The 71494-nt window shown below is 46.5% G+C and overlaps 1 protein-coding gene across 8 annotated transcripts; it reads right to left on the minus strand.

Moving 5' to 3' along the window:
* Positions 1–22482: 22482 nt before the first annotated feature.
* On the minus strand, positions 22483–54877 carry Vstm2b (V-set and transmembrane domain containing 2B). Of its 8 annotated transcripts, none has more exons than XM_060366743.1 (6): positions 54613–54877; positions 53618–54233; positions 52905–53089; positions 51798–51827; positions 50208–50649; positions 22483–22922 (listed from the first exon to the last, which is right to left on the minus strand). In XM_060366743.1, exons 2-6 carry the CDS (start codon positions 53697–53699, stop codon positions 22834–22836), a joined length of 828 nt encoding a protein of 275 aa, XP_060222726.1. In that variant the 5' UTR covers positions 53700–54233; positions 54613–54877; the 3' UTR covers positions 22483–22833. The 8 variants fall into 8 exon arrangements, with proteins under 8 accessions (XP_060222726.1, XP_060222722.1, XP_021512863.1 ...); XM_060366739.1 differs by having other exon boundaries at positions 50208–50712; positions 54613–54865; XM_021657188.2 differs by having other exon boundaries at positions 50214–50712; positions 54613–54857.
* Positions 54878–71494: the final 16617 nt, after the last annotated feature.

Raw genomic sequence — 71494 nt, forward strand, 5'->3', positions numbered from 1 at the left:
CCTTTGCTGTCCCCTGCCCTCTCTTCTGTCGTTTTCCAGAGGTGGGTTCGTTTGTGTAGCTCATGTTGTTCTGGAAGTGCTCATCTCACAGGGCCCAGGGTGTCAGCAACCAGTTCTTGGTCCGAGTTTCCTTGATCCATCAAGCTTGTGGAGCATGGTTCTGTGGCTCTCTGGGTCTCATTTCAGCATGTCGAGAAGTTACTTGGAAGTTTGGAGATGTTGTCACAAAGACTTTTCCACTCTTCCTGACAGAGTGGTTTTGTGAAGATTCTCTCTGAACTGTTTGTTCCTTATCCCAGCACAAACAGTAAGGTAGATCCACCGTACTGGCTGCTTTCCTAGCATCTGTTTCACACAATTTGAGGGGCTGCCATTTAAAGCTAGGTTTTGCTATTTTTGCTTCTGGGGGTTTCCATTTTTTTTTTTTTTTTTTTTTTTTTTTTGGTTTACAGACCTAGAGCAGGGAGAGAAGAATTTTCCCTCTCCATCATCACTTCTGTTGTGTACATAGAGCATGGGTGGCTTTATGAGTGTCAAGTTAATTTTTCTGATACTTTCTCTTGTGTCCCACAGGCTGCCATGCACTGCCATTCTCCTTGTCTTTCCAGGCTTCTTATTTGTGAAAACATGGGTCCCATGTATTCTCTAGAGTGGCAGGGGTACTGGTACTAGCTATTTGTCCTGATTTTGTGTCTCCTGATCTCTATCTCAGTTTTGCCATTTTATAACAGGAAGCTGAGCAACAACTAAGCTGTCATACCTTCTGCACCACTGTGAAGCTGGGGTGTCCCCACCTTATTTGCCCAGACGTTCTGTTCTGTCTGTCCAGCGTGGCTCACAGACTCCGGTTCAGCACATCTATTGTTCTGGTAGCTTTTCTCTGCTCATGTTTGGTAGAGCTTTCTGGGTTTTTAGACACTTTGCTGGGGAGGTCCCTTGGCAGCTAATCACTTCACTACATTTGCCTGTTGCTGAACTGCAAAGGGAGGATATCTTATGGCCCCTTGATATGGGGCAGCCTAGCATCTCAATTTTCCAGTTGCCCATTTGGCTCTGAAACAACTTTGGAAAGTTTTCAGCAAAGGTTATTCTACAGTGTCAGGCTTTATCTTTATTTTTAAAAAAATGAGTTCAGATGAAATCTCAAGGTGTGATGATTGATTTGGTCAGTTTGGCTTCTGGGTACATTGGGTGGTAGAGGAAAGGAGTGCATAGCATTTTTGCATCTCTGGGACTTTCGATAGAAAGAGAGAAAACAGTCACTGACTCTGATAATGCTGTCATGGCATGAGGCTGCAATAACTGGTATTCAAGCTTCTCTTCACCTGAGGATTTAGGGGTCCGGATACTTAGGTACTATAAGGTTATATTACCATGCAAATGTCTCGGGAACACTTAGGAGCTACACCATCATCTATCCGATATTGTGTATCCCTCGTTCATATGTGAACACCCTTATTGACAATGTGATGGCATTTGGAAGTGGGTTATTTTGGAGAAAGTTAGGCTTAGAAAAGCTCATGAGGGTAGGGCACTCATTACGGAATTAGTGCTCTTCTGGAGACATCATAGTGTTTGCCTCACTCTCAGTAGAGGAGAGTGAGAAGGCAATTACTGGTGAACCAGGAAAAAAAAAAGTACTATTCTGGCTTCCTGACTTTGAACTTATAGCCTCCAGAAATGCAAGAGAATATGTGTCTGTTATTTAGGGCTGCCAGTCCATAGTATTTTGATATGGTAGCCTAAGCCAACTAATAAATTTTAATGGAGATTTAGCTTGGTTATCTTTAGAAGAATGTTATAGACTGTGGCAGGTGGCTCCTAGTTCTAGGTGGAAGGCAGGGCATAATGGGTTCTTTCCCCTTCTTTCTTCCACCAGTGATGTCTGCTTTAACATTGACATTTGACATTGCTCTGTTACCTAAAAATGTGTTGGGTTGCATTCACAGCTGTCTTGGGGTGTATGAAGCCTTTAATCTACAGGTTGGACATGCTGTTGTAGACACTCACTTAATTCCTGCTAGAAAAGAGCGGAAGACTTTAACTATTTTCATAGAGCTGTTTCTGTGTGTATTGAAGAAAGTACTCAAAACAGCCTAACAACTATTTATCACAACAGCCTTCTATGTGCCCCGTGGTTTTTATCTGTGGCTAGTGACATGTGCCATTTTCCTGTTCAATAGCTGGTCGGGTAGAAACTGGAATTCACCTAAGTGGGATGTGAAGTGTTTACAGGATAACCTTATAGTTTTATGGATTCTGACAGAAAACACAGACTACTTGGTCAGAGGTAAAAGGCATATTCTCACAGCAATACCAGTAGCCAAGCATGCTAGTGTTTTCTTGTACTTTTTCCTGATTTAACATTTAATTGTGATAATCAGCTTCACCTAAAAGAGTGAAGCCTAAAAGCAGTAAAACAGTCCTGTAGATGGGCTTGTGATGGCATTTTCAGAGGCAGTTAACTGAGGGAGATTATATATCTGCCCTAAATTTGGGAGTGCTGTCTGTCGACTGGGCTGGCAACCCAGATGGAACAAAGGGGAAGAAAGAAAGGGCTGTGCAGCACAGACATGTGGCCCTCTGCTTCCTGGCTGCAGTGAGGTGAGCAGCTCTGCACCTTGTCCCCCCACTAGCTGCATGATGCACCACCTCCATGAGTCTATAAACAACAAAGCCAGGTGATCACAGATGCAAACCTTAATACCTATGCCAGATGAACAACTCTCTATAAGCTGTTTTCTAAGGTCAGAGTGATGAAAGCTTATTACTTCAAATCGCTGACCAGAAGCTTTTTTTCTGTTTATAGTGGGCAGACAGCACACTGTCCCTTTTCTGCAGAGGGAGGACATCTTCCTATCTCTTTTCCAAGACTGTTTAATATATATATATATATATATATATATATATATGTATATGTATCCTTGAAAAGTTCATCCATAACAGAGGCCATCAGTGCATCTCTTCCAAGGGAAGCAGAAATGTAAAAGACCAATGCATCATTTTCCAAGTCTTCATGACCTCTGACCTCCACCCTTGTCAGCTCTCCCTCTCTTCAAGCTATCATGACAACCTGTGTGTGGTGCCCCATGTGATTTGCTACTTAGTACATGATGTCCCACAGTTCAGGCCGTCTTTCTTCCTCCTGAACCAATTCAAACCTACTTACTAAATTTGCTTAAATGTTTGTTAGACCAAGAATTCTCTAAAGCTCAGTGTCTTGAGAAGAGGGTGTGGTACCTTTTTCCCCCTTTTTCCAACATCATTTATAGCTGATTGGTCTCCAATTTGTCTTTGGCAAACTTAGATTTAGATGTGGCTGATTCTTTTCCATCTGTGCATCCTCTTCCATCCCCAGATGCACAGTGCTCTGGACTAGATACATCAGCAGATTGGCAGGCATGTAGTAAACACCACGAAGTCCGCAGTGGCTTGGCATGTGTGGGTTGCTGGTCTGTGCTGTGGTGAGGGTCCTTTTTAGATATTGAGGTTGCTTGATGGACACAATTTTCTGAAATATATTGTATTGACATTGCCTTTGCAGAAAGCATTCCCTGAATTATACCAAATGGGCTGAAGTCTGTGTTGACCTGATTTTTTTGTTAATTGGATAGCTACATCTTACCTTGAATGGGGGTAAATAATTATTTCTGAAAGAAGGTAACACCTTTGTGCTTTCAGAGTTTCTGACATATACGAAAATAGACATTCAGCCCAGCATGGTGATACATTCCCATAATCCTAGCACTGAGGAGGCTGAGGCAGGAGGATTAGGAACATGAGGTTAGCTTGAGCTGCATGGTAAGTTCAAGTCTAGCCTGTTATAGTGTACATAGTATGACTATCTCAGAACAAAATCAGAAAGATGGAAATTCTGCTTAGTGTTCATCAGACATTTACAGTGTACGAAGGATTAAGGATGTAGGTAGAAAAAGAGAGTGATTACACCCAGGCTCCTGAGCTCATCTAGCTTGCATACATTGCACGGGATCAGGAAGCTAAGTGACAGAAAGTGTTATGACTGTCAAGTAGGTGATAATGGGGTGAGACCCGTCTGTCTGCAATTAATTAATTAATTACTCTATTTATTATACATGATAAATACATTATTTATTATCCGGAGGCTAAAAAGAGCAGGTGCTATCTTTATTTTTATGGATTCGGAATTTGAAAGTGGCTTTCCCTAGTGGCTCAGGGTTCTCAAAAGGAAATCTGGCGTCAGACCAAGCATCCATTTTCTGTAAGCTTGGCTGCGATGAAACGCCACCTCCCCGGGCGGACCATTCATATTCTTTAAGTCAAGAGCCTTGGTTCCCTGTTATTTGTGCTTTTGCCTGTGTACATGTGTATGTGCATGTGTGCATGCATGTATATGTAGTGCTGGGGGTGGAAGATAGGGCCTTGTGTATTCTGTGAGAGTACGGCACCACTGAACTACATCCTGGGCTACTCAGAGACTTTTAGAATGTTTTCACAGCCTGACAGCTGGCTTCTTCCAGAGTCAGAATCAAAGAGAGTGGAAGGGAGGAGCCATAGTATCATATGACCTATCCTACAAGGACAGCATTGTTGCTGAAATATTTTCGAGGCGACACAGCCCAGTGTTATTCATCACGGGAGGTAATAATGACAGGAGATGGAAGCGTATTACTTTAGAAGTAGGAATGTGTGTGGGAAACATCCTCCAAACTGCTGTTTCTTTTCAAGCCAGCTGCTCTGGTAGTCACTACTTTGTCTTCTTCACGTGAGGCCCAGGCAGTGGCAATGTTGCTGGTTGTGAGTGTGGAGTGTCCTATCCCAAAAGCCATTTTGGAAGGTATTGAGGGAACCAGCATAAGGCCTATCAAGCCTGCCCTTGTGAGTTCTTCACTTTGCAACTTCACTGAGGAAGCTTACCTTGTTCTCCACTGATGCTGTGCTTCAGCTTTAAAAAGTAAGGAACATTCTGTTTGGCTGGCCTAGATTGGGCACAGTTTAGAAAAAAAAAAAAAAATCTTCCAGGGCCTGAGGGAGTTAGTCCCTAAATGAGGTTTATTTAATGAAGAAATTAGTTCCAGTTGGGTTCTTGAGATGGAAACTGGGAGGAGTGGCAAGCTCAGAGATTGAGGAGAAGCTAATGAGTACTATTTGCTTAGGATCTATACCTCTGATTTTCGTCTGGGCATCCCTCCCACCCCTCTGAGCTTCTGCCTCACCTAATAATCACATCTCCTCTCTGCTTGGCTGATTGGCTCATGAGCCCAGGATCCAGCATGGGCCAACTGGAACCATGATGATTCAACTCAGGAACTTTTGATCAGCTGGTGAGCTTGCCAATAGCCTGCTAACCATGTACCAAACAGGCCCAAGAGGTAGAGAAAGAGTCTGGAGCCTCCCCACCCCAGTGCTGTAGACCAGCTATGGTAGAATCCAGCATTATAGATTCTCTTTTTGCTTAAGCCAGTTTGGATCACCCAATTCTGCCAACCATGGGTGATCTGGCTAATGTAACTCTCCTTTGTGATCAGGTGGTGCCACTTCTTCTATGTGCAATTCAGTGCTTTGGGCACAGATACTATAGATTTTTTTTTTCTTCCTGTCAAATGCGGCTTTTTGGATATGCTCATTTTCCACTCACTGGACCCTGGCTCTCCTGCAGCTGGGAATGAAGCCAGGTTCATCTTTGCACCCTGGCGCTCAGTGTCACTCATACAGTTGCTGACACATTGAGCCTGAACCCCTCCATGAGCCTGTTCAACTGCTGTGAAAAATACGAGATGTGATCTAAGAAACTTTTGTCTCTGTTGCCCATCTAAATTGTAAAGAAATGAACTATCCCATAAGACAGAGAGGCTGAATCCTTGCTGTTGTCTTCAGGCCAGTTTTCCCAATGGTAAGCTTTGCAAGGATAGTTAAATCATTTCCAGCAACTCCCTACCCCCTGCAAGCATCACAGCTCCAGAATTACACACTCTATTGCTCTGCAATTAAGCAATAATGCAATTAGAAATGATATGGCAAAGATGATGCTTTGTGGGCCCCCTTCTTTAAAATGCTTTGCTTAAATATTGAGCTCAGTGTCAAGAAAGACTAAACATACATGTTTCTGTTTCTTAATGCTATAAGGAATTGCCTCAGAACAGTTGTGGGCTGTGAATCATCATTTCTGTGCCTCCTGCAATTTTACTGCTATGAGCTGTATCCAAGAGCATCTCTCTCTTGTGTTACCCACTCTGCTCATCACTGTGCAGTGGGGCTGATTCTACAGCCAGACTGTGTCTTCCATCACTTTTCTATGCGTTCTGTGTCTTCCATGCCTTCCTGTGAACCAGATGATAGCTCCCTTGTAACAACTACCGTCTTCCCTCTCTTGGGGCCGGGACAACAGGCTTTTGGGTCAAGGTGATACATGACAGGAGCCCCATTCCCAGAGCACAGGGTTGCCATGGTAGTTGTCCTAGGATGAGCTTTCCTGGCATTTCTTTGACATGATAGGGAAAAATCAGAGTGACATGTCTACCTAATTTCACAAAGCTAGTCCAGCAAGCCTGTCTTGTAAGCACTTTGTAAATTATTATGTCCTGCATTCTGAGTTGATGGGTTTTAACCTGGATGGTTACTGTGTCTTTCCTATTGAAATGGCTGCAGTGATGGAGCCACATCTTTAATGTTATTATGGGAATTAGCTGTTATGGTGTTTTGTATTAGGTTAAGCACATGAAATTGCTGATACTCAACTTCTTTTTACTTCATAAAAACAGCAAGGCTGCAGTTATTTTATCATTTTGACAGTAAAAATGGCCGTATCAGTGGTTTCAATTGGATGACTTTACTAATTCATGAGGAGCTGAAATCAGGGATCCCTGGGTGGGTTGGAGAAAGCTAATTTACACCAGGAGTTGGTATGTGCAGAGCCTGGCTTGGCTTGTCTTTCTTTTGATGACCTCGCTGTCTTCTCTTGCCTAGTTGAGGCTTGGTCTTTTGCAGAGAGTGAAACTCATGACCACTCTGTGGTTAGGCTCCCTTAACAAGAGGTGACTTAATTAAGCAACACAGTGAGTGCCCTGTGAAGGCTGCATGGGTGGCCTTATGAACAGTGACCCAGTCTTTGCCTTGGGCCCTCTAGGAGGAAGTATTCATTCATTCTTTAACCCCCCAGCTTTACACCCTTTGAGATGCACATTCTTGGGGAAAAGTTATAAGGATGATCACAATGTTACCTGTGAGGTGATGACATGTGTATCTTGCTGAAGACTAGAGTAACTGAAGAGTGGAAAAGTCAAAATCAATCTGTTAGTGGCTCTGTCTCTATAAGAGAGTGCAACCAGCTTGAATCTTTCAAGAAAAGAACTTCACTTCACACAAAAACCAACATCTGGGAGCAGTGGTTCACTCCTGTCATCCCAGCACTCAGAGAGATAAAGGCAGGTGGATTTCTGTGAGTTTGAGGTCAGCCTGAACTACAGAGCAAGTCCAGGACAACCAAGGCTACACAGAGAAACCCTTTTTCAATAAAATAAAATAAAATAAATAGAATAAAATAAAATAAGAACAAATACACCAACAAACGAACCTTAAAAACCCAAATGGTGGAATTCAGTTTTCACTTCTCCAGGCAGTTTAGAGACCATGTTATTTCTTAAAAATGTTTTCAGACTCTCTGTGAGAATAATATCAAAGGCAAATAAAACAATGTTCTCCAGGCTGGTATTTCTGACTTTTTATTTCTTTGATATTGGGAGGGGGTTATTACTGTTGATGTGTGCGCACACATGTGCATGTATATGTGTATGCGTGTGTGTGTGTGTGTGTGTATGTGTGTGTGAGAGAAAGAGGGACAGAGAGAGAGAGAGATCAGTCTTGGCTGTTTTCCCTCAGCATCCACATTGTTTTTAAAAATTTAACTGTGTGTTAAATTGCAGTGTTTGCACAGTGCATGCACGCAAGTGTGCAGGTGTGTAGGCTTATGCACACCCATGAAGAGGCCAAAGCAGGCTATCAGATGTCTTTATTTATTGCTTCCTATCTTATTTCCTGGGACACTTTCTCTGACTGAAGTGGAAACACCTCATCTCGGCTAAGCTGGCCAGCCAGTGAGTTCTCGGCATCCTCTGTCTCTGCCAGTGCTGGGGCTATCGGCGTGCGCATCCATGCCTCACATGTTTTCTTGCCTCTCATGCTCCCTAGCACGAGGATTGCAATTATGTACCATCACATCTATATTCTTTTTAAATGTAAGTTCTTGGATATTGCAGGTCCTCATGGTTGTGAATTGAAAGTGTTACTCACTGAGCATTAACCTCAGCCCTGTTTCTAACTCAAGCCAAAATGATTTTTATTTTCATCTTATGTGTGTGAGCATTTTGCCTGAACATATTGTTCCTGAACCACATGTGTGCCTGGGGTGCTCACAGAAGTCAGAAGAGGATGTCAAATCCTGTGAAACTGGAGTTAAAGATGGGTGTGAGCCACCATGTGGGTTCTGAGAACTGAGCGTGGGTCCTTTAGAAGAGCAGCAAATGCTCTTCATGGATGAGATAGCCCTGCCCCATCTCTAACTTTTAAACCCTGTAAAGTGACTTGACTTAGCATCACGCCTAATCTCTGCTAATGATAGTTTCCTAAAGGGGCTTGACACAGTGGGTAGTGATAATCATATCAGCTAGAAATACAGGGCTACCTGTAAATACAGGGCCTGTTCTAGGAAGCATGTTGCAGGCCTGCCTGGCCTTATATTGTTTACATACTACTCCCTGCTATTTTGTCACCGTGACCAAAATACTTTATACAGACAATTTAAGAGAGGAGAGATAGGTCTGGGCTCGTGGTTTTAAGGTTCCCATTCATCCTTGTGGTCAAGGCATGACACAATGACAGCTAGAAAGCAGAGAGGGGGAAATGCTATACTCGGCTCCCTTTCTCCTTTCTTCTGGGCTCCCAATCCATAGGATGGTGCCATCCACATCTAGAATGACAGGCTTCACTTCAGTGTATGTTGTGGATATGCCATCTCAGACAGGCCTAGGGGCATGCTTTGGTCTCCTAGGTGATTCCAAAGTCCATCAGGTTGGCATTGAAGACTAACCATGACACATAGAAACTTTAGCAGCAGCAACTCACTGCTCAAAAAGACCCCTGTTAGTGGCTCCTCAGCTTCCCTTTGGGAACACTCCCCTCTCACCCTCAGGTCCTGGCTCTGTTGATAGCCTATACTGACCAGGCCTGTGTAGAAGAGTCAGTTTCATAGCCACCGTGGTTTGAGTGGGAATAGGCTCATATATTTGAATATTTGGTTCCCAGTTGATGGAACTATTGAGATTTAGGAGATGTAGCCTTGTTGGAGGAGGTGTGCCACCAGGGGTCAGGCTTTGAGATTTCAAAAACCTGTCATTCCCAGTGCTTGCTCTCTGCCTCATTGCTGTGGATCAAGATTTGAACTGTTGGATATTCCTTTGCCATCACAGACTCTAATCCTCTGTAACCATAAGCCGAACTTTCTTTTAAAAATTCTCTTTTATAAATTATCTTGGTCATTGTGTTTTGTCACACAATAGAAAAGTAACTAAGACATAGGATAGACTTAAAGACAAGAGCCTGTGGCAGAGGCTCCTGGCTTTACAGCAGAGCAGAACTCAAGAGTGAGAATGGAATTACTGGTTAGGTAGACTTCCAATGGCCAGCAAGGCTTCACCTACTGATTACTCCATAGCCTCCCCAAATAACACCATCAATTGGGGTGACAAACATTCAGAGCCTGTAGGAGACATTTCAAATGCAAACCATAGCATTCTACCCTTGTGTCAACTCCAGGGCTTCTCTACTAATGGGAGATTATTCTGCAGCCACATAGGAAGGAAAGTGCCTTCAAACCATTCGCTTCAAGGAAAGCAAGGGTCGGGATGGAGGGAGACTCAGTATGGATAAAACTGCTTCTGCCCAAATCAGACCATGCCTGAACGCCTCAGCTGTGTGTGTGAGTGGTCTTTCTGCTATGAATGGTTGATCTTCTCCCAGGGTAGTGCTGAGTTCAGGGGAGGCTCCTTAGGACTGCGGGGCTTCTTTTTCAGAAGCTTCACTCCTACCGGGATTCACAGTGAGGCTACCAAGAAATGTGGCTACTGAGAAATATGGATACTGAGAAGGATGTCATAGTTTAGGGAGTCAAGCTTACATGAAAATTAAACTAGGGGAGACCAGGAGTCTACCTGTGTCTCAATTCTGGGTCTAGGTCGTGTTGTAAGGTTTCTTCCCCAGAAGAGACATGTACAGAGACAGAAAGGTAATGTCCAATGGCATTTAGGATAATCAGTGTTGGGGCTATTCTGCTCTAATGTGACATCCCTTCTCTGAAGAACAATGCCGTGTGGCCCTCTCAAAGCCCCACATCTGCTTCTGAGGGTTGAAGGAACAGTCAAATCCTCTCTGGCCATCTGCCAGCCTCATGCTTTTTTAAACTACATTGAAATTGCACTGCTCCTCCAAATGGGTGCTGCTCATACCCTGAGAGTGGGTTGATCAGGTCCACTGTCTAGTGAGAAGGGCTCAGAAGGGCGTGACTGGCCACTTTCGTGAAAACCATTGAAATGGTAGAGTCTGGAACTGGTGGCAGTTGAGACTGTGGATAGCGCAGGGTAAGACAGAGCAGGTTAGGTGTAAGGGTTGAAGGGCTGCAGTATGTACAGCACAGATGTGACTGTGGATCGGAACCTCTCACAGATGATGGCTGAACAGGAGATACAGAAGAGCCTAGAAACCCAGGATGGAAAGCTGATAGTTATCTGGGGACTAAGCAAGGGAGACAGCTAAAATAGCCCACTCTGGTGTGACCAACTGAAGTGGCTGAGCCAGAAGTGCTGTGTCAAGATACAGAAAGGCATCTTTTAATTAACCAGTGATGTTTCCATCATGCTCTCTGGCAGATGATGGGGTGAGTCTCAGGGCGGGGATCTGATTTGATCTGATTTGATCATTACTTGCTGAAAGTAATTACTTGGCTTCTAGCTTAATGGTTTAGTTTGTAGGCTGTGTTAAATGTCCCTGTGTTTAAAAAAAAGCCCCATCAAAATGTCATTGACAACTCACTCCTTATCACATCTCCTCAGAACAAAATCTTCTTTTTAATCTTTGCTGTTAAGAAAATAGGTTCTCTTGTTGGGCATGGGGAGGAGTGGGTAGCTTACTTAGGAAGCCTAAGTATGTTCTTATTAATAGATCTTGTGAGGCTCTGCAACTGATCATCTGCGTGGTTGCATTAGTACCTCCTAGGAGTCTGTCAGAGATGCAGGCTCCCAGGCTTACCCGGGGAAGCACATCTCAGTACAGTCTTCTGAGAGGTACATATGTGGAGATGCTTGGAAAGGACTACTAGGACAGTACCCATTCCAGCATCTTCCAGGTCATGTGGGCACCACTGGATTCCCTTATGAGTATCAGTAGATGGGGCCGTTGCCTTTTTTATGGTAAAGTGGATTAGAAAAGGGGAAACTGAGAAAGAGAAGAAAGGAGAGAACGAGAGAGGAAGAGGGAGGGAGAGGGGTACAAAACTATGTTTGAGACCAACACCAAGCCTTCAAGATCCTGAAAACAGAAACAATTTTCAGAGATAGAGGATTTGCGGAAATGTGTTTTAGAATAGTAGCAATGTGCCAGCAAGATGGCTCAGTGGGTTAAGGAGCCCACCACCAAGCCTAATGACCTGTCCCTGGAATTCACTTGGTAGAGAAGGAAAACCCACACCCACAAGTCGATGTTGTGGGGTGCTGAAAGCAGGAATACAGGGAAGCCCCAAGGCACCATCTCTACTTCTTCTGCTGCTGTCTCTTTGGCTGATGAGATTTATGGCCTAGAGAATACCCTGGAGAGAAAAAGCAGAGACACCAAGCATGTCTGAGTAATCTTTCTTTTGTACAGGAAAAGAAAGATTTGTACTGTTTCTTTGCTCAGTGCTCTGGAAGCTTCTATTCCAACAAGACTACAGTCATAGATGTCTGAGACATTGTCATACCTAGTACAAGAAGCTTCTGATACAGTTGTAGCATGTCTCAAGGTCTTGTCTCTACCTTCCAGGTGATGGTGTCATGTATACTTCCAAAAATTTAGTGGTTGCCCTGAAAAGGTGAGTCCTTATCTCAAGGTCATTTGCATTTGACTTTCCACCTGAATTTCCTGGATACTTCTTGTTATTTTGGTTTAGGTTGGGTTCCCCCCCCCCATTTATTTATTATTTTACTCTCTACAGTCTGATCCCAGCCCCCTCCTTCCTCTCCTCCTGGTTCCACCCTCACACCCCCTTTCCCTACTCCCCACTCTCCTTTTTCTCAGAGAACGGGAGGCCCCCAAAGAGTGTCAGTCCACTCAGGCGCCTCAGGTGACAGCAGGACTAAGCACATTCTCTTCCACTGGGGCCTGGCAAGGCAGCCCAGCTAGGTAGAAGGGATCCAGTAGCAGGCAACAGAGTCAGAGACAGCCCCTATTCTCATTGTTAGTGGACCCACATGTTGACCATGCTGCATATATGCTATATAAATATAGGGTTCTAGGCCCAGTCTATGCATGCTCTTTGGTTGGTGGTTCAGAATCTGTAAACCCCCATGGGCCCAAGTTACTTGACTCTGTAGATCTTCTTGTGTGTCTTTGTCCCTTCTGGCTGCCTCTATCTTTCCTCCCACTCTTCCACAGAATTCCCAAGCTCAAGGCTGTGGGTCTCTGCATCTGTTTCCATTAGCTGCTAAATGAAGTCTCTCAGAAGACAGTTATGCAATGTTCCTGTCTGCAATGTAGCACATCATCCATTCCCTCAACCTCTGCTCCATCTTTACCCCTACACTGCTTGTGGGTAAGACAAATTTTGGGTCTAATATTTTATAGGTGGTTCCCCCTCACCTCCACTGAAAGTCTTGCTATATATATGTAGTTCATGCTATCCTTGAACTCATAGCAATTCTCCTGCCTAAGCTTCCTGGGTGTTGGAACAAGAGGCACTTGCTACCATGCCTAGCGTTCTCTTTTATTCATGGGAAAATGCGGTGACTAGACAACTTAGAAACAAGCCAGGACAGTCTCCTGACTTGCTCCATGGGTTTATGGATTTCATTCTCTGATTTCTATTTTGTAGCAAGTATCACTGTAGCATTCAGGCACCATGCATCTGCTTAATAAAGAAAAACCAATTGCCGAAAATTTCTTCTACTTGATAGATCATTTTCCTTGTCCCCAACTTGTAAAATTTAGAGAGGAAATGGCAAATATCTCATTTACTTGACCTATTCTAGTTTTCCACAAAATAAACAAAGACATCCTTGAGACCTAGATTGCTCTGGTCTTTGTGGAATCTCGATGCAGCAGCTTTGTTCTGTTGTCTCCTGCCGGTGTCTGTGCACAAAACAGCATGGCTCTGGTAGGGAGAAGAGCTGGCATTTGCTTCAGAGTTTTTCCTGTTGTTTCTGATCTGTGGCATGTCTTCCTTACCCACACATCTGTCTCCACCACGACAAGTGCCCTGTGGTTTACATGGCACTGTCTGTCTCAGGATGCTAGGACCACTCGATGCAAACATCTCTCTTGGCTGATTCATTTGAACATATGCTGCATGTCACAGCCCTTGTCCACCAGTTTATTCATGTTCTTGATCTGGTTCCGAGACTCCTACACAGGCTGCCTTTGGCTCAGACAACCCAAGATTTTCTGGGCTTTGTCTCCACATTTCAAGACACCTCAGAAAGCAATCCATAAGGCTGCCACTTCTGGTGACAACCACTTGTGAAAAAGCATTGGGTTTCACCCAAGTGACAGCAGCTTTACTGGTAGGGAAAGCTAGCTGCCTGCGTGTCTAACAGAACTCTAAATTCAGGGACAAGAAAGTGGCTTGTGATGGCTCATCATCTCAAACGACATTTTAGCTGTCTCGGAGTGAGCACTGTCGTCTTTCCTCCCCAGGGACCCCATCACAGTGAATTAGTTCTGAATTCCATTCTAAATTTGTTACTGTGTTTGCTGCAGTTCAACTTAAATTCCAGTTAACTATGTTTATTCCTCTTCATGGATTCCCCAGCTTCTTTCATGATGGGGAGGGAGGCTTGGCTCACAGTCAGCTACATTTCCTGTTCATACTCTGTGGGATGGAGGAATGCATGTAGCTCTCCTCCAGCTCTTCATGGTTTCCACCCCTGTAGTTCTTGGACCATGTTTTGGAAGGAGGGGTGGTAAGTGATCACCCATCACAGATAATGAAATGCTTCAACCTCCCCACTTATGAGATCTGCTTGGTGTCATATTGAGCCACCCAGTAGCTGAGATTGAAAGTTCTAATCCTAGATAGTGTTTTTCACAGAGTAAGAATGCTTCTGAGGACAGGTGGAGAGGGGCATCTTTACAAAATATCTTAATGGGGGGGTTGCAAATGTCTTTTTTGTTTTTAATTTTTCAAGACAAGGTTTCTCTGTGTTACCTTGACTGTTCTGGATTTGCTTTGTAGCCCAGGCTGGCCTCAAACTATAATGATTCACCCTCCTCTGCCTCCCTGAGTTTTGGGATTAAAGGCATGCACCACCACACCTGATGAAAATGTCTTTTTAAAATTAATTCTATTGTTTTTATCTTATTACAGAAATAACAAATGCTTTTTACAAAATAGATGGACCTCAACCAGGTATGTAATCTTACCTGCCTGCAAAATATAACTTTTCATTTTTCTTTGCAGTGCTAGGGTTGGAAGCCAGGGACTTATGTACACTAGGCAGGTGTCCTACCATTAAAGACTCCCAGCCCAAGACAAAAACTTTTAACACCTTGGTATATAAACTTGAAAATCTTTTTGTTTGTGTGTGTAAACACTTCTCTTTTGGAATTCACATCCTATTTAAAACGTGTTGTGGAAGATTGCTATTAAGAGGAACTGTGGGGTGAAACTTTTGAAAGGGAAAATCAATCATTCCCTAGATTTACTTGTACTATTGCTTCAAGTAAGACCTAGAAATCATTAACTGTTTGCAAGAAGGCTTGAGGCTGTCTCACAATTTAAAGATCTCTATCTCTGTCTCTTCTCCTCACCCACCTACCCATATTTTTACTCCCATCCATCCCTACTCACCTACCCTTATTCATTAATCCACCTGCTCATGCTGTCTAGCTACCTATTCATCTAGCCACATCTCTCCCCACCATCCATTGAAACATGTGTGCCCCCGTCCAGCTGTGCGCTCCAGCCATCCATCAGTTGATTTATCAATCTACCCAAACAGCCATCAATCCATGCATTCATCTGTCTGTTATCATTTATTAGCCAATCATGTATTTCTTAATTGTGTACTGAGAGATTAACAGGAAAAGCCCATGAGAAAAGGCAGTTTGATTGATTGAGATCTTCCTCAGGGAGCCTTACACACGCAGTGCTACATATTTATGGCATTCCCCAAGGACTGGATTACATAGTAAACGATTTACATCCCTGCCGCACAAATTAAAATTGCTCTATTATTTGCAGCATGGAGCACACCAGCTGAGGATCGGGCATCTTCTCTTTCAACAACATAATTAAATACCTCTCAGCCTGAAAGCCTGGCTGTATTGATTTGAATTAATTATTCTTGCATTTGTACTCTCCTGACTTCCCCAGCCCAGGAGTGCCCCACAGTGAAACACTGCAACGGCACCAAGTCTCCATCCGCCGACCCTCCTCTGAAAGTGTTGACAGTTCTAAGCACAATCAATCAGTGCGATGGAATCCAATTTTGCTGATAAAAGAGAGGCTTGCTTGTAAAACTGACATCCTATTGGATGGGAATTAACATTCTGAAACATGCGTGTGTACTTCTATAACTAAAAGCACCCATTCATTAGCTTGGGGTTTGGAGAAGCTGCAGGAGGTGGGGCTGAGGGCTGGGAAGCCGGGGCTGGGGATAGCCACTGCCTGGTCTTTTGATATTTGGGGAACAGGAATTTGTTGCACTACCCATGGGAAGTCCACCAGCTTGGCACATCCACAGACTGTGTTGTAGATGTGCAGACTTTTTTTTTTTTTTTTTTTTTTTTTTTTTTGTCCCAAAGCCAAACAGAAAATTTCGTGCAGTGTAAATTACCCAAAGGGGGGAAAAGTCAACATTCTCAAGGAAAAAGGAAACCTAGATTATCTGCCATCCAGTTTAACTTTGTGGATGTCTTCTTAGAGGGAAAACAGGGCACAAATTATTTTGAAGGCATCGATTACCTGGTTCACTCTGGGAGTTAACCTAAACCTTTGGCTCTCCCTTGGAGGAGTGCTCTTAGGCTGCCCTGTCTCCCGGCTCTAGAAAGCCAACAGGATGGCCGCAGGCAGCAGGAGCTGTGGAGGCGAAGGATAGGATGGAGACTGGTCGAAGTGCGAGATCTGGTGCTCACAGGTGCCCACACCATGGGACTTCGGTGAGGCAAGTGGGTGGCCACGTGGGTGGCCGAGTCTCGGGGAAGCAGCGAGACAGTTTTTGTCACAGGGCAGGAATGTAGATCCCATGTGCTTGTGTATTGTGAGCCAGAAAGTTGGGTTTGTACAGGAGAGTGCTTGGTGTGGGTAGGACAGTTAACGAATTCCCTATTGTAGGCAAAACAAAATGTGCTATGAGACCAATGCAGCATGAGAGCGTCCAGTGTGCAGGTATAGGTGGGAGATGGACTTGGAGATGAATTTGCTTGGGCATGCAGAGTTGTTAATAAATGTAACTCACAAGGGCCACATAGGGTTTTTTCTCCTTCCTTTGCTTTCAGTTCACCTGTAGAGATCAGATCCACCCCTGCCTGCCATGCTTACCATCTGCTCTTTCTGTTGCTCTGCCTATGACCTTATTCATTCATTTGATGATTTTTTATAGTGAAGTAAGTACCCACCTCTAAGCCTGACTATGGTCATGATTTTCACCTCTGTCCACCCATGACTCCTCTTCACTCTTCCAAGTCCAGGTGGCTGTCACCACTCCTTGCTTAAGACAGTTTTATGTTAGTCACACATTTTCTTGAAAAATGATTTTATTATATTTTATTTATTTATTTATTTATTTAGTGTGTGTGTGTTTGGATGTATTCATGGCACACATTCATAAATCAGAGGACAACTTTTGGGAGTTGGTTTTTTTCCTTCTACTACGGAACTCTGGTCACCTGCCCTGTTGGCAAGTACCTTTATCCACTAAGCAAGCCTATCTAGCCCTCCCTTTATCTCTATCTTTCTCTATCATCTCTATCATCCATCATCTTTCTCTCCCTCCTCTCTCACATCTACCAATCATGTATCTATCCACCCATCCTTAATTGTCTATCTGTCATTTATATGTCTATATCTATTTCTGTTTATCTGTCTTCCTGAGCATCTATCAATTATCTATCTACCTACTATCAATCATGTATCTAGCAATATGTATGTATGTATGTATGTATGATCTGTGTCCACCAATCTTATCCTTTTCTCCATCCGTCACATATCAGGTGTCTATTGGCTTTGGCCCAGTTTTAACTTTTTATCTAAAGCAATATTGCAGACTTTCCTTTTTTTTTTTTTTTCATGTTTCATGCTTAGGCTCACTGTTTGGATCCTTTCTGTTTGTGGCTCATTTACTCTGGCCCATGTTTCATCATGAGACTATTCTACAATATCTTCCCATTGTTCTGCTTACAAGCACTTGTTTCCAGGTTATATGAAGCAACTTCTACAAGATTATGGGATACATACACAGAGTCCGGCACTCAGGCATGGGCCCTTTGGGTTAGAGTGTATCTGAATGTTCAGTTTTAACAATCAGTGTCCAAGTTCTCCCTGTTATGATTGTACCAAGTCATGCCTCAGTTGATCCTCCAGAGATGTTATGGACCCGTGTCCTCTCTAATACTTGGCTGTCACAATTTCAAAGTTGAGGTAATTAAATGAGCATGGTCATTGTTGTTCTGGCTTCTTTTTAGATCACTGGTTAGCCTAAATACCTTTATCTGTTTACTGGCCAACGTTTTTACTTCCATGACATGGCTGTTTATGTTTTATCTATTCTCCCATTGGTTTGAATATTTCTTACTAAGTGTGTGGTGTGATGTAGTGTTTGCGTGTGTGCGTATATTTAATACAATAGAAGAGGAAAACTTTCAGGAGTGTGTTTTTTCCTACTGTGTGGGTCTGGGGGACTGAATTTAGGTTGTTGGGTTTGGTGGCAAGTACACATACTTGCTAGGCCACTTCAATGCCCTGTCCCTGTTTTTTGTTTATTTGTTTGTTTGTTTTTCTTTCTGATTTCTAGGAGTTCTTTATACCTCCTTAATCCAAGCTTTCTGAAGGAGGGACTTTTGAGTTGTTAAACATTTAGTATTTTGAAACAGTATCTTACAGTATAGCTTTAGCTAGCTGAGAACTCTGAAGGTAAACCAGGTTGGTCAGGAATTAATGCTGATCATCTTGTCTCTGCCTCTGAAGCAAAGCATGTTCCACAGCTCCTAGATACTTTTAACTTTCTTTGCAGTGGCTTTGAATAAACAAACACTCTTAGATCCAATGCAGTCAAAACTCTCCACTACCTGGACATATTCGCTCATACCTGTAATCCCAGTACTCAGGAGGCTGAAGCAGAAGGATCATTTTAAGTTTGAGGCCAGCCTGGGCCTGTCTCAAAATCAACAAACAAACAAAAACTATTCACTTACAAGCAATCCTTCCTAACTCCAAAACTCTTTCTTTTCTTTTTTATATTCCTGATACAGGGTCTTACTATGTAGCTTAGGCTGGCCTCAAAATTTACATCCCCCCTGCTTCTGCCTCCTGAATGGCATCTGTGTTTTCTGCTAATAATTTTCTCATCTCAGTCCTTTGAAAACGGTAAGCACAGGCAGCATTGAATGTTTTGAGTTTTGCTTGTTAGTTTGTTTATTTGTTTTTTGATAGTTGGTGGTAGCGTGAATTCATGTTTTCTTTTACTTGAAATAGGCTTTTGGTGCCAATGGTTCTCTGTCATTTAAAAGAGCTCGCTATTGCCAGTGTTTCAGTGCTTTGTCTCATGTTGTTTCTGCAGCAGCAAAATGGAGCAGGTCTGAATGATAAGGTAAAGGGCATCCTCTTATGCTTGGTGGATTGTCGTGATTCTTGGCTGATGATAGCAGGTGTCCCTGTGACTGTGTAAAGCCTGTACATCCAGCCTGGCTGGAGTGTCCCTGTGCAGATGTGTAGGTGAGCACAATGCAGATATGTGCATGAACTATGTGAATGGGTTGAGCCTCTTGCCATGTCTTGCCCAGGAAACCCAAAGCTGAAACCTCAGAAATGTTGGTGGCATGGGAGCTCTCGTTGTCAAAATATATAATATGGAGAGGGTTCCTGGCAAAGCCACAGGGGATGGGCCTCATCCAGATGCACCAGAAGCCCCTTACCTCTGATCACAGCCCCAAGTGGCTGCCCTTATTGTGTTCGAACCAAGGCCCACCCTGGATGGGTCAGTTAAACCCTGTGTCCTCTGAGTCAGAGCTGTCTCTAGGAGCATGGACTTAGGGTGAGATTAGAATTCAGAATGCTGCTGTATTTGATCATATCTTGTGAAACTCTTAAGAATTTATGTCTGTCCCACCAAGGACAGACTGACTACTGCTATTAAAGACTGACTACTGTGTAAAAATATGAGTAAATTTACACTTGGGAGGTACTACAACCAGCATGCAATCTTTATCAGGACTGCAGAATTCAGGGCTTTCCCTAGGCCCGGGACACCTCCCCATCCTTCTGTTTGCTTTCACTGCCTGGATCAGCCTGTGATTCTTGTTCTTCCTCCAGCTCTCACTGTAAAGTAATTGCCACACTGACCTACACAGTTCCAGTCCCTTAATCAGACAGGGTGCTGCTCACCAACTCGGACCAGAGAACCACACAACCCAATGTGTGCCTGTCACAAAGAAATAAGTCGTCTTGTCCTTGAAACCTACTCATGCCCTCTCTTTATCTAAAATCAAACACGAAAAGGAAAGGGAATTTGGGCAATGAGTGTTACAGTTTTCCAATGTAGGGGAGACTCTTGTCTTTCCAGACTTGTGTATAGAGTGTCCATTTCCATGCAGACTGTGCTTCTGTCTTCCTGGGGAGCTGCAGGAGTGGCTCAGCCCACAGTCTACATTGTGCATCTGCAGGTGCACACTTCTCCCTTTGTGCTCACACCAGCAGGGATGTTGGTAACCAATGCACAGAGCCCAGGGCCAGGGGTATTCACTCTTGCTTTCTGCTTGTTTAAGAGCTTCTTTGTGAGCTCCATTTGTTCTGTCGTTGGAGTACACGTGAAGAGATTAAACATTCACTTCCTTGATACTTTTGTCATTTGGTCCTTAGAGCATCCAACAATTGCTCTTGTGTGCTCACTAGAACCTTGGCCAGGTGTCCAGGTTGTCCTCCATGCTAAGAGATGGAGCATTTATCCCCCTGTGTCCCAGCTGCCAATTATGTTTATTGAGTTTGTTGGGTTTGTTTGTTATTGTTGTTGGAGACAGGTTCTCACCATATGACTCTGGCTGGCCTAATACTCCCCATGTAGACCAAACTGGTCTTGAGCTGACAGAGTTCTTTTTTTCTTCTGCCTCTTGAGGAGTGGGATTAAAAGCATGCATCATCACCCATCTCTGAGATCCCAGAAGAGGCCAGGAGAACAGTGTCTCCACTGCTCACCTGCCTTTCTTCCTCATGCCCATTACACCAAAGTGGGGATCTCAAAGTGGGCACCTGGATTACTTAACCTGAGCAGCAGGATCTGGCTTTGTTGATGGGGGCAGATTTTCTGTACCTCCTCCCTGGTCACCTGGCACATCACCCTGTGTCCAACACATGTCTCCATTCAACCTGGCATCGTGCCTTTTTCTCTCCTTTCAAGCACAAAGGACTAAAATGTACAATGATGCTAGCCTAGTGCCGTGTCGAGTTCACTGTAAAAACAGATGATCTTTCTGGACAGAATCACTATCCACCAGGCAAAATGATTAAATTTACAGCTCAATTGGTACTGATCAGTAGAAATGAAATATGGAACAGCCTGATGCATCCACTAGAAATAGTGGTCCTGAGGCTTTCTTCGCACAGCGTTCCAGGCACAAGTGTCATGCTGGTGTCCCTGCCCATGTGAGATTTTCCAAACATAAGGTTTATCTTTTTTTCTTAGCTAAGCAATTGATTGTCTAAATACTGAGCTAGTCAGTTGTGCTACAGTAGAAAGGAGCCCTCCAAAAACCACTGGGTTGAAATAAGCAAGCATTGTGTCAGTCAGTGCTGCTTGTCAGTCATTAGCGTTCTGTAGCTTCGGGGCGGGGGGGAGAGCAGGGTAGGCTTGCTATTTTGAATGTTCACATTATCATACCGGAGGAGAGTGCTTCAGAGAGCCTTGCATCAGACACCAAGTGTCTTGAATTAACCTGTTCATCCTGTGGGTGCTGTGGCCCCACCTGCCACTGGGTAGCTAGAAAATGTAGTCACAACACATGCTAAGCCAAAGGAGAAAGAAAGAATTTGGTGAACAATATGAACAAAACCATGTGTTTTATACAAAGGTTAAGCCAGGCACAGTGCCAAATGCCTATACTTCCAGCATTTAGGAGGCTGAGGAGACAGAGGAGGCTTACAAGTTCAAGGACAGCCTGGGCTATGTGGAAATTTTAGGCTACCCTGGGTTATAGCATGAGATCTTCTCATTAAAAAAAAAAGTGCCATTCAAATAAACCAATTCAAAATTAATAAAACAAAACAAAACATTAAAATAAACAACAGTTATAAAAGTCTGGCTATATTTTAAACAAACCACAGGTCTGTGTACTTACTGGAGTCCTGTCATGAAATGAAGAATAACCAGCTACCAGAGCATATTAGTGTCTCTAAGATATGCAACCTATACCCAAACCCACAGATTTCGGAGGCTAGAAGCCAACCTGTAGGTACAAGGTGAGAGAGTACAGGAGACTAACCATCTCTCCAAACTCCCTTTTTGATCATCAGTAAAGCTAGGGCCAGTACAGGCTGGTCTGTGACCTCGCAGCAGATAAGTGTGCCTCAGATCTACTGAAGGCCGCAGGGGATAGCTGGTTCTTGGCAGTAGTTCTCTCTTTTGGTATTCATTCTTGCCTCTAAGAAGTCGACTGTCCCCTGGCAGGTTGGGCAGGTACTCTTGTCTGCTCTCTGTGGCCCAGCCATGTGTCCTGGGCTGCTTTCCATGCTGGGGGGCATTCAGCTGGTGTCTGAGAAGAGGAGGTCACAGTGTCTGGCTGCAGCGGGCACTGACGCTTGACAGTCATACATAGCTGTAGAAAGTCTATTTAAAAGTTTTTTCTTCATTCAACTATCATTCAGCAATATACAATACAGTTTAGAAACAACTGTATATCCTTGTTTCCAATCTTTATTTAAAAATAAATATTATTGACAGTGAGTTTTAATTATGGTGTTTCTTTTTAATCAAAGTATCTCCAAAGAAATAATTTAATAAAAAAAGAAAAGCCCCCAAAGAAAATGTAAATTCAAAAAAATTCTAAACACAATAATCTCCTAAAAATATTTTACTTTGTCAGAAAGGCTTTGACCCAACATTTTTTTTTTTCACATATTATCCTCAAGGTACCTGCTCAACAGTTCGTGCAAAATGAAGATTCGAAGGGAATGTGAAGGAAAGAAAAATACATTGCCGTGAAGAACCTGGTGCCCCATGCACACCGCACGGCCTGCACTCCATCCTATTTGGAAACTTGATGCATTATTTAAGTCTTCTAGATTTTTGTTACTTCCCCAAAAATATGATTTATTTATTTTCGCATGTACTTCTTCATGCTTCCCTTGGTCTCTGTGTCCACGTGGCAAGGTGTCCTCCCGGGGTGCCTGCTGAGGTTTCACGGCTGTCAGTGCCCCAGAAGCGGGTGCAGAAACTTATGTAGCACTAATAAGAGCAGAGACAGCAGAGGGTCTGTGCTGTAGCCAGGGCCAGTACCTGCACATGAAGAGAAAATAGACAGTCAACCGGATTCCTGAGAATCTGGAGCCCTGAGGCAGACCAGGACAGAGGAAGGCTTTCCCAGGCTCCTGAAAACACAGTATCTAGGTAAAGGCAACTGAGGCTGCTTCCGTTTAAGGACGGAACCAACTATTGTCAGACACAAGTGCCCTTGCCCTGAGGTGGAAGTGCTAGACTGTAGTTCAAAATTCCAAGGCATTGCCTTATTTTACTAAAGAGAACCTTCTTGATTTGCCCCCAGCACAATTCTTTAAAGTGTCCTTGACACAAAGGCTCACCTCCCACTTTCTCCGTGAAGATGCCACACCCACACACAGTTCTGGCCTCCTTGTGACTTCTCCTAATTTCCTGCCTAGGTGGCACAGCTCAGCATCCGCACAATTCCTACTTTGAGGGGTTTGAGGTTGCTGTGTGTGAGCCTTCCCTCGATAACCATGCTGTCAAGCAAGTCCTGGGGCTCAGGAATCATGTCCTGGTGTGGGTTCATACCTAAGATTCTACAGAGACTGCGCCACATCCACCCCTTTCTCCAATGCCTGGATGCCTGGTCTGCCTGTGGGCCCTAACTCCATGTATGTCTTCTTCTTGTCTCCTCTGGGCCACTGCTCAGCTCCCCATCTGTTCTCAAAGTGTCTAGATGTTGCAAAGGCCTCTCTGTGCAGCCACAGAAAGGCCACCCAAGAACCTCTAGCTCCTGAGCTGCAAAATGTGCTGTTTTTCCTGGGTTTAACTGCTCTTCTGCCATGGTGCTGGGAGACACCACTGCTGACTGCTGTCCTACAAATTTCCCCTTTACTCTCAGCAGCCAGGCTGCAACCCTGCACCTAGGAGGGTTGTGGGAGGCTCTTTCACTAGTCAACACCAGATTTACAAAGGGTGTGGATACTTTGCAAAGCTGCTGGCTCTGGCTGCTGTTGAGGAAGCTGGTATCTACTTATCTCCAGCAGGTCGGATGAGGGGCTTCCCAAAAAAAGGCTGGGCCTGAATGTGTAATGGTACTATCATTCTTTTTTTTTTTTAATTTTTAAGATTTATTTATTTTATGTATATGATTGCTCTGTTTTCATGCACACCAGAAGAGGGAATCAGATTCCATTACAGATGGTTATGAGCCACCATGTGGTTGCTAGGAATTGAACTCAGGACCTCTGGAAGTACAGCCAGTGCTCTTAACCGCTGGAGGGAACTATTGATCTTAATATGTACAATACTGTCAATCTTCTTTCTTTTTAGTTTTTGATATTAGTGCTTTTTCAGACTTTAACATATGAGAATTGAATTTATATCATGTCTACCCTTCCCTTCTCCCCCCTCCAGCTCCTCCAGTGTAACCCACCAGCTGCCTCAAACTCACACCTTCTTTAATTTTAGCTCTCTCTCTCTCTCTCTCTCTCTCTCTCTCTCTGTGTGTGTGTGTGTGTCCTGCTGATTTTGTGTTGCCCATATGTGTATGTGTTTGGGGCTGACTACATGGGGTTGATAGCTATTATAGGGCTCATCCTTGAAGAAGGGTAATTCTCCCTCTCCTAGGAGCCATTAATTGCCTTCATCTAGGGGTGAGACATTGTGAGTTTTTCCTCTGTCCCCATTAGCATGACAACTAGTGTTGCCATTGTGCAGGTCTTGTTTAGGCAGCCATACTCTTGTGATTACATGGGTGCAATTTCTTGTCATATATAGAAGACACAGTCTTGCAGCAGATGTCCTGCCTCTGGCTCTTACAATCTTTCTGCCCTCTTTTCTGGGATGTCCCCTGGGCCTTGGATTGTAGTTAGTCTTTTTTTTTTTTTTTAAAGATATTTGTTCATTTAATTAGCATCCAAGTGATTTGTTCATTTAATTAGCATCATAGTGACTACTCCATACATGTTTTTCATCAGACTTTGCTTAAATATAGCCCCATCCCATCCCACCCTAGTCTCCACTACTGCTGGTCTCCTTCCTAAATATTTCCCCTTCTATTTTCATCACACATGGATACACAGAGAGAGAGAGAGAGAGCAGAGAGAGCGCGCGCGCGCACACACACACACACACACACACACACACACACACAGAATTTAAAATCTAGAAAGACATAATAGTTGTCTTTCTGAGGCTGGCTTATTTTGTGTAACACAATGGCTACCAGTTTCATCCACTTTCCTGAAAATACAATTTTATCTGAATAAAATTCTAATGTGTGTGTATATATAAAATGCCATTTTCTTTATCCAGTCATCTTGTGAGCACTTAGGCTGATTCTGTGTCTGTGGTAGTTGTGTAAACATGCATGTGTGGGTGTGGTAAATTGGCCTCCAGGTACATATGTAGGCATGATGCAAATGGATCCAGCCATTATTCCTTTGCTCAAAGCATTTCCCCTACTCCCTAACTAATCTTGCTCTGCCTGCAACTGTGTATGTCATAGAACTCAGGCCTCAGGCCTCCTTCACTCCCTTGTAAAAGAAGGGCTGAACAGATAATCTAGCCAGGAACTCCATGACTCCAGTTGACCACACATGGACAGGTACTGGCTCACGCTATGGAGTGAGAAGTCAGGCTTTTCCTTTGTCCTGACTCTCCAGAGCTGCTCTTTCTGTGCACAGCCCTGACCCAGGCTGAGAAGTGCAAGACAGACCCCCCGGCCTTCTGATCTTAGTTTCCTAGACAGTCTTCCCTCTGCCATCCCATAGCCCATCCACTCTGCCTCTGTCCATCACCAGCAGAAAGAATCACAGAGCACTGATTGCTCCAAACACTGTAATACTCCTTTGCACTTCCTTATTGTCAGATACTGCTAAGAAGACAGATATGGTAATGGGTGAGTTGATGGAGGGCTAGGGGTCTGAAAGTAATTCACAGAGGCTCTCAGGCACTTGGAAAACAATGGTCTGAATAGAAGGAAAGGAGATAATGGTGCTTCTTGGTCATAAGATCAGATATCCTGCGAGCCTTCCAATACCTAGCCTTTGATCTTTATAATCTTGCAAACCCTAGCACATGGTTCAGTGGTCCATAGTGTTCACAAAGACTTGCGTTCAATCCCCATTATACAAAAAGCAGCTTTTAACTAGTCCAGAGGCGGAAACATCAGGGACAAGAGAATCACATGGTAGCTACCTAAGGTGATGCCTAAGGAAGGTAGAAGTCACGGTTTGGGGGGTCTCCAGTGCTGGATATCTGGGTCGCCACAGTTGGGTTCCTAAGTCTAGTCTGTTCCTAACTTTCTGTATTACCGTAGGAAGCCCCCTCTACCTCCTTGGGTCTTGTAGCATATGCTGTAAAATTAGTATGTTTGTGGCTGGTATCACTAGACTGGGATCTTGATTAAGCAATATCATAAAGGCAGGCTGCAGAAATGGCCACTAAAAGGCATTCCTGTCTTCAGCATGCACATTCTGTGATAGTGTCCTCCTACATGACATATTGTAGACAATGAATTATAATCAGTGAGATAAACGAAAGTTTACAGAGGGCTGTGATTTTTGGAACAAACTGTCTAAGCCTGAGCCAGAGCCTGAGTCAGCCTGCTGAAGAACCAGGGTCATGAGATAGTCCCTCTATACCAATCAACCCCCAAGTGAATTAGCACCAACTTCCTAGATGAGCCCAGTGGAGACCAAGTAAGAAACTTCCCAGATGAGCCCAGAAAAATCACAGAGCTGAGCAAATTCCCATGATGTCACACCAAAGTCACTGAGTTTTTAGGGTCCTCCGTCACACAGGAAAAGACGTCCTGTACAATATAATAGACCCAAATAGTCAATGCTATGCAAACAGAAGTTTCAGAAAAGGCCAGTGTAAGCCAAGTTGCTTAGACACATCTGCAATCTCAGTGCTCAGGAGGCTGAGGCAGGAGGATCAGCCTGGTTTACAAAGTAAGATCTTGTCTCAAAACAAACAAACAAAAATCAGGATCTAGGAATATATCTCAGAGGAACAGCGCTTATCCAAATGCACAGGGCCCTGAATTTGATCTCCAGCACCACATAAAAAAATATACATAACATGGCCCGGCATGCTTGAAAGTCTGGCAGCCTGAGCTCAATTCCAAAAGCCATGTTAAGGTGGAGGGAGAGAACCAACTTCAAGAACAAAATTCTAAGAAAACAGTCTTAGCTGAACAGGACTGAAGAACTGATTTTGTGGATACCCTCCCAGGAGGGAGCCTTTCCAGCATGGGAAAACTATCTTCCCATACTGTTGGTATAATGCTCTTTTGAAATGTATACACCTTACCCTTGTTCATTCAAATGCTGATTTCTCTCCTCCACTCTCTGGTTTCAATCCGGACATTGCATTGTGATACCTATTCTAAGCATCACCTGTCTCAACTTTGTGTAACCATGCCAAAATAAAGCAACTAGCCACAATGTTGAACAATGGAAAGGAATTAGGAAGAGAGGGAGGAGCCAGAAGATAGGAAGGTGAGAGGCAAAGGAGGAGGAGAGAAGGGCAGACAAGAGCTGGGAGGAACAGAGGCAGGAGCAGAGATCTTGGAATGACATGGAGAGATGGACTGGACCTAATATATCACTAAAAACAAGTGTAATGTGGGAAATCTAAATGTTAGGAAACTATGAGTGCTTGGAGGTTTAGGATGGAGTAACTATTGCCCAGCATTGTCTCTGTGTGGTGATTTGGGTATACAGCTGTTTAGGATTAACGGCAGCTTTACCAGAAGATATATCAATAGTAAATATTAATCACCACTTACAATACCATACACTTATTTTTATAACACCTCTAGATCTTATTGACCAAGGGCTCACACTCTTTGAGGGAAATCTTCTGTTGTGATGTACTGGGCTGCAGGTCTCCTCTGCATCCGGGGCCTGAGTCCCTACTTCCCTGTCTCTCAGATGCAGCCAGCACTGCTCATTGCTACTGGGAATGACAGGTGCAATGCAGCTTGAGACTGTAGGGCACAGGTAGACAATGCTGGGTGGCTGTGTTTGGCTCAGCTCAGATGGGCCGACTGGCCTACGTTGTGGCCTCTTTTCTGATATTCCTAGGGCATGAAGCTGAACAGATAGGCTAGTATGCTGAACTTACTGGATGCTAAGAGCCTCATGGGCTATTTCCTCCCTTTCTGTGGAGAAACAGGAATAGTGCTGGAGTGCACACAAGTTTATTAGTCATGATAAAGCTGGAGCGGAGGAGACGAGGGAAGCCCTGGGAAGCAGACTGACTGATTCATCTTCACCTCCAGCCAGCACTGCTGCCTTACTGATAGTTCTTAATGAAATTGAAGTATCTTGAGCTCAAAATGAAGAAATTAATTTTTATCATTTAAGTATGGAACAGGATAAGAGATACTCTGGAACCGTTTAAAAGAGACTTGGAGTCAAGTGTGGTGGCACATAATACCAGCACTCAGGGAGAAGGATTGTAAGTTCCAGGTCAACCTGGGCTAAATACTGAGACCTGATACTGTGTTTGGGGAAGGGAAGGAGAGTGAAGGGGAAAGGAGGGAAGTAGGGAGGAAAGGGAAGTAGGGAAATGGAGGATGGTTGGGAAGTGGAAATAATAAATAAAATGAAATAACTAGGAACCAGAAAGAATGCATCGGACATGGGTGTGTGCATGGGTGAGCGTACACATACACACAAGTACACGCACACATCTCAGTCAAAGCAGCTTTTGCCTGGGAAATTTCTCGTTTCTGTTTATCCGGGAACAAAACAATTCTAAAGCCCTATCAAAAAAAGTGCATAGAACTGTTGAAACCATGTAAATGTTTTGATAAAAGGAGGAGGCTGTGTCTGAACTTCCTGTTGATCTGTGCTCTGCTCTCTTCGTAGAGTCCAGCCTGTGAAGGAAGCTCCCAGGGTGGCTTACAGTTGGGATTTGAGGTCTCCTCATCCCAGAATGAGGGCTCTGTTTCCAGGGAGCGGTGTCGTTTTGTGAGGCCTTGGAGACTTTAGGCGGGAGCTAGCTGGAGGGAGTTTGTCGCTCTGTGTCTTAGCCTCTCTCTCTCTTGCCTACCATGAGTTGAATAGTCTCACACCACTGTATGCTCCCACCATGTGTGCTTCACTATCGGCCCCAAGCAACAAGCCATGGACAGAAGCCTTGGAAACGGAGCAAAATATAGATTCCTCCTTTTAAGTTGTTCATGGTGGCAAGTGAGTGACACAAATCTGACCAACAGGGAGCCCTGTGGGGGTGGCACTGGTCCCTATATGTGGGCCAGGGGCATCTGATCTGCGTGGAGGGCTGAGGTTCCTCTGACCCAACCACCGATGTCCTGATTCTGCAGGCTGAGAGCTGTGGCAGGGCTGGGGAAGGCTGGCCTGCTCAGCAGCTTACACACCCACAACACTCAGCCAGGTGCTTTTCAGAGTTGTTCCCAAACTACTGCAGTTCTCTCTCTTTCTTTCTTTCTTTCTTTCTTTCTTTCTTTCTTTCTTTCTTTCTTTCTTTCTTCCTTCCTTCCTTCCTTCCTTCCTTCCTTCCTTCCTTCCTTCTTTTTTCTAGGCATGAGAAGTGTAAGTAGAGTTACAATATTTTTAGGTCAGCAAGCTGGTTCTGGCTCTGGTGGTGTGAGTGGGCTGGAGCTCATTTTACAGGCTGGCACTGCAGGCTTTGCCTATTTGTACCTCCTTCTTTGCAGAGCTCTGCAGAATGTGTGCACATATATAGTGCAGGCAGCAGGAGAGCTGGTCCAAAGGTGGGTACTGCCCCGTCTCTCATGGGCAAAGCCATTCCACCCTTGAGCCTGGCTGTGGTGTCAGGAGGACCCCTGGAGGGTATACCCACAGCTGGGTCTCCCTTCTATTGAGCACACTAAAAGCTGTTGAACACTTTATGAGATTCTAAAGCTGTCTTTTGAACAAAGATTTCTTGGCTAAAAAAGTTAGGGACCCAAGCCAAGTATGCTGAAAGGGGGTCCTTTGAGCACTCATATTCAATTGTATTGCTTTCTTCTTTTGCAGCCTCTGTGGATGAGACAAAGGGACGAGTTTGAACTCAAACCTCCATTCAAGGCTAGAGAGACCACTCCTTTTCTAGGACCTGAACTGAGAATTCTGTCATTCCAGCTACACCTGCACTCTCTCTGAGGGCAGCAGGTCACCTCTGGTCCTTAACCTTTCTCCTGTAAGAAGGAAAACAAAGAGGGCATGGGCAGCATCCTGGCCAGGGTCAATGTCATGCATCCTCCCTTCTCTACATACCATCCAGAAGCAAAGGCCAGTACTAAGGCAGTCTCTTACTTCAGGGGACCGTCCTTTACTCTTCATCACAGTTTCCTAATTTCCTACTTCCTGCCTCTCTAGTCAAAAGCCCTGTCTTCTGCAGAGCCTATCCATAGGCAAGGCAGGTACAAAGTGGCCACATGAGGGAGGAGCCTGGGTTGTAGTCTTAGAGTCTTAAAAAAAAAAAGTAAATTCTAATGTAAATTAGGAGACTCCTATTATAAGTGCATAGATTTTGAAAATGCACAAGCTCCTACTTTTCCATGGAGGCTGATTGCTCTTCTTGGCTGGAACCTCCCAGTTCTTGCCCTCCTGATCCCTAACCTGGCCTCAGGTGAGCTGCCAGCCACCACCCCTGCCTCAGTGCAGTGGGTTCCTGTACAGCCTTTCTCATGCATACCCATCTCCACACCCTGCCATTTGTTGATGTCCAGGCTCACAGAGTCAGAGCCAGCTCTGGCTCAGAACTGAGGAGGCATCTGGCATGAATCCCACTAGGTCTGTGCTCAGCTGTGCAGTGGGCAGGGGCAGGCCCCTTCCCTGACATGGTGCTTGACCCTCCTGGCAAGCCCAGTTCTTGGTTCCCCTGCTGGCCTCTGCACTGATCCAGCTTGCTGCTGAGTGGGAAGATGGCACCATGCAAGGCTGCCTCCCCTGTTGACATTTTAATTAAAGCCTCTTCATGGATATTTATCCAAAGGGAGCCAGTGAGGAATAATTGAACACTAAGGGAGTTTGTTTGGGGAGAATTCACTACAAGCAACTAGCTAAGGCTGTTGGGTTTTAAAGGAATTACATATCTCTTAGAGAAAAGGCTGGCATGGGGCCTGGAGACATAGACTGCAGCTGAGATTGGTGCCTGTGCCCTTTTCTGGTGGCTTCCTGATCACTCATCCTACCCAGGCCCATGAGGCTTGCTGCTTCAGCCAATTCCCCTAGTTCCCCACCCGACTGAGGCAGTGGAAGGGACCTAACTACTTCCGGAGTGTTTGTGACAAAATACCTGAATAAATCAACTCATGGGAGGAAAGATTTCCTCGGCTCATGTTTTCAGAGGCGTCAGGATATGTTCCGCTGCTCTGAGGCTGTGGTAAGGCAGACCATCATGGCAGAAGGGCACAACAGGAGGATGCTGCTCACCCCATGGCAGCCAGAAACAGAAGGAAAAGGTAGGGGCGGGGCGGGTGAGATATACTTTTCAAAGCCACACCCTCCATGGAGAAGTTCCTCCATCCATGCTCCTCCTTTTCCCAGCTAACCCTTCAGCTATGATGACAGCAATGGATTAACCCTGCAGTGGAGTTGGCGTTCCTGTGGTGCAGTCACCTCTCAACATTGCCACCACCTGGGGAACTAAACCTTTTAAAATCATATCTAAACCTACCGTAGGTGAGTGAAGCATACAGCCATGGGATTGAGTCATTCCTCTGCTGCAGCTTAATGGTGGCTTCAGGCTTCTGAAACATTTTCCTGGCTTCATTGCCACCAATGCCCAAATTGCTTCTTGCATGTACTTGGAGAGGGCATCCAAAGGTGCAGAGCCCTGAACAGACCCCCACTCCAGAGGAGAGAGCCACCACCTCAGCTTCACCTTGAGAACCTTTCTTGATCATCCCAAGAGTTCCACACTTCCAACCACGGATGCTGGTCCATGGTCCTTTCCAGAACTCAAAGTGAGAATGTATAGAATGACTAAAGAATTTCCCTGAGACTGCCCCATCCTTTATATCTTGACTGCATGTTGCCTCCACCAGGGAGCCTGCCTCAACCATTATAGTACAGAAAGCCAAGATAGTATATCTCTGCCATCCACAGGGCCTGGAGCTTGTTTGGCAGCCCAGATTAGTTTGGTAATCCTCCTGCGTCAGCCTCCTGAGTACTGGAATTACAGATGTGTATAGAATCCCACCCTGCCAAGTTTTACTTAAACACACACACACACACACACACACACACACACACACACACACACTTCACTTTAGAATGAAGAAATTGAGATCCAATGAGAAATAACTAAGATCTGAGATTTCCAGATAAATTATAAGCCACACAGTTAACTTTGAATTTCAGTAAACAGTGGGCAGTGTCTAGTGCCAGCCTACTTCAAAGAGCTCATGGGCTATACTTAGATCACGGTATCACTGTCTGTTGGAAACCCATGTTTAATAGAAACACAGAAACACGTTTCTGTCTTTATTTGATACAGATAAAGGCCACACTAAGGTCAGCTGTGCTGACTTGAACTCAGGCAGCCTGGCTTCTGTCCATACAGTGGACTATAGACAGCACCTATGCCTGTCCTGGGAACAAAGAACAAAGTCATTTTTCCTACTGGTCATAGTTGGAGCCCAGCCCTGGCTACTTTGAGAGCAGGAGTGGAGAGTTTTCTCCAGAATTTTTAACATTCACAATAACTTATTTTCATAGTATTCTTGTGGTTCATGCTAATTGTACAGACTAATGGGTTTCATTTGACATTTTTGGGATTGCTCGGGTTGGAACCCAAGAGCTTTTACAGGCAAATGCTCTACCACTGAACCACACCCCAGCCACTCACTGGAGGATTCTAGGCAAGTGCTTCACCACTGAACCACACCCTAGCCCCTCAGTGGGAGATTCTAGGCAGATGCTCTACCACTGAGCCACATCCCCAGCTCCCCACTGGGGAATTCTAGGCAGGCACTCTACCACTGAGCCACAGCCTCATCTGAGGAGACCCCACACCCATTCTACTTTGTTTGATAATCTTTGGGGCCATGGAGTGCTAAGAGGCACCCAAAATATTCTTAGTGCTTAGAAATATTCCCTGCCCTTTGTGAGAATTTTCTCCTTTGACCCACACCCAGTGACCTTAGGAAGTAGAACCCATTTTTCCCTTTCATGGGTTAAGTCTTAGAGTTAGTGACTTGTCTAACGTTGAACAGCTTTGGGGTACCTGTAGAGCATTCTGGCCAGTGGCTTTCTGGTATCTGTGAATTATTCCAGGCTTTCTAGACATCTAGGACCTCTTGTGAACCCTCTCCAGAAGGCAGTTTTCACGCGCTTCCTCTTTCCTTTGAGGGAATCAAGTTCCAGGCAAAGTAGACTCCCATAGGGAGGCTAGTTGTGTACACTCACTTCTCTTGCCACCATGCCTTCAGGAATGGCATTTTTATTGTCAGATCACATTTATATTCCAGGACTCTGAAGTAGACCAACCTTCCCCTGCTGAGCTCAGAGGTCCCACAGGAAGATTCCAAGACATCTCTGCTTCTGTTGAATACTGCCCTGTACTGCCTCCCTTGCACAGCTTCTCACTGTATCAGCTCTCCTCTGGACCCAGCCTCATTCTAGTTTCATCTTCCACACCCCTCACCCATGTGTCTTCCCCTTCTCAGAAGTTGCCTTCAGGCATCAGGTTAGAGATTCCCCTTGTCCCAAGGACACTAGAGCAAATTCAGTTTCCCCTAGGCTGTGTGTGGGCAGCTGTGAGTGTGTTTGCTTTCTGACACCCATGTCTTCTGCCAGAGGACGAGCCAGGGAGAGGGGAGACGGTGACTCAGCTGAGTCTCTCTGTCTCGTTGCAAACTGCCTGTAGTGTGAGATGCAGTGTTTGAAGTAAATGCTTGAACACTCTCATACTTCCCAGCTGCTCACTGTGCAGAAGTATCCAGATGCTCCATACATAGCCTCCACCTCAGGGTAAGAACCTTTCCTCGATCCCCAGGGAGCTCAGCTCAGTAACCTGACCTTCCAGCTGACTATGACTCAGACACATCTCTCAGGTACATTTCCTCAGACACATTTCAATTTTTTCTTCCACTCAATTCTTCCTTAACTTAAGTGTTCTATTATGCAACATGCATTTTTAGAAGCTATTCCAAGACCCTTACTTAGAAGCTAGTGCATTGATGTGTGGAGTATATTTGTGGGTTTTGTCTATTTCATAATATATAATATATTATTTATAATTTGTGCACATATTTTTACATGTAATTTGGGCCATATAAGTTGTATTAAAACATAATTAAATGGTAGAATTGTTTTCTCAAACTAATTACTACATGAAACCAAAACACAACCATCAGAAGTCTGGCAAGGGATTAATGAATCTCAGTGAGAGAGCACCTGCCTAGAATCTACAAGTGAGGGGCTAGGGGTGTAGTTCAGTGGTATAATGCTTGCTCAGAATGGGCAAAGCTCTTGATCCCCAAATAAGCATGCAAACATAAACATAATTATTAGAAATAACACCACTGTTCATAGCAGTCTACAGGGTTTCAAGGAAAACAATTTGGGAACCCTTGCTCTAGGATACTTGAGTCTACTTTCCAATGTGACACATGTATTTATGGATTCTGGGGTGCTTGTGTGCCCATTAAATTGACTGCAGACTGGAGCTAGGTAATGGATAAGTGTGCCAAACCCTCCCTGAAGTTTCCCACTCAGCCCATTTCCATTCAGGTCATCTGGTGTTCTTTTCTGTTGCTCTGTCTTCATGGTCTTTGAGTCAGACTGTCCAAGGTTTCCCTGGATCAGGTACAAAATGAGTGGTCTCTCAGTGGTTGCTCATGGCAGGCTGCTAAACAAATAGCACAGGTCCTCACTGTTAAGCAAAACAGCAGAGGTCCTTGCCCCAGCCTCCCTACACTTCTCTGCAGAGCCAGGTCTGACAATCACCTATCATGTGGTATTGGTCCCAGGGCAGAGAAGAGACCTATGAACAGAAATATCAGCTTTACCAGGCCTGCCTTCCCATTTACAACCTCTGGCTATCTCCAACTTCAGGGATACCTGCATGCTGTTTCTCACTGAGGACTTTCCTCTAGAAATATAGTTTAGCCAAAATGGTTAATGCATTTTAACTGCCCAGTGATAGTGCTTAGAAAAGTCTATCACATGTGATCATTAAATAAAATTAGTGCCAAGGAACTGCCCAGGATGTGTCATGCATTAAAATATGACCCTAGAATACACATATCATGAAATATGATCTTGTATATTTTCTTGTTACATTAATCTTTAAAGCAAATACAGTTAGTTATTCATCCACTCATCTAGAGACTGGATATATTTTAATGTTTGAAGAGACAAGCCTACAGTATTTTTTGGTGATCATCAGGAAGTCTGGAGCCAGGCTCTGTTCCCCAGGTAATTTAGTGTCCAGTCACTGGAGGGTACACCACACATTGCCTCAGAAAGCTGGAGGCTTTTTGTGGGCTGGCTGTGCCCCACTTCTGCCTATTGTACTGTCCTATCTATCCAGTGGTTCAGAGGTAGATACAGAACGTGGACTGGCATGGCATTTGGATCACACCACTGCCTGGGACCTTTCTTCCTATGGCATCTTTCCTGGTATGTGTTCCAGAAATTCCACACCTAGGCATGTTGGCAGCCCCAACCCACCCATCCTGCAAGGTTCACTTGGCTCTCAACTCACTCATCTTCTCATTCATCTTTAACCACATATCCACTTGTCCTTTTGTCTATTCTGTTTCATCTAGCTACATACTCATTCCCACATCTCTCTTCCCAGCTACCCAGCAGCTGCTTTTCCCATCCATTTTCAACCTTTCATCCATGTTATGTAGCCAACCACATGCCTTTTTACTTTCCTCAAAGCCGTCACTACAGCTTAGATTTGAAATGCTTCTGCCCCAACAGCTTACACGTTGAAGGCTTGATCCTTTCAAGGGGTGGATCATGGGAAAGGTGATTGGATCATGAGTGCTCTGATCTAATCAGTGATTACTCCACTGATGGATTCATAATTTGGTGGTTTTATTGGGAGGGGATGGATGTTTTTGGAGGTGGGGTCTGGTTGGAGTTAGGCCACTGGAGAACTGTTTTAGGGAACTCTAGTTCTTTGTTTCCTCTTTATTTCCTGGCTGGCATGAGGTGGGTAGCTGTGCTCCAATATATGCTCCCACCACAGTGTTCTGTCTCACTTTGGACCCACAAATAACTTTTTAAAGCATGAGCCCAAACGAACTTTTCTTTACTTAAATTTCCTGTGTTGGGCATTTTGTTGCAGTAAGAAAAAATTTGATAATTTTTCTTTCCAATCATCATACACTTACCCATTCATCTATGCATGTATCCATCCACCCACCCATCCATCCATCCATCCATCCATCCATCCATTCACTTACCCACCTGTCTACACACACACACACACACACACACACACATACTGCACACACTGCCTATTTCTGTTTCCACACTGGCTGGTGCCACCATTTTCAAAGAATCCTACCTTGTTCCACCTTCTTTTCTCTGACTCATGGCCTTCAGAGGAAAGCAAAGGCCCCTGAAGTCTTACAGATTGGTCTTATTTAACCAGTGAACTCTTTCTGGCTTCATGCTTTCTTTGCAGAGCCAAACTAACCCTTTGTCAGGCCTTTGGATTTCCTGTCTGTATCCTACAACAGGACATTTTCACATGGTATCCCCCTTCCTGGAAGTCACTGACCTCTGTCTTTACATTGTCAACTTAAAAACAGAGTATTTTCTTGGTGGGAGAAAAGCGCAGAGATTCATCCCATGCTGTGTCCTTTGTCCCTAGAGTTTGATGTTATGTTCCTTGTCTTGTTTGCACTAATTGCCAGTGCATACTCTGGCATGAGATCCAGTTAGACTATACAACAATCCCAGCACACACACTCCACTGTGAATCTGCAATCCCAAGCCATGAAATAGCCTTTTTCACCAGCAATGGCACCCTGTGTCCAGCAATGGCCACGCTACCTCACTGTAGCCCACAGTGGCCTTGTGCAGATTTCCCAGTCCCATGTCAAGTTGTTCTACATCCAACTCACCATAAGCAAATATTAAAACAGTTGTCATAGGCTCTAGGGTATGGGCACAGTACACCTCTGAGATCTCATGTGTAACTGATGCCATAAATAACAGAAGGCTAGAGTGCTGAAAAGTTTGGTAATTTTAAAATATGTGAGCTCCAAAATAGAAAACAGAAAGGCAAAGTTGTTTTGATTGGGGAAATATAAAGTACTAGAATGTTCTGGCTTGTGTCTTCTTGTTCCTTTTCAATCCTCCTATAAGGTACCAGAGCCATTCCTTACATTCTTTACCAGTATTCCCTAATCTCTCAGAATCATTCCCTTTCTCTCTTATTCTCCTTCCCTTTACTGAGGTTCACGGTGTAGCATTCTCTGGCTTTGAATCCTAAGTACTCCTGACTGAGCCTCCCCAATGATGCTGGGATTGTAGGCATGTTCCACCACTATGCCTTGTATATATTCTTCAGTCCAAAAATTACCAGTCAAAGCCAAGCATGATGGTTCACATCTATATCCTCATCACCACGGGGGATGAGACAGAAGGAAAAGTTCTGCTTATACTCACAGTGAGACCCCAGCTCAAACAATACCACATCCCCTAAACAAGAAACAAAATGCTACTACTTTGTACTCCCTTTGTCTTACAGGTAGGAAGGCAGAGGCCAAAGGGGGAAAGGGCTGGCCAGGCCACACGGTGATGGTGACAAGGCCCAGGCTAGCCTTCTATCTAACTTACCTTCTAGGCCAGTGCTAAGTCCACTGAGAGGCCTGACTCCCTCAGAGCTGAGTTCCCTGATGTCAAAACACAATGATGTAGGGGGAAAATAAGAGGTACTTGCCCTTCTTGTTTATGTCTAGGCTACACACTCCACACCTACTTCACCTTTCAGTAGCTTAGTAGCTGCTGGCTCATGTTACAATAGTATGGCCTTCTTGAGTAAGGCTGGAGTTTTAGGTGGATAAAGAAACATCCAGGCTGAAAAAGAAGCAGGGAAGACTTAGAGGACACTGGACTGGAGTGAGATGGAATGTGGACGGATGAGGAATAGCAGCCCTCTCACTTGTCATTTCCTCCTCCTCCTCCTTTCTCTGGCTCTACTGTTCCCTTAATGAGTTGCTGGGATACAGGAACCACACCAGACTGCCCTCTAAGTCTGCTGCTCTCCTTCCCTTTTCTACCTTTGTGGCTCTCTTAAACTTCCCAGGGCTGGGTCAAGTTCTCCCTCCAAACCATCTCTCAGTCTCCAAAGAAAGTCAAGTATTAACTTCAAACACAACGGGCACTGTTGTGTATTTAAAAGGAGAATGCCTGAGGAGAAAAGGAGTTGAGCTTCCTTCTGGCCTGCCTTTGAGAGCCTTCCAGGCTCTATCCTGTTACTTCTTTCTCCCTGGGTGTCTTCAGCGGTCAACAGAGCAGGAACCACTGTCCCAAGTATGAAGATGAAAAAGAGGAGGTAACTTGCAGCAGTCAGTTCATGCACTCCCACAGCCCCTTCTAGGGCTGAGACCCCTTAACTCTGCATCTCTGAGGGCCTTAGTCTACCTTTAACTGCCCTCCTTAAGATAAGGCTTCCCTGCATCATTCCTATCTGCCAAAGGTCTTCCTATAAAATGGCACCTATAACAAGGAATTTTTGCTTTGGATGTATGGGTCTATCTCCCTGTAAGACTTTCAGACCTCTCTGGCTATATTCAAGTTGTGCTGACATAGTAAAGACCTGTCCCTACATTTAAAAGGTGTCTCATGGTATTCATGAGCGACCCCAAAAGTCTACCAGGGAACTCCTACAGCTGATAAACACCTTCAGCAAAATGGCTAGGTATAAAATTAACTCAAAAAAAATCAGTAGCCCTCCTGTATACAAAAAACAAATGGGCTGAGAAAGAAATTAGGGAAACAACACCCTTCACAATAGCCACAAAAGACATAAAGTACCTTGGTGTAACGCTAACCAAGTAAGTCAAAGGCCTGTGTAAAAAGAACCTTCAACTCTGTAAAGAAAGAAATAGAGGCAGCTATCAGAAGATGGAAAGATCTCCCATGCTCATGGTTCAGCAGGATTAGCATAGTAAAAATGGCAATTCTTAACAAAAGCAATCTATGGATTCAATGCAATTCCCATCAAATTACCAACACAGTTCTTTACAAATCTCAGTTTCATATGGAATAACAAGAAATCCAGAATAGCTGAAACAGTCCTGTACAATAAAAGATTTTCTGGAGGTATCTCCATCTCAAGCTGTACTATAGAGCAACAGTTATAAAAACTGCATGGTACTGGCATAGAAACAGAATGGTGGATCAATGGAACTGAAAAGAATACCTAGAAATAAACCCACACACTTATGGACACCTGATTTTTGACAAATATGCCAAAACCATTCAATGGAAAAAAGATAGCAAATGGAGAAAAATGCAAATAGATCCATACTTATCACCCTGTACAAAAGTAAAGTCCAAGTGGATCAAAGACCTCAACATAAAACTAGACACACTAAACCTGTTAAGAGAAAAAGTGGGGAAGAGCCTTGAACTCATTGGCACAGGAGACAACTTCCTGAACAGAACACCAACAGCACAGGCTCTAAGATCAACAATCAATAAATGAGACCTCATGAAACTGAAAAGCTTAGCAAAGGACACTGTCATCAGAACAAAATGACAGCCTACAGATTGGGCAAGGATCTTCACCAACCCTGTATCTGACAGAAAGCTAATATCCAGAATATATAAAGAACTAAAGAAGTTAAAAAGCAAGAAATCAAGCAATCCAATTAAAAATGGTATACAGAGCTAAACAGAGAATTCTCTGCAGAGGAATATCGAATGGCAGAGAAACACTTAAAGAAATGTTCAATGTCCTTAGTCATCAGGGAAAATGCAAATCAAAATGACCCTGAGATTTCACCTTACACCCATCAGAATGGCTAAAATAAAAAACTCAAGTGACAATGCATGCTGGAGAGGATGTGGACAAAGGCGAACCCTCCTCTATTGCTGGTGGGAATGTAAACTTGTACAACCACTTTGGAAATCAATCTGGCACTTTCTCAGACAATTAGGAATAGTGCTGCCTCAAGATCCAGCTCTACCACTCCTAGGCATATATCCAAAATATGCTCAAGTATACAAGAACATTTGCTCAACCACATTCATAGCAGCTTTATTCGTAATAGCCAGAATTTGGAAACAACCCAGATGTCCCTAAACTGAGGAATGCATAGAGAAACTGTGGTACATTTACACAATGGAATACTACTCAGTAATTAAAAACAAAGAAATCATGAAATTCATGAAATTCTCAGGCAAATGGTGGGAACTAGAAAAGATCATCCTGAGTGAGGTATCCCAGAAGCAGAAAGACACACACTGTATATACTCACTTATAAGTGGATATTGACATACAATATAGGATAAACATACTAAAATCTGTACACCTAAAGAAGCTAAGCAAGAAGGAGGACCCTGGGTAAGGTTATCAATCCTCATTCAGAAAGGCAAACGGGATAGACATCAGAAGATGGAGAAAGCAGGGAACAGGACAGGAGCCTACCACAGAGAGCCCCTGAAAGACTCTACCCAACAGGGTATCAAAGCAGATACTGAGACTCATAGCCAAACTTTGGGCAGAGTGTAGGGAATCATAGGAAAGAAGGGAGAGATAGAAAGTCCTGGAGGAGACAGGAGCTCCACAAGGAGAGTAACAGAACCAAAAAATCTGGGCCCAGGGCACTTTTTTGAGACTGATACTCCAACCAAGGACCATAGGGATAACCTAGAACCTCTGCGTGGATATAGCCCATGGCAGCTCAGTGCCCAAGTGGGTACCCTAGTAAGGGGAACAGGGACTGTCTCTGACATGAACTCAGTGGCTGGCTCTTTGATCACCTTTCCCTGAGGGGAAGGGTAGCTTTACTAGGCCACAGAGGAAGACAATGCAGCCAGTTTTGATGAGACCTGATAGGCTAGGGTCAGATGGAAGGGGAAGAGGACCTCTCCTATCAGTGGACTTGGAAAAGGGCAAAGGAGAAGAGGGAGGGAGGGCAGATTAGGAAGGGGCAAGGAAGAGGGCTATAGCTGGGATACAAAGTGAATAAATAAATAAAGTATATGAAACAAAAGAGAGGAGGATGAATAGACTAGTTCCTGTAAGCAGAGCATTTCAAACCAAAGGAAAAAAAATTAAAGAGCAGTGTTAAAAAAAAAAGATGTCTGATGGACATTGGTTGGATGAGTGAATGAGTGAGTGGACTAGCTCTAGGCATAATGACGATAGGACATATAGATGCAATGTCCTGCATTGATCTGGCTAAGATGGGCATTCAGCTAGAGTCACACTCCAGAACAAGAGAAGGAAGTTCTATGCTATGAAGCACAGAGACTACATCAGGAAACTTCAGGAAGTTCAGGCTTCATGTGAAGGTCTCGGGAGCCATTTTCCCACCTACCACTATCCTTATCCACCTTTCACAGGACCAGCTATGACATAGTGATCTGAACATTAGACCGTAGCTTCCCCCCAAGGTGGATGTCTTTCTCTTGGCTCTTCCCAGTCTTGGGGCATGGAACCACATCTCCAGTTCCAATGGAGCCAGGATTACAGCCCACAAAAGTTGACATATCAGAGGAAATGCGGTGTTATGAAAGACAAGTTATATTCTGTGACTCTGGGTAATTGGAGCTCCCAGGTCCAGAAATAGAATTTGTTGGCACTCAAACCTGTTTTTGCCTGCAGATGAATTAGCTAAACCGTGGGAATGATTAAAATATCAGGAAAATCAATGAAGTGGTCACACATGGTGGTAGCTGTCACTCCCTCCTGAGCTGTCCTAGCATTTACTGGGTTTGTGCTTTGAGTCCTTCACAAGGATGGGCAGCATAGGTGGCCTACCCAAGTCCTTCCCCTGCCCTCGCTAACTAATAGCATGGGTGGGCAATTTGATGCTAGTAAGACATGACCTGTTGACAATCAGCCTTCAGAGACTTCTGAGTTGTTGGAACATTGTGGCAGTCCTCTAACAGAATGCCCACTTCTGAAATAGATGGAGGAGGACCCTTGAGCATACAGTGAGAAAGAGCTTTTCAAGTATCCACTCTGGCTTCACTTATAGTTCTCAACTTGGTTGTCAGCTGGTGGTACTGTCCTGCGGTTGAGGCTGGGAGTCATGGCTGGATGAGATGGGCCAAGGGGAGCAAGCTTTGGAGGGTTATAGGCCAGCCGTACTTCCTATCAGAATTCTCTCCATCCTGGTGGGTACTGTGTCAGAATCCACTGGCACCACTCCCAACTGACTGAACCCTCTGAAACTCTGAACACAAATGATGCTTTCCTCCTTGAAGATGTTTCTGTCACAATGAAAAATAAGGAAATCATGAAATTTGCAGGTAAATGGTGGGACCTGGAAAGGATCATCCTGAGTGAGTTGTCCCAGAAGCAAAAAGACACACACGGGGTATATACTCACTCATATAAACATACAACATAGGATAAACCCACTAAAATTGAAACATCTAAACAAACTAAGCAAAAGAGAGGACCGTAACTAAAACGCTCAATCCCCATCCTGAAAGGCAAAGAGGGTGGACATCAGAAGAAGAAGAAAACAGGAAACAACCTAGGAACCTGCTACAGAGGGCCTCTGAAAGCCAGAAGAAGAAAACAGGAAACAACCTAGGAACCTGCCACAGAGGGCCACTGAAAGCCTCTGCCCTGCAGACTATCAAAGCAGATGCTGAGCCTGATGGCCAACTGTCGGGCAGAGTGAATGGAATTCTATGTAAGAAGTGGGAAATAGCAAGAGCTGAAGAGGACAGGAACTCCACAAGGAGAGCAACAGAACAAGAAAATTTGAACATAGGGAACTTCCCAAAGACTCCAACCAAGGACTATTCATGGAGATAACCTAGAACCCCTGCACAGATGTAGCCCATGGCAGTTTAGTGTCCAAGTGGCTTACATAGTGATGGGAAGAGGGACTGACTCTGACATAACTGATTGGCCTGCTCTTTGATCACCTCCCCCTGAGGGGGAGCAGCCTTACCAGGCCACAGAAGAAGACAATGCAGCCATTCCTGATGTGATCTCATAGACTAAGATCAGAAGGAAGGAGAGGAGGACCTCCCCTATCAGTGGACGTGGGGAGGGGCATGCATGCAGAAAGGGGAGGTAGGGTGGGAGTGGGAGGGGGAGGAGGGAGGGGCTTATGGGGGGATACAAAATGAATAAAGTGTAATTAATAATAATAATAATAATAATAAAGTAAAAAAAAGTTGTTTCTGTCAGACAATTGTCACAGTGATGAGAAAAGTCACCAACTCAGTTTCTTATTTTAAACAGACACTTAGCACTCCCCCAAAGTCCACTAACAGAACAGCAACACCAGCCAATTTTGCCAACTGTAAAGTAACTCTGATGTTTCATCCTAGTTGGTGACAATGACAGAACAGAAAATCCAGTCATTTCAAAGACTAGTCTTCATCTGAGCATGCTGCTGAGGGCAGGTCTATGTCTCAGGGGCCATTGCATGGAGGGCATAAGCAGGTTTCAGCCTTATAACTCAACAAGTTACTGAGGGCTTTCCCATTGCTAGTGTCTACCTCAGTCTCCATTACTCAGTGCTCCACATCAGCCAAACCCTAACCTTGGAGGAGCCAAAGGGGTCCATCCATATAAAATAGGGTATTTACATGAGCCTCTTTCCTTAAACCACCAAAGCCATCAGATTCATTTCCTAGGAAGCACCACTCTCTGAGGAAGGTCCTTCCTAAGTAGTAGGTAGGAACAGGGAAGAAGTCCAGGACTGGATCATCCTCAACTTCCCTGCATCCTTTAAATAAGACAAGGTGAGACTTCTCATTTCTATTGAGGAGTTTGCAAGATGTGCCTGGAAAACATCATCAGAGCATGATATCACTCCTCCCCTTGTGCTGCAAAAATACCTTAAAGCCTTGCTAGCAACCCCATAAAGCCCCAGGGTTTAGACCACAGGCAAGCCCTCACCACTGTCCGCATGAGCAGGACTAATCAATATCATATTACAGAAGCACTTGACCTCTTTTATCCCTGTGGATGCTTGGGAATCCTTAACATTCAGAGCTTTAAAAATGTGTTCCCGGTGTGTTTAATGAGAAGCTCTTTAGTGGTTTGGCTCTTGGTGACATTTAGAAAATCTGGCACTTGGCTTTTCTCTAGGGGTCTGCCATTACTGTGGATGAAAGGCTCTAAGCTCTAGCAACAAACTGGAGAAGGGGCTGTGTTCTTGGGGATGAAGGAGGAGGAAGTGTTAGGGATAACTGCTGCTGACAGTAGAGGTGACTGTGACAGGCATACATGCTCTGTAAAAGGCAGATATAACTATGAATAACCATTACACCGCAGGAACAGCTGGTCTTTCTTGGGAGTCTCTAGAGAAAGGCTGGTCTGTGAGCTGACTGGTTGCTTATGGCTAAGTGTGAAGAATACAACCATTTCATTTCATGTAACCTTCATAGTCCATTACAGGGAGTCGGGTGGGGAGCTATGGAAGAATCTAGGACCTGTCACGGCATCACCTAAGCTGAGAGGATGCTATCCCTAACTGACTTTCAAGTCTGGAAACAGTCTACCTACAGGAAGCCTTTCCTGACTGCGTCAATAACCGGTAGCTGCCATTTCTGGTCCCCATTCATGGGACGCGTGAGGGCGGGCTGGGCAGAATCTGAGTGGCTGCCTGAGAGGAAGAGAGTCTCCTATCACTGCTAAGACTTTACTTTGCCACTCTTTAAGAAGATGCAGATGTCTTTTGCCAGCTGTGAGTCTCCAACAGTTCTGTCACAAATCCTTTCATTTTTTTTTCTCCCTCAGGATGCTCTGTGAGTCCCTCCCTCTTCTGAGGACACCCTTTGCCACACTTATTTCCTCCTTCCTGAAGTAAGGTCCTTGTGTCAGAGCTACAGGGAGGAGCATATTATTTTCAGCAATGGTCTACAGGTCCTCCTGAGCCCAGGTTTTCTGGCTTTGCTGTTAAGACGACTGGGGATTCTGCAGGATGTTGATTCTCCAGCATCAGCCTCGTACCACTGTGCCAGCTTTGCCATCTACCCAGGGCACAGGTTGAGGTGCTGTTTTCACCTCATCTGAAGTCCCTTTGAGTCACGGTTTATGGTTGCCAGAGCAACACCCAAGGATGTTCCCCCCTGGGTGGCTGCCAGGAGAAACAGCCTCTTAACCACCAAACACCACAGTCACACCGTGGCCTTGGCTGTTGTCTCACCATTAACTGAAATACTGATGGAAGCTAGCTCTCTGCATCCAGACACACCCAGCAAGGGTTGTGGTGTTTCTCCCTGGAACTGGAGCCCTGAGGCAAATTAGAGGTCCACCGATCACAATCAGACCCCAGGTTCCCTGCAGAAGGAAACTCTTGCCAACATGAGTCTTTCTGTTGTAAACCATATTCTTTTTTTGAGGCTGGGCTGGGTTCCAAGGTGCCTTTCCCCAATTTGAAGTGTTTGGAAGATACTCTGTCTCCACCAACCTTCAATGGCAACTAGCAACAAAGCGTTTATGACAGTGGATCAGCATTCACATGAGTAACCAGCTTGGCTCACATGGTAAGAAAGTGACACAGTCTTCTCTGCCTGCTCTAATCCAACCCAAGATTATTAATAAAACATGAAACAAATGAATTTTTAAACATAAACATTTAGTGCAAATACATATATGGCCAATCTGGGCACAGGTGGGTGAAGAAAGCTTTTCTCTTCTGGCTGAGGAGTAGGAAAAGGGCAATGGTTTGAGCAAGCTACTCTGTTACCTGGCAGTGCTGAAGTAGCCCAATTCACAAGTACCAGTATTTGAAGGTCTTTTGAGATCAAATGGTTATGGGACCAGGAGGTGGCTAGGACCACTCTTGAAGTTGCCAATCTGAAAAGGCTGGGGTAAGCCTTTCATTCCCCTGGCTTCTCCATTTGCCTTTCTTCACTGTGCTCTAAGCTCTGGGGCTGTCCTCTGCGGACAACAACTTCCCCAGATGCCCTCATCTTTGGCTTTCAAAAGGGTATGGCTAATAGGAGGCCATATTAGGAACATCCCATATGGGCATCAAGTCCTTGCTGGGTCATGGCAAGTCAACTGAGTGTCCCGCCCCCTATTGAGACTTTGAGACCACAGACTTGATCTTGGAACCTCGTCCTCTAGCTACTCTAACTTCTGCCCATCTTTAACCCACCCTTGTTCTGCATTCTATGGTACTAACAGCCAGTCCTGGGGACTTGCTACCTTCCTCTACTGGCTTGCCCAACACTGCCTCTAGTTTCCTAAATACTGTGTTCCAATGCTCCTCAGTGGCTCTGCTTGACTGCACCCTCTGCTTCTGCCAGCATCCTGACTGAAAGACACTACAAACATGCCCATTAACCAAGAGCAATGGGCCTCTTGGGGGAGGGAGATCTGAGGAATCAGGCCCAAAACATGCTGCAATCTCTTGCTGTTGGAGGTTCTGAGATATTCCTGAGCCTGCTGCCTCCATGGAGAATTCATAAGACCCAGATCTGGCAGTAAGCTGAGGGAAGTCTTGAAGAAAGGTTAATACCCACCCTTCAAACATTCTGAATGTTTCAGCCTTCCCTCCATGCGATCAAAGCTGTTGGGTGTGTTTTTAGAGTAGAGGTTACATGTCCCATTTCTCCAGACTCAGAGAAGTATCCATAGGTACCCACAACTAAGTGACTCTCCCACGACCTTCCCAGAGAGGGCGCTGTACCTAGACTGGCTGACTTTATCTGACCACCCTTCATCTTCAAAGGAGAGCTGGAGGGCTTGGTCGGAGATATCCCTCTTCTTGGCCTGTGTAGGAGCTGACAAAGGTTACTGGGTGATGGAAATATCAAGAGCCACTATGTCCCATGAAATGGTATAGCACTGTCTGCCCTGAAATAGCCCAGCTACCTGTGTTTTTTGAATGAGTGAACACTACTGTCCCCCACAAGAAAGACAAACAGAAATTCCAACCTGCTGCCATCTTGACCTCCATGGCATTAATGTAGGGCCCTGTGACTGGTTGGCATTTGAGATGCCACCTGCTGTGACAGCACTGATAACTGTGCTGTCAGAGTTCTGATGCAAGGACCCTATATCTTTTAGAAGTAGTGCATCATCCCACTCCAGGAATGAATTCTCTGTTGTAGGGAGAATGCCCTGGAGTATCTTGACTTGCTCATCCAATTCCAGACGATAGCACAAAGACTGGAGGTCAAGGGCCCAGGCACTTGCCAAAAGAAGAAGAGTATCAAACAGTAATGAACTCATGTCTTTGATCCCATTTCAATTTCATGGGTGTGGCCAAGTTCACTCTCAGGAATGTCTAGTATATGGTATATCCTGGGCCAAAGCCTCTCATCTATCTCTTAAAGATCCCCATAGCTTTCTCTCCTGCTGTCAATTTGTTCATTTTCTCCTCTTTTCCTCTTCATCCAGAGCCACAAAGGCTGCCTCAGTGACAATGATGAGCACAGAGCTTCCCACACTGAGCTCCCTCTGTATATGCTCAGCCATGTTGGTCTCCCTTACCATGGTCCAGAAGCAATGGAGTGTCTGAATTGTAATGTCTGAGACTATGAGCCAAGTTGTTTCTTAAATAATTCCACTTGCCACATCAATTAAAAAGTCAGACAGCACACTGCCTATTTTACAGAGATGCTAAAACACTTAAGGTAACACGCAAATTCCTAGATGGCAAAGACATAATTCTTATCTGGACTTTCAGATTATCTGTTTTGCCACTGATCTGGGGAAGATTCCAGAGGTCTGCTCCAGTCTGTCACACACACATGCTTCTTTTCTACTTTCCAAGAGGAAAGAGCAGAAGGGTCTTTTCACTAATCCGCAGCAATTAAGCCAATCATAGCAAGAGTCAACAAACACTTTCCTAACACACCCACTGTGTGCTACATGGACACAGTTAGTTCATTCCTTCAAAAATGTGTGTCCTTTTCCATTGCAGAGAGATGAAGCTGGAAAGCGGTTGTCAAGACAACCAGTACATCCCCCCCAAACCCTTGCATCCATATGGGACCACATGGTAGTCAGTGGATGAGGGCAGATGTGATGTCTTCCACCTCTAAGTATGGTCCTTAGAAACCCACCTTGACATTGCCAAATGACTTTTCTCAGAGAAAATGAAGCATTACAGAAACCTTCCTCAGTTTCTCCGAGATGTTGCAGATAGAGCCATTCTAAACGCATAGGAAATACGTGAATTCACTGTGCACCACACATGCTTTATAGTTTAGAACTGGGTCAAAAGGACAGTTCTATTGCTCTTTCTTTATACACTGTTATATGTTGCTTCACAGAGAGACTTTTGGACACACTTGCTGGAGCTAATTCAGTCTGTCAGCCAGGGTCTCTGAATGAACAGCTCTATGCCCTTCCCCCCTTAGGACAAGATGTGACACAAACAAAACCATAAATATGGAATGTTTTGAGCTACTGAAATTTTGGCTTTTTGTCCTAGCACCTAACATTATTTTAAATTAATGTGGATGATACAAAGTCCCAAGTTAGGTTCATTTGCAGCTGATGCATCTTTCTCATGGCTTGGTGGGAGTCTTGTAAGTCTCTGAAGCTAAGATGGTCAAACACCTTCCAAACCAGAGAGGATGGAGACACAGTTAAATCTCTCAGGAGAGAGATGCATAGTAGATTCCCACAGGGGAGACACAGAACGGGCTCCCACAAGAGAGGCACAGAGCAAGCAATTGTTACAGGGTGTGTGTGTGAGAGAGAGAATGGGAGAATAATGTGTGGAGATACAACACAGTCTCTTAAGTAAGGAAAGGAGACACAGGACTCTCAGGGGGAGACACACTTTCCCAAGAAGAGAGGAGACACGATGGGGAGAACCAAGGCTGAACTGAGGCTCACAATGGACCAGCTACTTCCAAACGCTCAAAGGCTTAAGGATCAGCAAGAGGATAGGATGTATGCTGATGTGAGAGGCCTGTCATCTTGGATTCAGTCAGGACAGTCCAGGAGCCTGCATTCTTAACTAGCAGCAATGGATGGTCTTTGAGAACAGCCAAGATGGGAGCATGACAGTGTGCCCTATCCCACTGTGTCCACTGTATCTAACTGTGTCCATGTCACGGTGCCTTGTGACTCCCCTGGACTTTGAAGTAGAGATGTGTTTCATGGGAAATATGCATCCCGCAAGGCTGAGGAGAGGGTTTCAGTCAGGGGGTAGTTTTTTCTTTGGTTGGTTTTATTTATTTATTTTTTTGGAGTGGGTCTTTTCTTTTTGGTTTGTTTTTTGAGACAAGGTTTCTCTGTGTAGCCCTGGCTGTCTTGGACTTGCTTTGTAGACCAGAATGGCCTGGAACTCACAGAGATCTGCTTGCCTCTGCCTTCTCCTCGAGTACTGGGATTACAGGCATGCAACACTGCAGCAGGCTAAAGGGGTGAATCATTTAAAATCAGACACTAGGAATGAGCTTTGGAGCTGGTCTTACGCTGAGTCGGGTTAAAGAGGGGAGCGTCTTGGGATTAGAGGAACTTGGCACAGTATTTTCAGCTTTTCTAGACATTCTAAAACCCTCACTACTGCTATGCGAACTCCTCCAGGGTCTTCTTACCAGGGCAGCATTTCATTTTTATTGTCTTCTGTTCTTACAATCCCTAACCTCAGCTCCTTACCTCCTCGGACTTCAGACCCCCAGAAAAATGGGTATCAGCCTCCTTGTACCTTCAGACTTTGTGGTACAGGGCTCTATCCCCAACTCTTTTTCTCTCTGGAACCAAGAAGACCTAGATCTCTGATATATATACAGAATTTACAGCTGATATAAAGCCACACCTACGAGTCACTTAGCAAAGGCTAGACAACCAAAGTGCCTGAACCTTACAGGAGAGTTCAAGGCCACCAGTCAGCAAAGACAGACAACAAACAGCCTGCTCTCACTGGTTTCTTTCTCTCTCAAGAGGAGCTAGTCCCTCACCTGGGAAATATCTGTCCAAACTTGAGAGTCTGGGAGTACAGCATTCAAAGCTATCCGAGACAGGATGACTCACAATCCAGCCTGAGTGCCAAACAGGGCAGCTCGCAGTTAAGGATCTACTTGGTAGGATGCTCCATGCTCCAACTGGTTAAGAGTCAAAACTGGGGAAAAGCTCAAAGAAGACAAGAACGGCGCAACTGGAAAGACCCTCCTGGCGCACACAACTGCAGCTGAAATAAAACTATCCGGCGCCTCCGCGGATGCCCTGGCTGTCCTCCCCACCCCCATTACTCTCCCCAGCATGTAAAACCCCTCTGGGGCTTGCCTTTACCGGAGCCGTGCCTCTGGCGCAGAAGGACAGCCTGGCCCGACGGCGGCGACGCTGATGAAGAAGCAGCAGCAGCTGCTGCAACAGTTGTGGTGGCTGTGTGGGTCGCAGAAGCGGCGGCGGCGGCGGCAGCGGCAGCAGCGGCGGCGGCTGCCTCCGGGACTCCTGATCCAGCGGGAGGGCTCCCAAGAGGTGGGTTCTTGTCGCCACGGCTGGGTTCGGAGGTGGTGCGGACAGCGGCACCTGCGTTGTTGGAGCTGACGGCGCTGGGGGCTCCGTGGCGGCGCGGGCCGCTGCTCTGGATGTGGGACACCGCCTCCGCAGCCTGCATGTTGGGCGGCGTGAAGCGCGACAGCACGCGCAGCAACGCCTGGGCCTTGTGTTCTTGGGTGTCGTCGTCGCTGTAGTCCGAAACTCGACACTCATACACGCCTTCGTCCTGTAATCGTACGGCGGACAGCCGAAGCCGGTGTGAGATGTCATTGCCCTGGACACGCACGGTCTGCAATACAGCTGTGTTAGAGGCCTGACCAGCGGGCTCCACACCTGCTTTAGTGACGGGGGGGGGGTGTCTGGGCTCCCCCATCACTGTGTCAACTTTCTATAGCAGTCCAAACTTGCTAACACCCCAATACATCTCGCTGGTGGCACGTGGCTCTCAGTTCTGTATGGACACCATGTTGCCGTGTGCATCAGCCATCTAACTCTTGCTTTCCGGTTTCCCACATTTGCCCTTCTCAACTTGCACAGACTGTAAGCAATTTCAGGCTGGGGTTTCTGTGACTCTAGCCAGCCGCATCCTGCCTGCACCTTACTACCCAAGCTAACTGTTCTGGGACATTCTATATGTACCCGAAATTACACTCACTTTTACTTAGACCCCAGAGCAGCTGGAGTGTGCCCTTCTTGCCTGTAGCATGCAAAACTGCACCTGTCCTGCCCTGCTATTTACAGCTAGCCCTTGCCTTGTTTAGGACCCACCACTTAATATCCTTGACAAAGCCCTCTTTCTCGAGGACGGGGTGGAAATCTTAACACTCCAAAAACACAAGCCCTCACCTCAGAACAGGACCGGAAGAAGAGGCTTCAGTTGTTTCCAGGCCCAGCTATTTCCATGCTCCAACTTTACACACCCCATACCCCTTGATCGAAAAAGATACCCCTCCCCAGGAACCTACAACAATATCATTAGAGGAGGAGGAGGAGATGGCTGAGTAGAGGGTGCTCCTGGCACCCCTGGTAAGTGTGCAGAATGGGGCAAAAAGGGGTGGGTGCCACTCAGCTTGAGCTAGAACCTCTGTAGAAATGAGAACAGAGGATGGGGAGGGCAGGTGTGCTCTGGGATCCTGAGAGCACGGTGCAGAGGAAGGAGAGTTTTACTGGTGAGTACCCAGCAGGGCTGTGGGACTCAGATTTGGACCCTTGATTTACACAAAAGACAACCTAATCCCTCTGCTGGCGACAGATGGCACCCAGATATGCAAAGCAACCCTGTGTTAGTCGGGCTCCGCACCCAGAGGCTTTCTAAAGGGGAGGGAGCGCAAAGCGGCCAGAAGGGGTCTCCCGCAGCCCAAGCTCCACACTTACACTGATTTTAGTTGCATCCTTATTTGTTACCTAAAATGCAGAGAGGGAGAAAAGGGAGGGAGAGAGAGGGGGAAGGAAGGAAGGAAGGAAGGAAGGAAGGAAGGAAGGAAGGAAGGAAGAAGGGACGAAGGGAGGGAAGGAAGGAGGGAGGGAAAGAGAGACACAGAGAGAGAGATTAAGCCGTGGCATTTTTGTGCGTGGTGAACTCTGACCTGTCTTTGACAAGAGGACTTTCCGCAGCTGGGCTGGGGGCTGAAGCGCCTGGGGTGTGGCATTGTGGAGGGCACCAAATACGTTAGGTTTCCCGCAGTGTGCCAAGAGAGAGAGAGAAGCAGGTTAAGGGCTAAAACTGGTCAGCTAAGGAGGAGTGGCTACACCTGTCTGCTTGGGAGAGTCGGGGTGCTGGACCGTCATAAGGGTGCAGAGGGAGCCTCAGCTCCTAGACACTTCCTCTAAATTCGCCACTCAATTTGGAACTGTGAAAAACTGGATGGAGGGTCCACCACGGAGGCCCTGATGAGCCGGTGTGTGTGGATATGTGCCAGAGGAAGATGAGAACAGGAGCTCTGGGTGTAGGTAGGTGAGTGTGCGCGCTAGTGTGGGTTGTGGGGCAGATTGCAAGGTTTTCCAGCCACCGAGGGTGGGGCAGCCCTTCAGACACTGTGGAAGCTGGAGGTGACCTGCTGGCTACTCCGCACTGACAGCCAGTTCTCTAACGCGGAAATGCAATCTGAAGGAGCTGAACTCCTTGGCCTTGAGCCCTGGAACCCCAGGGTGGCAGAGGAGAGTCCGGTAGAACCAAGTGATTGTCTTTCGTAAGCCAGCACCCATCAGAGTATAGTCCTAAGGCCAGCCAGCAGAAGCAGGCGGATTGGACCAGGTGTGGGTTTTCAAGGGCTGGGCGTGAAGGGAGTTCCCTGAGGTTGCAGAGAGGGGAACAGTGTAAAAAACTGACAGCACCTGGGGACAGCCGCTCACTTTGACAGCGCTATGGAGACGCAGAGGATGGGAGATCGCTGAGGGACAGGGCGGCGCCCTGTGGGGGTAACCCTCACTTCCCCTGGAGGAAGCAGGGTAAGCAGGGTTGCCCCGTGGGCAGCGGATTACCTTGGTCCGGGCGCCCGGCACGCTGAGCGCCAGCTCGTGTAGCAGTTCCCGGGGAGGCTCCTTGAGGTACCACCACTGAATCTCCAGCGAGTACGAGGTGGCTCCGCTGGCCCGGAAAGCGCAGGGCATTTCGATGTCGTCTCCCTCCCGCACGGTTACATCTTTAGGGACTTCGGTGAATGTGGCTGGGGGCGGGAGAGAGAGGCGTGACCAGCTGAAAGGCGGAGGGGCTTGGGGCAACCCGAGGCTGAGGCGGTGGGTCCCCTGCTCTCCGGGCTTGGGCTCCCCCAACTCCTGCCCCCAGCTACTCCGCGGCTTAGGGCGGGAGGCTCCAGCAAAGTTCAGGGAGCAGCTGCGAAGGCGGCAGCGGGGACCCGCCACTTGCTGCAGGCTGCTTCCCTCTGGGCCATGCAGGGTGCAGGGAAGGGAGGGCCGCAGCCCCGGAGCCGGGTAGGGGCGCGCCAACTCCCGCTGGCTGCAGGCCTCCTATGCCTAGCAGGACTCCCTGAGCGGACGCCAAAGCCGCGGCGACCCTCATCTGCCCTCCTGCTCCTACCCACTCCCAGCCTGGGCTGCACACCCAAGACCGCTCGCTGGAGACCTCGAAGCCCGCCGCTCCCTTTCCTCCAACGCGGTGGCCAAGCTAGCAGACTTCCGTGGCCTTAGCAAAGGGTCCCCAGAGCCCACCGCGGCCGCGAACTTCCCGCGCTCACCGTCGGCGACGAAGAGCAGCAGGCCGTGCAGCAGCAGAGGCGGCAGGTATCCGAGGGCTCCGAGCCGGTTCCGCTGTTCCATCTCCCGCAGGGTTGCGGCGGCGGCGGCGGGGTGGCTCGGCGCGGAGAGGCAGCGGCGGCGGCGGCAGCGTGGGCTCGGCTCCGGCTGGAGCTCCGGCTAGGACGCCTCGGAGCCTGCCATGGTCCCGCACGGCGCCCCCTCCCCTGGCCGCCGGCGGCCGCCAATCAGCCGGGCTTCCCTGCGGGCTGGCCCGGCGCGGCTCCGGCGGGCGGCGCTACGCGAGGGGCGCAGGAGGCGAGGTCCCGCCAGGAGGACCTCCTTCAGTCCAGTGGTCCACGGGAGGCTGAGGGTCTGCAGTTCAGTCTCTGGCCGGCGGGCCGGGCAACGGCCGGGCTGTGCCAGGACCCATCTTTGGATAACGGAGTGAGCGCCCGAGAGCCACCAGAGTCTGCCTCCAGGTCTACTGGCTAGGCTCCCGACTGCCACCTCCTCCGACTCCAGCCGAGCTCTCCCGTCGTCGCCGCCGCCGCCCCCGCCGGTTTCTCCGCGGCTTTTTCCTCCAGGCGAGTGGGCGCTCAGCCGCGGCGCGCAGACCTAGCGTCCGACCCAGCGCAGCGCGGGGAGAGCCGGTCCAGCGTGGCCGACCCGCAGCCAGAGAGGCGGGGAGAGGGGGAGGGAAGAGGAAGGGAGGGGCGGTCAGTGGCTGGGCGACCAGCAGCCTCCTCCACGGCACCACCCGGCCCTCCTCTCTGAGTCCACCCCGCCTCCACCCCATCGCCCCCCCCCTTCCTCCGCGGGGTCACTCGGAGCGGCCACAGTCTCTCTGGCTGCAGCGCAGCCCCACCCCGCGTCTGCTTTGCTTAGGGGGTCCTCCCACCCAAACTCCTGGTTTCTTCCCAGTGTCCAGCTGCTCCACCCTGCTTTCCGCGTGTCCCCCATCCTCTCCGCAGCCCCCAGGGCCTCAACTCCTTACCCTGGTTTGGACTACGAGCCACACCACTCTTTGGCCCAGACCTGGGCCATGGCGGGTGGGTGAGCGCCAGGGGACTGCGAGAAAGGTGGAGTGCTGTGTCTGGCCAGAAGCTAGGCCAGGTGACAGGGAAGACGAGGAGTCCGCAGTGTGCGAGCAAGAACTGAGCGCCCTGCGCTGGGCGAGCAGGTGCCTGTGGCGCGGAGCGCACCAGAGAGCCAGCAGGCAGTGGCCGTGAGTGACGGCAGAGGCGGTGCGGGTGGGGTGGAATGGGGAGCGCCGGCACGACTCAGGGCTACAGAGGTTTCTGGGTGGGGGAGGTCTTCCTGCCCAGGGAGAGCCAGTCCCTGTGTCCTTGCAAGCAAGCTCTTCCTGGCCATTTTCCCCTCTGCACCCATTGCAAAGGGGTTCCCCAAGGTGGAAAGAGAGGTGAAGTACACAGACTCCTTCCAGAACCCATCCCCCACTCTTGCATCTTCTGTGTCCCTGAACCTTCCTTGGCCTTCACCTAGAATGGTCTATCTCTTCAGCCACCTAGAGAGTGCAGTCTGCCTTCCTAAGGGGGATGTGGGTGGATGAAGTAGTTCAGTCCAGGCACAAAGGCTTGGGAGAGTCCTGGAGCTCTTCTTGGTCTCTTCTTTCTTTTCTTCAACGAGTGGTCTGGTCTGGCCTGGTCTCTTAGCTTTATCTGAAGTTGTGGTGGCACATTCCAGTGAACTTCCCCTGCAAGCTGTCCCTAGTCCCCTCGTGTCTCTGCCGGTCAACTAACAGTGAAGAGGGAAGCTCGGAAGGGAAATAATTTTCCAGTGGCCACCCTGCTCTAATACAAGAGGGACACAGTTCCAGAGAAGAGACCTTTCTAAGCTTTGCTCTCACCAGTGAGGACCATGGACAGTGCATCCTTCTGCCCCTCCTCTTCCTTATGTAACAGATGGGTCGTTTGCACCCTCTGGTCATTCACTCATGATCTGTGAACGGGAGACCTTTCAGACCTTTCCTCCAGGGTCCCCATTGCCTGCTCCCTCTATGTGTCATCACCATTGGCCTGCCTCCCGCAGACATTCCACCAGTTCTTAGAAGCCACTATAAGTTTGTGAATGCAAGACCTTGCAGGCCCCTTGCTGTCCTCAGCTTTTGAAGGGAGGGGGCAGACTTGCATCATGGTACACAGACAGATGCAGGACCATAGCAGAATTCTAAGGGAGCAGTTCGGGGAACTGACTCCAAGCAGGGGCCTGGTGGCATGGACTAGCCCACTGTACATTGGTTTGTTTGGAGAGGTAATGAGCTTCTCTCCCAGTAACAGTTTCAACCAAGAACTGATGGCCAGTAACCAGGCTTGCCTGAGGGAATTCCTGTAGCTAGAGGGAGGTACACCTTGGTCACTCTGCACGTTTGTGGATTCTTTCCACCCAGTCACTCTGGTGGGACATTTTTGCCTGGGGCTTAGGTTGCTGTTACTATAAGTATAATAATAATAATAATAATAATAATAATAATAGCTGCCATCATGTGATTATCACACTGCAGACACTGGCTGCACACTTTCTATAGATGTGTTCTCGGCATCACAGCTGAGAATTCTTTCTCAAACCTAAGTCAGATCACTCTTCCCCTACTCACAAGCCTACAGTGACTGCCACTCCACACAGCACAAATACCAGTGGTCTCTCAAGGTCAAAAGATTGCCTTCTCAATCTTTACCTTCCCCTCCCTCTGCCTTCTCCTCCTTTCTGTCCTCCCTCTGGTTCTTCCCGGGACAATTTTCTTTCTTCTGCAATGCAACATACTGGGCCACCCTAGAGCCTTTGCATCAGCTGTCCTTCCCAGCTACGATGTACCTTTCTGGGTTTTCTTAGTTAGTGCCACCCACCTTTAACTCATGGTTAACTCTGCAATCTGCAGTTCCCCTTCTCCACCATGCCTTGTTTATCCTTAAGGTCTTTTCCTTCGAAATAACCACCTTCCATCATATGATTCAATGTCTTCCCTGATCAAAGTCTGCAAAACTTTGCTTTGGTCACTGGGGCATCTCTGGCACAGTATGGGCTCGGCTCTTGTTGTGGATGAGATTGTTGAGGCTCCGAGAGCTTGTGGAACTTCCCTAAGGTCTCACAGACAGTAAGTGGCCACATGTGGCTTCAGCCCAGGCCTTTCTTACTTTGGGTTCTTTTTTATTTTATTCTTTTTTCTTTTCTTTTCTTGTAACCTATGCACCCTTCTTCCAAGTCAAGGGAACCTGGAGTTCCTGAGCAGAAGCAGAGCTATCTATTCAGTTCTGTGTTGACAGGAGCTGCTTGCCTGCCCATGTAGAATGGAGGGCAGAACAGGGCCTTCCTCACTGCCTTTAGCATCTAGATGTGCTAATACCAGCAATGAATTGGGAGTACCTTCAGGAACACTGAATAGGGCCCTTGGCCCTCCTTTGCTGGGATTTCCTGGCACAGGGACTCTTCAATTCCTACCTTGTTCTGGCCTGGCTACCAATTCTGAAAAGGAAGCCAGATTCTTCCGGGTGGGCCAGAGCACTAAAGCAGGCACCTGTGATGGAGTATGCATATGAGTCTTCTCTAAGGGATTGCTTCTCTCTGGGGACACAGCCACTCAGCCCTACCCACTGCAAATATCCCTTCAGCACCTGCAGAGATGCCTTGCTGGCATTCATCCTGTTTGTATGAGGAAAACAGTTTCCTGTGATGGATCTGTGAGAACATTTCATGAGTGTTTGGTTCCCCACCACGATTGCTCACTGGTGAGGTGAAGAATTGCAAGGTTCTCCTCCCTCTATCTCTGTAATCAGATATTTGAAGTGTGTGGGGGCCACAGTGTCCCAGGACCTCCCCTAAAGCCCTTGGTGGCCTTTGAACTGGCTGTGTCCTTAGGCTTGTTCCTTCCAGACTTAGCTGGTGTGCCTTGAGTGCCCTTTCACACCCGCCCTGATTATTTCTGCTATTGCTAGGCTATGAGTTGGGCATGAAGCCCTTTCCAGTACTGTTCTGTGGACAGTGATCTGTTCCAGTCACTTTAGCACAGCTTTAGCAAATGTGCCTCCTGGAGTCACTTGCAAAGCTTATTTATTTTAATGTTCCATCTTGGGGTTGAGGAGTTGAGGTTTTGGTATTCTTGTCTCCACTGACCTTTCCTGTCCACGTGCACCAACATTGATTTTGGGTAATGTGTTTTGTTTTTAAGATGCAGCCCATCTATAAACTTTTCTATCAATAACTCCAGCACACTCTGGGTACCAGACAGCTTAAAGCAAAATATCAGATTTATGGGGACTTTTATTTTTGGGCAATGTAGCCATCCATTTGCCAACAGTGTCAGGGAATAAAGGCTTGGAGTCTGGCCCCAAGGAGATCCCGCTGCAAGGACACACATCAGGTCGGGATCCACAAGGATTGCTGAGGGAGTGAAAGACTTAGGGGGATTGCTTCTGAGCCAGGAGGGGCAAGTAAACAAACAAACAAAGAACTTTAATTTTGTGTCCCTCTTTCCCTCTTCTGTCCAGCCTTATGACCAACTTAGAGTGTCAGATTCCAGGAGGAGGACAGCCCCTGAATTGCATGAGGATGAGAGAGGCTCTTGTATGCTCATCAGAGCTTAGGTTGTCACAGAGGCTACCTGGCCCTGTCCTTGTACCTTCAGTAAAGCAGGCATAGCTTTCAGTCTGGGCTCAGCTGGTTTACAGAAGGAATCCACAGCTGTCAGGCCCCAGGGCCTGGCCTGCCACTGCTCACTGCAGCAGTAGTTCCCCTTGTTGGGTCTATAGAACCAGGGCTCTTTGTGAGTCTATTAGAGCCACAGTTTACTGGGCTTAGCAACTGTCTAGAGAAGTGGTATGATGAGGGAGAATCCCAGGGCAGAATCTATTTTACTATTTTCTAGCACTGGAGACACTTCAGAGAGTAAGACATAGAGGGAGCCCCGTGCAAGGCCTCTGGACTTAAGTGAGAGGTGCTGGTGTGGGAGAGGGGAGAGGCAGTTGCTCCAGTTTTTAAAGTTAGAATCTCATAGTTAAGGCTGGCCTTGAACTTGCTATCCTTTTGCCTCAGCTGCCTGAGTTCTCGGCTCAAAGTTTTGCAACCCCATACCTGGTGAAAAAGAGGCTGAAAGCTTCTAAGCTAGGCCCTGGTGGCTGGCGTGAGAGTTGGTGGCCCCTTGGGCAGGCTTCCTGGCAGAGTTGAGCCTGTGTGCGGAGCATGAGTGAAATGGGCTCCTGTGTGCCTAGTTATGGTATGGCACCATCTTCAGTGAATGGCTGCCCTAGAGAGCATGCTGGGCCCCGAGACCAGGACATGGAGATGTGACTGAGACAGAATGGAGTCCAGAATAGGAATATAATGAGTAGAGCTGAGAGACAGGGCAGGCTTTGGACTTGTGACAAGGAGGTAGCAGGGACCCTGGTGGCTTATAGGGTAGGGTAAGTTAGGAGCAGGGATATTAACAGGTCTATTCACAGTTGGGGCAAAGGCAAGGTCATTGCTGTAGACAGCTCTTCTTGGACTGGTCTCTCAGGAAAGTCCTCAGCTTGATACCTTTCTTAGTTCCCTTCTCTTGCCTGTGAGTACAGGCCCTAGCAAGCATACTCAGATGTAAAAACCCCACAGTTACCAAGTTTTGGGTGGGGATGGCTATGAGAGCTGATGACTCAGCTGCTGGGGTAGAAGTGACAGCACGATTCACACTGGAAAGCCATACTTGCTGGCTTTTGGTTCTGTGGTGATGCAGGTGGGGGGGGGGGCATTGCATTGCAGTCATTGCCTGATGGATCTTGAATCTGAATGCTAGAGAGAGGCAGAATCAGAACAAAAAGTGACCAGGAGAGCTGAGCACACCCTAATGGATTTTAGCTACCTCACGTTGTGTGTGTATGTGTGTGTGTGTGTGTGTGTGTGTGTGTGTGTGCTATTTAAGCATTTGACAAAATAAATCTTTAGACCTACAGAGAGTTAATTTTTTATTTTTAATATTCTCAATGCACTTGGGATTTTATTTCCCACTAGATCTATTAGTTTAATTTAGTAGGGGACAGGCTGTGTACTTAACCAAAAATTGCTTTGACATTATGGAGAATTAAGAGGCTCAGGCCAGATAGATGGAGCTGATCGATCTGCTTGAGATAAACTCTATTATTTCCCCCACACAATTTCTTCACCTTAATGGCGGAGACAGTGATGGGAAAACACAACCCTGTCTAATCATGACTAGGCCAGAGGGTCAGGGTTCTCATTCCCATCTCTTTTTCTGCCACCTGGGGGTCCCCTCCTTGGCACGACATTGTTGGAACATGGCAGTGGAGCTACTTTGTGGGGCTAGAGTCAGCTGTGGCATCCCCAGGTGTCCATTTCTGCCAGATGTGGTCTCCATGAGAATGACAGCCTTCTGAAGTATTGACTTCATATCAGGGAATCAGTGTGAGCGCAGGACACAAGGAACAGAACTGGGGACTGAGGGATGGGCAAGTCCAAGCCTGAGAGTAGAACAGCCAGGAAGTCTTTCCTCAGGGGCAGTGGCTGAGTGAGTCCCTCCTCTTTTTAGAAGATACTGGAATCCTTCCTCGGATGCTTTGGAATGGATGAACCGACATCTGGGCAGTATCTGTGTGAACAGCCAGGTGGATGCACATTACAAGGTCATATATCTTGTATCCCCTGCATGTGGACCTCAGGAGCATCTCTGGATGTGCCAGCCCCATTAAAGGACAATCCTAGATCTAGGACCCCAGGCTCGTAGCATCCTTCTAGAACTGTCTGGATCGTCACCTAGAGGTCTCCGGCCAGAGCATCTCCATAGGGTCCTGGGCCAGTAGAAGACAGTTAATTCTGTCTGTCTTAGACACTTCATTGCAATTCTTCCTTGAAGAGCCCATGTCTACACTTGGGTATGCCTTACTTTCTGTCTGAGAACCTCTTGTTCTCCTGACCCTCATACTTAAAGTGTATACAGGAGAGTCTGGAACACTCAATGTCTTATCTCCCAGTGGTAGCTCTGAATAGTGTAATAATGGAGAAGAACCCTTTATCCCATCAGTTCTGTCCTTGGCTGTGTGACCCTTGCATTTCCAGCAGAAGGCACAGCTCTGGCCTTGTCTAGGAACTCCAATGCTGTGCTCTGGAAGCCAGCTGAAGTCCTTCATATGTCCCTCCTGATCCAATCCTAAACAGCCCGGCTGCTCAGTCTGCATAGCTGGCTGGAATCTTTTGTCAGAAAGCCTTCCTAGTGATTTCTTCTCCCTTCATGTTTGTCTGTTCTTATTTGTTCACACACCCAGAAGGATGCTCCTGTGTAGTTCAGTCCATCCCTCTCAAGGGTCTGGTGATTTCTGGGGCTCTGCCTTGAGTACTCTGAAGCCCTCATCTGGGCCAAGCGCAGAGGTCTGCTGTTGGCATGGGATGTGACAGAGTAGGATTTCCCACATCTGGAGTGGATTCCTGGGCCATTCTGACTAATGCACAGAGGCTCTATATTTTTACACTCTCCTCAAGACCGGCGTACCTGTGTGGGTCTGTGCCTGGAGCTGGCAGACCTAAGGAAACTTACCACCTTACTCTCTAGCAGGGAACAACTCTTATTGAAAGACTAGTGACTGGTCTGAACCTTTTCTGGGTGGGAGCTCTGCCCAGCCCATCCTTAACCCTGCCCAGACAGGACATTGCTCACCACATGGCAGGTGTTCAGTGGGGGATGGGTGGCAGGAAGCCAAAGCCGTTGTGTGACTCATGCTGAGTTCCCACGCTGCTCGAAGGAACTCAGGCCTTCATGGTCTCACCTTGGGAGCTGGCCTATCTGTACTGTGAGACTGTGGAATGGTAGCAGGAGATAGTCTCAAGTTCTGATTTGACATCATCTCTAGCTTCGGGGTCTTGCGAGATCCGTCTGTGTCTGTTTACTTCCATACTGGAGTAATCACAGGAAGAGGTGCAGACAGAGTCCAGGAGGGACAGGAGAATTACGTAAGGGCAACTGCCTTGGTCTGAGTGGGCCAACTCTGGCCATCTTGACTACTCTATTGGTGCTTACGCCCAGGTCTTGGAGGAGCTCTGAAGCACTACTGTGACCTTCATGCCTGAATCACCCCCTCAGACTTTACCCTGCTGATAGACTGGCAGCTGCCAATGCTGTGCGGTTTGTGAAATGTCAGTGGTTTAATATCAATTCTGTAGGTTTTATTGCCTCACCCTCCCCCATTTCCAGTGGGATTTGATCCAATCAAGGCTGATCCAGATGATGGTAGATTTGTGTTTCCCATCTGAAGTTGACAAAAGGTCACCCTGCCTGGAGAGAGGAACTGCTTTGGCCCAGTGCTCCTGTCTTTGCGCTTGCTCTAGGCTCTTCCCTGCAGCATGGTCAGGTGGATGCAGTGCTTGACCATGTGAAGCCATTGTCAGGGCCAAGGTACGGGGATGTTTAAGATCTGTAGTTCCCAGCAGTAAAAGACACTTCTTCATCTGCAGAATATCTTCATACTTCAGATATGACTTAATTTTTCTCAACAATGTTATAAAATACAATTTTTCTCTTTCTGGGAAAAAAAAACCAAAGTACAAAATGATATTCTCTTTGTGGGAAAAGCCCATCCCCAGGCCATGCTGGTTTGTGCTTCTGTTCTCTCTTTGGCTCAGCATTGGGGTAGCAGCAACAACATATAGGTCATGACCAAATGGGTCAGTGGGCTCAGAATTCACCTTTCCTTTCTAGAGAGAGGCTGGCCCACATGATTGCAGCAGCTTTTCCTGGCCTGCCTTGTGGCAGAGTGTTAGAGTATAACTATCAGATAGAGGAAAGAATGGGGACTGGGGCAGGATAGAAAGTCAGGGAACATTATAGGGACATGGGAATGGAGAGGGGCCCTGTGCCTAAGAATCTGGATTTTCTCACTAGCAGTGTAGGAAGAATTCCAGCTCAATTAACAGCTAACTGCTTAAGGCCTTTCCCCTTTTCCAAATATAACCTGCAGATTAGGAGAAATCTCACCAGAAGTCCTGTACTATAACCCTTTGTGTAACCTTAGTGTCCCTTGGTTTCATCAGATTATAATTCTGCCCAAGGCACCTTCCGAGTTACCCTGTAATTTTACTTATCAAAAGAGAAAGAGAGGTGTGGGTGAGGTTTCTTTTCAACCTTTAAAATGTAACCAAAGTGGTATGTATGGCAATTGCTAAGGCAGTTAATTTCGACTTTCCCTCTACACTTACTTGGGTTTGTCTTATTTTCTTTCTAAGCACCTCTTTTAATGTTAACACTCATGATTAAAGTCTGTACTAAACTATCTTTAATAAAACACTCACCTCTGCTTCATAATGGCTTGTCCTGAAATTCTTTTCTGTGCTAAAGCCACAAATCCTGGTTTGATCTGAGTAGAGGTCCTGAAAAGATTAGAGGAACTTCTCAGGCTGCTGAAGTTCATAGCAGTGGGGCTGCATCTCTGTTTGCTCATCTCTGACAGGATGAAGAACAGAACTGGAATGGGAGTGAGCAGAGTGCATATGGAGTCAACCTAAAGGCTTAAGATGAACACCCATTCTGCTCTACTAGCCTCTTGGATAAACCGGAGCAGTGGTTGTGCTTGGGTTCCAGGTACTAGCATTCCCTGGCCTTCACTCTGCATCCTCTCCTTTCAATGGAAATCAGATACAAGGAGGCTCTCTAAATGGATCCCCTGTCTTATACCATTAGCTCATCCTCCAAGGACCAGGGTCCTAGAGGGTCAATCTTAAGACATTATGTGGTGGGTACATGGTGGGTACGGAAGTATGTGCGCACATATGCAGACAGATGGCGTGTCTATTGAATGTGGGTAGAATGTGTTCAGACATGAAACTCTTAATGTGCTTGTGTATACACATGCACATTTGCTGACATAGAAAGAGTGATAGCTGTGTAAACAGACAACAGATTTGTGTTGAATATCCAGATAGCATGAGTGTGGCTAGGGCATATGTATATTGGAGTGGATATGTGTACACACATAGAAACAGGAAAGCAGTTCCCAACCAAGTATCTGGCTCCCATGAACCTCTTCAGGGGCTGAAGGAGAAGAGGAAGACAGAGACTGAGAAAGGTGTCTGTCCCTATCTTTTTTCCTCTTCCTCTTTCTCCTCCTCCTCTTCTCCTTTTTATTCTCCTTCTTCTTCTCTTCATTTCCTCTTCCCCTCTCTCTATCCCTTCCTCTCTCCCTCCCTCTCTTGTCTGTGCTCACCTCTGCTTTGTCTTATCCCCCCCTTGTATAAGTTCCCTTCTGAAACTACAGATCTGGACCTGCTTCTCTCTTGGCCTCCATTCCTCAAAATCATGCTGTCTTGACCTTGGGGAAGAATGGATGGAATCCTAGGCTCTGGTGTCCTAATGATCTGTACATAAGTCCTTCCCTAGCCACAGAAGAGGGGCTCAACCTCCCCATGCTGTTTGGGGGCTATGTCCCCTCCAAATGCCTGGAAGGCTGTCTGAGATATCCCAGAGGCCTAGAGTATACTATGGATTCCAAAGCCAGTGAAAGGCTGAGACTCATTGAAGAAATACTGGAATGCAAAGAAATTGGAAGTATTTGTCTGCAGGTAACCTTTGGGCTCTGAGGGAGAGTGCCAGAAGAATCTATCCTTCAGAACCAGGAGTTTTCTTCCAATCACTACTTTTAGAGGTGCAGTGGGTAGGGTATTACTTATTTTTGAGACTGGGTCTTGCTCCATATAATCCAGGCTGAACTCCATGTCATGAATCCTAAATGCTGAGATTGCAGGAATGTGTCACCACACCTGGCAAGCCCGGCCCCCTTCCAAACCTGGTCCACTGCCAGCCTGACCATTTCTATGCCTCACTACATTGACACCCACAAGGCCAACAGGAGAAATGCATGACCCCTTTCTGTTCCTCCCCTGGGCCCATTGCTACAAGCTGTGTTTAACCTTTAGTATGTCCACAGCTCTGTCCTTCCTTCTTTACTGCTCATCCACAACCCTATTGCCAGCCTCCTTCATCTGAAGGTTGATGCCCAGGTATTCCACTGACCTGGCACTGGATGCTGTAGCTCCCGTTTGAAAACAGCTCCAGGGGTTCAGTTTGAGTAATGAGAGCTGTGCTAAAGGCTGGATCTTTGTAACATTTTCTCTCTGGGATTGAGCTTCGACTTCAGATGGACATCGCTGATTTCTCTGCCTTTGTTGTTGCTAGTGTCATTCAGTTCCTAGATACTTTGTCACTTGGGGTCAAGGTGACTCACTGACCTGATGCCTTAGAAATTCTGTTGCGTTTTCTCCTCCTTGTCTCTCATAATAATCTGTCATGGAACCTCTATAGTGTGCCTGACAGAGTCAGAGCACAACAAACATTTCTTGAATTAATAAAAAGTGCAGACATATGTGTATTTGCTTGTGTACCGGTTAACTTTTCTCATTACTGGGACAGAAGCAGCATGAGGGAGGAGGGATTTGTTCGGGGCATAGAGCTTCACTCCAGGAGGACATGTCAACTGAAGCTGCACAACCCACAGTGGCAGGAGTTTTCAGTATGGTTTGTTCACATGTTGGTAAAGAAGACACAGAATGCACAACACCTTCCGGGCCTGTTCCCAGTGACTCATTTCATCTAGTTGGGTCTCATCCTCCCCAAACAGTCCTATAGACTGGGGAACACGTGTTCACATACTCAAACCCTTTAGGGCACATTTTCATTTTAAAACCATATTCCTTGCTTGTGAGGGAGTCAAAAACACTCCTGCCTCACAGAAAGAACACAGGAGCTCCAAAGCCACGGAGTAATGTCCTTGGAGGACACAGGAATGGCACACAGCAAAGACTAAGCCTGTCCCGCTGAGCAGCGGAGGCTGCCCAAGACCTGCCTCAGTGTGCTTGCTGTCTCTTCCTTCTTCTCTTCCAAATGAAACATTTTCTCTCTCGGCATCTCCAGTTGACAACTATGTAGACACAGCCACTGGGTTAGTCAGTGCCATCTCTCTCTCTGGTGAGCAACTGGGTAATTATTTCCAAAAATATTGACTTGTAATGTGAAGAAAGCTCTTCTTCAGGCCACCCATCAGCAGAAAATTGCCTCTGGTATTAACATTTCATCAACCACATAATGTGAATTGATGTAAATGCATAATTAGAAATAATAGCCTGGGAAAATTCACTCTTATTTATAAAATTGGGCTTGTTAAATTAAAATGGGAGCTAACGACTTCCATTTCCCTGGTAAAACATGGTCTGTGTTCTGCTTGTCCAGCTTTGCAGAGGTCCTGACTCATGTCTCTGGGAGCTTCTGTGCATCCACAACTGGAAGAGAAAGAGAGACCTCTGAGTAGGCACAGACATCACCTATCCTAAAGGTGGCTCTGCAGTCACATGGATGGGCCTCTCAGAAACATCTCAATCAAAATACAACAAATAGCAGTCCTTGAGGAAAGAAGGCTGGAGAGAAAATTCTTGGCTTTCATTCTCCTTGGGAGCACGGGGCAGCTCACCAGCTCATCTGAGTTCCGGGGGATGACAAGGTACTAGATGGTTATGATAAACCTCGCCTCCAATCTGTTTTTACTGGGAAAGTGTGCCTAGTTTCTATGCCCCAGCCTCTGACACAGAAAGGTGACTGCTCCTTACCAACCAGGCCCTATCATGCCTGTCCACAGTACAAGCATAGCGTTGAAGTGTCTGACCTATGTTAACAGGAAAGCAGGCCTTGAAACCAGGAGACTGAGGCAGGTGTGCGGATGGCTGAAGCCATCTTTGTTTTATGATCCCAGGCCATCCTTTCTGCCTGTAACTTCTCTCTGTCTAGGTTTTAAGCATTGATTTTAAAATGCCCATTAAATAGCAGTCATTGTTATTACTATTGTCATTGCCGTTTGGTACTAGGGACTAAATCCAGGGCCTCATCCCTGCTCATATATGTTGGGTGGGTGGGTGGGCTGTGTATGTGTGTGTGTGTGTAAGTGTGTGTGCATGTGTACACACACACATACACATAGCTTGTTTGTTTGTTTTGAGACAGGGTCACAGTAAAGTAACCCAGGCTAGGCTTGAACAAGCTATCCACTCCAACTGAGTACACCCCAGCCCAAGCTGGAACTGATACTTTGCATATGTCTTAGCTTAAATGGATCCTACCCTAGACTCTTTGGCTCCCCTACAGACAGCTTTTAACTTGGCCTGTTATTTTTCTGCATGAACTCAGCCACCTTAGGAAGCAGGCCCCACATGCTCTGAAGCTGAGTTCCCAAGGGTCTGATGTCAAGAGAGTCTTCTTGATTTATTCAGTTGCAGACCCTGAGGTGTACTAGGCAGAGAGTATCTCTCTCCCTCTCTCTCTCTCTTACACACACACACACACACACACACACACACACACACACACACAATCTGAAGAGCTCCACAGAAACAGACAAATAAGCAGATGGTCTTCTCTATAAAGACATGTATACAACTGTGATAAAGAGGAAATATGAATGAGGAAGCCCTTTTAACTAGTTTGTGGTCCTGGGAGCCATCAGAGGGGAGGTCTCAGGGCCTCCCTTCCTGTGATAATGGACTAAGGCTCTCTATGGTATGGTGGGGATCTCTCTGGGTCAGACAGGGCAGGTAGAGGATACCTACAAGGGCCAGTGGCTGGGCTCACTTTGCCCTGCTTCCTTGTGTTAGGAGAGGGTCCGACCTTCCTAGGAAATGACCCTTATTTTTCCTTAAAGCTGACTCTCGGTGAGGATGAGAGGAAAATTCTCATCTGTCACTTTTGCAGTGGACAAGCTTGCAGCCACAGCAGGAGTGGGTTAGCCCAAGGTCACATGGGGGTCAGGGACCAAGTTCTGATTTCAGACTTCCTCGGAGCTGAGTTCTCTGTGTGGCTGGTGTCCAGCTGAAGCTGGGTGTTTTGCTTAGTAACCAGAGATGCCTGCTGGCCCTCAGACCCACCTGGCTACCCAGGGCATTATGTTTTGAGGCGGGTGACAAGGAGGGGTGCTTACAGCCCAGCGTGAAGCTCCCCTGGCCTTTCCCTCTTCCTCCCACTCTTCTAGGCCACACAGGTTCCCTTTTCATGTGGGAAGAAAGCTGAGCACTTGTCTCTAGGAACAGCCAGGCTTTGTCTGCTCAGCTGTGGCTCCGTGGCCCAGACAATCCCGGCTATGTCCTAAAGGCCCAGAAGCTGACGGAAGCGCCTTGGCTGGGACCCAGGAACTCCAGGGGGTGGTAGGCTTTGAAGCTTGGGCCTGCAGGATGCCTATCCTCCAGGGCTTCTGAATTTCTCTCACAGCCTACCAGACTGTGTGAGAGTGGAGGGCTGTCAGTGCGAGTCTAGCATTCCAGGCCTGGCTTCTTTCTCCCTGACTTAGGATATATATATATATATATATATATATATATATATATATTATATATATTATATATGCACCTACAATGGGACAAGGTTGCATAGGCCTATGGTCTCAGCAATCCAGAGGTTGAGGCAGGAACATCACTGAGCTGCATAGTGAGACCCTGTCTCAAAGTCAGATTAACTTGAAAATGGGAAGAAAACACAGCTGCCCTGTCCAGCAAGCTGAGTTCTCCAGTGGGATGGAGGCTCTTCCTCTGGATGCAGAGGAGGGCACTGGAGACTGCCAAGTCAGTCAAATGTGTCTGCTTCAGCTCTTTGTCTCTGTCTCTTCAGGACAGAGCTTCCCAACCCCTCCCTGTTCCCAATAGCAATGCGGCCTGCTTTATTCCCAGTGCCCTGAAAATCCCATCAGTATCAGGATCAGCTAGCAGCATAAGCTCTGATAGTGCCCAGATTTGTATCTGAGCCACAGGGTAGTTAAGTAACTGGCCCAAGGCTACACAGCTGGCCATCTGCATCTGTTACTCCTAGGACCATCCTCAAAGCCAGCAGGCTCCATGGCATTTCTGGGCATCTAAGCTTCTGCCTTTTCCTCTGCCTGAACAATTATTTTCTTCATTAAGATGACAAACATTTATCGGGTCTCTATCCTGTGTTTAATCTTGGCTTTACATTGCTGAAGGGGAAATAGTTCACGAACAAGCAGATAAAAAGGATACCAGTGCTGAAGTCTATATACAAAGTTGAAAAGGGAGTGTACTGTGGGGTCTGGGGGTACTTTAGCAGCAATACCAGGGAATGCCACCTTGAGGACCTTACATCCTGGGTTGTGTGAAAAAGCAAGCTGAGCAAGTCAGTAATCAGTGATGCTCTGTGGTCTCTATGTCAGTTCCTGCCTCTGTGTTCCTGTACTGAGTTGCTGCCTTGGTGTCCCTCAGCTATTGACTGTGACCTAGGGGTTATAAGGTGAAATAAACTCTTTTCTCCTCCAAGTATGTCTTTGTCAGTGTTTATCACAGCAACAGAAAACTAATTAGGGCATAGCACTACCAAACCCTCAATACAGGAGCCTGTGGGAATGGCTCATATTGAAACCATAGCATGGTATAAGGGAGCTGGGGATTGGAGCCAGAGCTGGAGATAGACCACAGCAGGCTGAGCCAGGATGATTCTTGGATTTCTCCACGGTCTCTAGTATCTATAACGTAGAAAGATATTTGTCTTGAGAAAAGATGCACGCTTCCTTTGGCCTGACCCTTTAGGGCTTAGGATGGACTATAGAGTGAGGTAGAAATATACTGAGTCTGGATACATCTTGTGAGTTGGCTGATTTCATCCTGGCTCTGGTGGAAGAGCAGAGAACCTTTTTTGATCTGAAGACCACATGTCCTTTTTAAGCTATCATCAGGCCCTGGGGAACAACGGGCTTTGAGTTTAAGGTACTCACATTCTCCTGGCTACACTGCCCCTTTATATGTCCTGTGGGGAGTGGTCCTGATTCTGGCTGGCCATGGATTCATTTGCAGGAGTGACATGGTTCTCCTTGGGTCCTGGCAGGCTGTGATCAAGCTTACCCAATGAACCTTCTTCCCATTGCTGTTTCTTGTGAGGGCCACCAGACATCCCATGACTCTGACAATGGCTGCAGTCAAGCTCCTGCTACTGAGAAGCGCATGGGACTTACGGGGTGCATGCTAACAGGCCCAAGTCATATTTTAATTTTTCAGCACTGAAGTCTGGAGCTGAGCTTTTAGGCAAATGAATATAAACCACTGTAGAAGCTCTTCACAGCATTGGCAGTATTATTCACCCCACAATTGTTGAAAATTAAAATTGTCCATAGCTTGTGTGTGCTTTCCCCCCCCCCTTTATTGCAGTTTAAGAACTAAAACCATTTAGCTCATCAAAAATAATACTAGTGAGGAAAATGGCTTTTTTTTATTTTTAACACCCCCCCCAACATTTTGCCTTAATGTGTTCCTTGGAAGAAAGTAATTTACAAAGCAGACAAGACAATTATCTGACTTGATTTAACACAGTGGATTGTGCTGGCGTACTTCCCCCCGCTCTCCCACCACCACCATTGCCTGTGGAAACCTGAAGGCGGGGGAGAATTCTATTCCAGAGCAGTTACTTAAGACAGCCGACTTGAACCTGTAGCTTCTCACACCTACAGAGGGTTGGCAAGAGCCTGGCAGAAGGTTCCTGGTGACTTCCGGTCATTTTGGAGTTGGGTCTTAGGCTTCTGCATGGGTACTAAAACTTTTCCTGGTCAACGGGGAGCTTATGTTCACACCCATAAATTCTATTTGGAGCCCGAAGCCTGAATCAGCATTCATAAGTTACCTCATCTAGGGTTACCTCTTAGCCCCAGTGTCTGTACCCTGCATTCTTACTTCTTCAGCTAGGGAGCATATAGACCTGGTGATTTGTGGGAATTCTTCCCTGAAGCAGGCCAGAACTGGACTAGTTGAACTGAAGCTAAATACCCAGTTTCCTTCCCTCGTGGGCAGGCAGTTCCCAGGCCTGTTTTGCACAGTGGCTCAGAGGTGCCCATGGGCTGAGATCCCATTTCTCCCAACAGCAAAGCCTCAGGACAACGTTCTATGTTGTTCTTTCATTGTCTCTTTTCCCGTTACCTAGAAAAACTACTTGAGGCCAGGTGTGGTTGTGCACTTGGGAGACTGTGGCTGGATTGCCAGTTCTAGGTTAGCCTGGGCTACAGAGCAAGACGCTGACTCAAAAATAATCCAAGAACCTATAACAACTAGAAGAGGGAGGGGGAGGCAGAGACAGAAAGACACAGAGGAAAAAAAAAACAAAAAACAAAAAACAGAGAGACACACAGAGGTTCAGAGGCAGAGACCAAGGGATCAGAGAGAGAGAATAAACAAGACAAACCAGCTTTGCTTTTGTATGAAGAGAAGTCATCAATGACAAACCAAAGTAAAGATTCACCTACGTGCAGATTAGTGAATCAAAGAGTTTTTCGAACATTCTTGATTTAAGGCAGTTACATCACTGAGAAGTCCCACACTAACATGGGCGAGGACTCATGAATACTGCCCCCTCCCCCTTTAGTTCACATTCCCATCCTATGTACCAGTATTTCCCAGGACCGCATACAGCTGAATCAGGCTTTATGAGTGTTTGATGGAATCCCAGGTGAGTGTTTCACCAACTCCAGGGTGGGATGTCAACAGCCCTATCTCCATTTCAATAGACAGGATTAACAAGTGTGGGTCTGCTTTTGCGTGACTTTAGGCCATGGTCTTTTGTAGACCATCACAGCCCCATGGTGGCCTTATGGTCATCTTAGGCCATAGAAAATTCCTCTACCTGTGGTTTGGGGGTAGGCTGACCCAAATGCAATCAGCTTGCAAATGTCCTACAGGGAAGGGACAGGAGACCTTTGGCAGCTGTTTGGCTGAGTGGGGAAATGTTGAAGTTGCCAGGGATGGGTTCTATGCAAGGACTTACAGGAATAACCGGCACATCACCTGCAGGCTTCTGAGGTCCCCACCGCAGTGCTTGGCATCATCCCATACTGTTCTAAGAGCCCCACTCCAGATACACGTTT

Source organism: Meriones unguiculatus, chromosome 14 (genome assembly GCF_030254825.1).
Source record: "Meriones unguiculatus strain TT.TT164.6M chromosome 14, Bangor_MerUng_6.1, whole genome shotgun sequence".
In the NCBI taxonomy this organism is placed as follows: Eukaryota; Metazoa; Chordata; class Mammalia; order Rodentia; family Muridae; genus Meriones; species Meriones unguiculatus.

What these genes read in the sequence shown, in the direction of transcription:
- Vstm2b (XM_060366739.1), bottom strand. Translation starts at nt 53,699, where the DNA reads ATGGAACAGCGGAACCGGCTCGGAGCCCTCGGATACCTGCCGCCTCTG. An exon ending in GCTGCTCTTCGTCGCCGACG is followed by an intron (nt 53,090 to 53,617) that starts GTGAGCGCGGGA and finishes TCCCGCCCCCAG; the next exon opens with CCACATTCACCGAAGTCCCT. An exon ending in TGCCGGGCGCCCGGACCAAG is followed by an intron (nt 51,828 to 52,904) that starts GTAATCCGCTGC and finishes TCTGCATTTTAG; the next exon opens with GTAACAAATAAGGATGCAAC.